This window comes from Ylistrum balloti, unplaced genomic scaffold, assembly GCF_031769215.1.
Source record: "Ylistrum balloti isolate Yb309-2 unplaced genomic scaffold, AGI_CSIRO_Ybal_v1 Utg370742, whole genome shotgun sequence".
In the NCBI taxonomy this organism is placed as follows: Eukaryota; Metazoa; Mollusca; class Bivalvia; order Pectinida; family Pectinidae; genus Ylistrum; species Ylistrum balloti.
Genome location: NW_026782437.1, coordinates 374205 through 446293, shown reverse-complemented (window position 1 = coordinate 446293; position 72089 = coordinate 374205). Strand labels below are relative to the sequence as shown.

General features: G+C 35.9%; 2 protein-coding genes across 2 annotated transcripts; one reads left to right on the top strand and one right to left on the bottom strand.

The window, feature by feature from the left end:
• Nucleotides 1-14576: 14576 nt before the first annotated feature.
• Nucleotides 14577-17527, top strand: LOC132557986 (protein FAM72A-like). Its single transcript, XM_060222517.1, has 4 exons — nt 14577-14832; nt 15045-15122; nt 16917-17041; nt 17435-17527. The coding sequence occupies exons 1-4, from the start codon at nt 14660-14662 to the stop codon at nt 17518-17520; spliced, it is 462 nt and encodes a 153-aa protein (XP_060078500.1). The 5' UTR covers nt 14577-14659; the 3' UTR covers nt 17521-17527.
• A 2948-nt stretch (nt 17528-20475) lies between these two features.
• On the bottom strand, nt 20476-70442 carry LOC132557939 (cilia- and flagella-associated protein 54-like). Its single transcript, XM_060222467.1, is given in 61 exon segments — nt 20476-20843; nt 21424-21594; nt 24088-24241; nt 27020-27680; nt 27977-28102; nt 28507-28786; nt 30971-31127; nt 31705-31813; nt 32308-32432; nt 32566-32744; nt 32881-33060; nt 33869-34047; nt 34187-34389; nt 37025-37045; nt 38259-38439; nt 39222-39389; nt 39663-39789; nt 42708-42863; nt 43353-43616; nt 44183-44383; nt 44574-44640; nt 44880-45053; nt 45214-45301; nt 45420-45605; nt 45857-46009; nt 46171-46421; nt 46796-47025; nt 47289-47525; nt 47899-48080; nt 48219-48445; nt 48561-48658; nt 48778-48882; nt 49214-49279; nt 49947-50175; nt 50362-50488; nt 50683-51097; nt 51405-51527; nt 52085-52240; nt 52400-52547; nt 52817-52959; nt 53050-53325; nt 53795-53977; nt 54663-54824; nt 54989-55297; nt 56748-56834; nt 57211-57432; nt 61366-61515; nt 62081-62218; nt 62368-62453; nt 62874-63054; nt 63772-63884; nt 64239-64346; nt 64578-64779; nt 64903-65004; nt 65567-65680; nt 67009-67152; nt 67915-67973; nt 68271-68442; nt 68597-68740; nt 69414-69519; nt 70252-70442. Coding segments are annotated over 61 exon segments (10419 nt in total). The 3' UTR covers nt 20476-20720.
• Between the last annotated feature and the right edge of the window lie 1647 nt (nt 70443-72089).

Below are 72089 nucleotides of genomic sequence, written 5' to 3'. Positions count from 1 at the left end.
CCAAAAAGGACAGATAGACAGGGCAGTGAAAAGTTGAAGGTACTGGAAAGTTCTGGCACATTTGATAGATCACCTCATTGATACTATCTCTGTACATGTATTGTACCTTACATTGATAGTGCTCCAGAAATACTGTTACCCAGAGTAGTAGTTCTGACACAAAATCAATCATATAGACCTCGAAAGTAGTGTTCTGGGAGTCAAAGATCGACTTTTCCCCTATCTTTTTACATAGAACATTCACAAGGGCATACACTTCCCTCTAAATTCAATCTTCTGGAGTCCCACACACCTGCCAGACTAACACAACATCCATATACACATTATATATATATATATATACTATATAAAATGACATGAACCATTGCAAAATTTTGGTGAATTTTTTCTCAACTGTTAATACCAATGACTTTAATGCCTACATCAGTAAAAAACAAGGAAGTTAAACATCTAAATTCTTAGTCATAGACTTAATATGTCTCTTTGATTATAGGTTTGAATCATAGCAAACAGACAAAACCTATTTATAGTCCAGTCTTCAATACCTGGTCACATGATCAAAGCAATTTCAAATCCTCAATAACAAAGGTTTCAAATAAGCTTTCTCCATTGAATGTCCTTTGATTAAAACATTGATCTGTCATGTTCACTTTCAATAACCATATTGATAACAGACAAATCAATAGTCATATATGTATTTATGGAGTGCAAAGAGACAAATCCCTCTTAAGAAGTCTCTATCATATGTTTACCCAGAATGTCGATTGAATGTTGCCTATCGTGGGTAACTTAAAACTTCTGGGTTCAATGTTAAAGGTCATTCTGGTAAAACAATGGCTGCACTAAGATATCTAGTTCTGCTTCAATTTTTTTTTTTTTTTTAAATTTTTTTTAGTTGTTATTCAATAATGAAGACTTGAATATTTCCTACCAGTGATGATGATTACAGTATATTGTAATTATATTTTAAGGTTACTTACAAAATGAACATCTGTAACCAAGTGTACAGGGCCCAACCATAAATCATACCTACTATTCCTTCTCTAGTAATAAACTGAATCAATTTTATACCAGATAGATATACATTTGAAACTGCCAGAGCTAACCCTTGAGATTAATCAGAGTTTATTCTTCACATACATCTGGATGAACAGATGACTGGTGACAAAAGAGAAATGTTGATAACATCTTTTAAATGCCTAATAGAAATACATGTACTTGAAAAGTTTAAATGAGAAATTGATAGGGTTTATAGAAATTTTGCAGGACCTCATAACACGTCACTTAGAAGACATGTCTTATTCAAATAAGAAAACATTTAACCAGTCGTACATATGAGATTTTATCACCTGTAAACATTCTCAAAGGTACTGAAGCTTATTCAGTTCAACTCATTTAATACTGAGTTTCAATAAGTCTATGTTTACAGATTCCTACTGATTAATCTCCTGTGGAAACCTCCAGATCACCTTTACCTCCAAATCAACTCTCAGGATCTCGATTACATATAATCAGGGGGTTATACTACCAACTCAAATCATAGGTGCTGATCACCTTCACCTGATTGTGAGTAGATAACAGATCACCTTCACTATCTGATCTTCTTCATCCCCTGATCACCTCTAGATCATCTTTATCTCTATAGTTCCTTCCCCTGCAGATCACCTTGCCTTTTAGATTCCTCTCCATCCAGGTCACCTTTCTCACTAGCTCACCTTCACTTCTGGATTACTTTCACGTCGAGATCACCGTCCCCTCTGGATTACCTTTTCCTCCACATAACTGTCCCCTCTGGATTACCTTCTCCACCACATAACCTTCCCCTCTGGGTTACACTCTCCTCCACATAACCTTCCCCTCTGGGTTACACTCTCCTCCACATAACCTTCCCCTCTGGGTTACACTCTCCTACACATAACCTTCCCCTCTGGGTTACACTCTCCTCCACATAACCTTCCCCTCTGGGTTACACTCTCCTCCACATAACCTTCCCCTCTGGGTTACACTCTCCTCCACATAACCTTCCCCTCTGGATTACCTTCTCCTCCACATAACCTTCCCCTCTGGGTTACACTCTCCTCCACATAACCTTCCCCTCTGGGTTACACTCTCCTCCACATAACCTTCCCCTCTGGATTACCTTCTCCTCCACATAACCTTCCCCTCTGGATTACCTTCTCCTCCACATAACCTTCCCCTCTGGATTACCTTCTCCTCCACATAACCTTCCCCTCTGGATTACCTTCTCCTCCACATAACCTTCCCCTCTGGATTACCTTCTCCTCCACATAGCCTTCCCCTCTGGATTACCTTCCCCTCCACATAACCTTCCCCTCTGGATTACCTTCCCCTCCACATGACATTCCCCTTTGGGTTACATTCTCCTCCACATAACCTTCCCCTCTGGATTACCTTCCCCTTCACATAACCTTCCCCTCTGGGTTACATTCTCCTCCACATAACCTTCCCCTCTGGGTTACATTCTCCCCCACATAACCTTCCCCATTGGATTACTTCCCTTCTAAATTATCTTTCCCTCCAATCCAGATAACCTTTCTCAATTGATCATCATCTTTATATTTCATTACCTTTGAATTGATTTTTTTAATGTACTACATACAATAAAGTATCACTTTTTCTCTACTAGTGAATAACCTCTGTGAGGTCAGGTTGTCCCAGGTTTATGACACATATGTTAAATTACATAACTCTATCACCTCTGCCTGTGTGAGTACTTGACATTCACCCTTGTCAGTGTGATTCCTCCATTCATCAGTGTTCTAAATATATATGAACTGGACCCCGTGACCCTGCCAGTGTGACACAGGTTCAAGGGGCACATGAAATATCTATTGGTCCATGTTTTATGCCTGTAAAACTTTCCTGACCCCTGATCATGACATGGAGGTTTTGGTACAGACAGGAGGTAATATGATACCCTGAAGTGGAGAGTTTATCTACCAATCTGTTGTCTTTATCTGTAAGTGAAGAGAACTATTTATTGGACCTACATGTCTGGTGATTATTATCCTCATCAGCCCCCAGAATCAAGCTACACAACTTTACCACACATCAACATGTGTTGATGCTCATTGTTTGTGTACATAAACACAACTTCAATTTGTCCCCATTCTCCATTATTAATCTTAAATGTACAACAGCTGGTGCCTGAATAAATTCTGAAAAGGTAATGCTTTCTTTTTGTTTGGAAAATGATATTTGATATGTAATGTAAACAACACATTTTTGGTTGTGAATTTGAATAAGAATATCCAAATCATAAACAAGAAATTTGAACAGAGCATGTATGTTCACTTTATGACATCATAAGACAATTGAATTTTTTCTTGTTCATGACTGAAATGAAATTAGTAATACTGATTTGATACTTTTGGATATCAGCTTCCCTTAGACATACAAATGATGGAATGCTATTCCCAACTGAACTTGTACCAGATATTTTACAAATAGTGTGATGTAAACCAGAGATTTTAACTACATTGTACCCTCTCCTGTGATCTGGACACCTTTGATTCTGTCCTTTATCATTTTCTATGATATACACCAGACTGTCTTACAGCCACGAACATTAGGTTATCTCCCATCATTAATGCATTTTTAACATTAATCTTTCAGTACTTCCTTTACTGTATCAAGTGTTATCTCACTTTTATTAATTGCTGACTCTTTTAGAGTTATCCAACATGTAACAGTTTCCATCTTTACCAAGAGCCTCTGCAATTATCTGCTGAATTTTAAATAACACAAAAAACATCTGGACTAATGCATTTTTTGTGAAACCATCACCTAGCAACTCTGCTTTAAATGAGAACCATGCCTGATCATCAGGATGCTCTACATACTGATGTTAAACAAGGGAATTAACCAAAACCAATTAAAGAAACGTGTGTCAACTCTAATATCAATATTTGCTATTCATGGATACTAGATCACAGAACAATAGCCACGCTACTTCTACACAATGATACTAGATCACAGAACAATAGCCAGGCTACCGCTACACAATGAGTCTAGATCACACAACAATAGCCAGGCTACCGCTACACAATGATTCTAGATCACAGGACAATAGCCAGGCTACTGCTACAAAATGATTCTAGATCACACAACAATAGCCAGGCTACTGTTACACAATGTTTCTAGATCACACAACAATAGCCAGGATACTGCTACACAATGATTCTAGATCACAGGAAAATAGCCAGGCTACTTCTACACAATGACTCTAGATCACAGGACAATAGCCAGGCTACTTCTACACAATGATTCTAGATCACAGAACAATAGCCAGGCTACCGCTACACAATGATTCTAGATCACAGGACAATAGCCAGGCTACTTCTACACAATGATTCTAGATCACAGAACAATAGCCAGGCTACCGCTACACAATGATTCTAGATCACACAACAATAGCCAGGCTACCGCTACACAATGAGTCTAGATCACAGGACAATAGCCAGGCTACTTCTACACAATGATTCTAGATCACAGAACGATAGTCAGGCTACCGCTACACAATGAGTCTAGATCACACAACAATAGCCAGGCTACCGCTACACAATGAGTCTAGATCACAGGACAATAGCCAGGCTACTGCTACACAATGCTTCTAGATCACACAACAATAGCCAGGCTACTGTTACACAATGTTTCTAGATCACACAACAATAGCCAGGCTACTTCTACACAATGAGTCTAGATCACACAACAATAGCCAGGCTACCGCTACACAATGATTCTAGATCACACAACAATAGCCAGGCCACTTCTACACAATAAGTCTAGATCACAGAACAATAGCCAGGCTACCGCTACACAATGATTCTAGATCACACAACAATAGCCAGGCTACTGCTACACAATGATTCTAGATCACAGAACAATAGCCAGGCTACTGCTACACAATGATTCTAGATCACACAACAATAGCCAGGCCACTTCTACACAATGATTCTAGATCACACAACAATAGCCAGGCTACTGCTACACAATGCTTCTAGATCACACAACAATAGCCAGGCTACTGTTACACAATGTTTCTAGATCACACAACAATAGCCAGGATACTGCTACACAATGATTCTAGATCACAGGACAATAGCCAGGCTACTTCTACACAATGACTCTAGATCACAGGACAATAGCCAGGCTACTTCTACACAATGATTCTAGATCACACAACAATAGCCAGGCTACCGCTACACAATGATTCTAGATCACACAACAATAGCCAGGCTACTTCTATACAAAGATTCTAGATCACACAACAATAGCCAGGCTACCGCTACACAATGATTCTAGATCACACAACAATAGCCAGGCTACCGCTACACAATGATTCTAGATCACAGGAAAATAACCAGGCTACTTCTACACAATGACTCTAGATCACAGGACAATAGCCAATCTACTGCTACACAATGATTCTAGATCACAGAACAATAGCCAGGCTACCGCTACACAATGATTCTAGATCACACAACAATAGCCAGGCTACCGCTACACAATGAGTCTAGATCACAGGACAATAGCCAGGCTACCGCTACACAATGAGTCTAGATCACACAACAATAGCCAGGCTACCGCTACACAATGAGTCTAGATCACACAACAATAGCCAGGCTACTTCTACACAATGAGTCTAGATCACACAACAATAGCCAGGCTACCGCTACACAATGATTCTAGATCACACAACAATAGCCAGGCTACTTCCACACAATGAGTCTAGATCACACAACAGTAGCCAGGCTACCACTACACAATGATTCTAGATCACACAACAATAGCCAGGCCACTTCTACACAATAAGTCTAGATCACAGAACAATAGCCAGGCTACCGCTACACAATGATTCTAGATCACACAACAATAGCCAGGCTACCGCTACACAATGATTCTAGATCACACAACAATAGCCAGGCTACCGCTACACAATGATTCTAGATCACACAACAATAGCCAGGCTACTTCTATACAATGATTCTAGATCACAGAACAATAGCCAGGCTACCGCTACACAATATGTCTAGATCACACAACAATAGCCAGGCTACCGCTACACAATGATTCTAGATCACAGGAAAATAACCAGGCTACTTCTACACAATGACTCTAGATCACACAACAATAGCCAGGCTACTGCTACACAATGACTCTAGATCACAGGACAATAGCCAATCTACTGCTACACAATGATTCTAGATCACACAACAATAGCCAGGCCACTTCTACACAATGATTCTAGATCACACAACAATAGCCAGGCTACTGCTACACAATGCTTCTAGATCACACAACAATAGCCAGGCTACTGTTACACAATGTTTCTAGATCACACAACAATAGCCAGGATACTGCTACACAATGATTCTAGATCACAGTACAATAGCCAATCTACTTCTACACAATGATTCTAGATCACACAACAGCTAAGATACTACAATGATTGTAGATTAAACCTGTGCCAACACTGACACCAGCAAAATGATACTTCAGGGCTATCTATGTTACAGCATCAATTGGTCTAATCTGTTGCACCAATATAGCTCAGGATATGTTCTAAATACAATTGAGCTCCATACACAAATGTAGTAACTGGAAGATGCCAAGGGACAACCATCACAATGTCATCAATGAACAACAAATTCTAACGACATTTAAACTGAATTGTCACCCGAGTTAGTCAGTGTTACAAGCTTTAAATGTCACAGCCTTAACAGATGCAATCACTTCCACAATGCAGTCTCTTTATCTTCACACCTATGTGGATCTCATTAGTGTAGGCCTCAGTATTCAGTATCCTCACACCTGTAACACTGTTAATCAATGATCACTCATCATTACATCACTGACCAGTGAGCTTTGTCCTATTATCACCTGTCATTGTCACTCACAAATATGAAACCTGCAGTTCTCATTACACTATATAGATTGTGCTTTAGTGATAAGCCGGGGACGGGTAATAGCACCTTTCCAATATTGCAATACTGTAGTGGTTATGAGAAGATCAAAATTAATCAAGATATAGTGTATTCAACTACCAAGTACCATATTTATCCTGCAATTATGGAATGGGAGAGGGGGCGGGGCACATACACAAATTCTCTCTAAAGTAGGAATTAGGAAGGTTGGTGTATAAAGGACCATGTAATAAATCATATGTTATCCTTATTTATACAATATCTGCAATAGATGAGAGCACTAACTACATAATATTCATGAATTTGATGTCATTTCTACCCAATCTGTAATAGTCGCTGCCACGCTGAGGTTATTGCTAGTAGTTCCAAACAGATTAACAGATTACCTAATTGTCTTGAATTATACATGATTCCATTTTAAGGAACACAAAGCGTCCATTTAAAACTACTTCATTTGCAGCATTTGTACATAGAGGGACATTTTCCAGTCTGAAACCATTTTGAAAGGATTGCATACATTGAAAATTTCGAAAAATACAAAAATTGCAAATTATTGTCTACATCAATAATTTAATATAAAAATATGCAAGCAATATTTGAAATATTTGCAAACAAGAGAATGATTTATGCAAATGTAATATTAAATAATATGCATACTTATTATGTCTACTTTATAACACCCATGGAGAAGATTTACTTAGTCTGTTATATCATCCACATGTATATTTTATACAACGAAATTTGTTGAAATGAAATTTAATATTGATTATAAAAGACTTATTTCCATGCAGTATTCATCCCAGAGCAAGCTTCCCAGAAGACCTGCATTATTTCTCAATAAAAGTCAGGCTGACTCAGGTTTATTTATTTATTACACAACTATGAAAGTGAATTAAGTATTATTTTAGTGAAGAACAATATATCATGGGTGGGTGTATTACAAAACATGGGCAAAATGACATACGTGTATACCAATATGTTAAGTGCAATCACAAGGCCAAAACAGTATCTTTAGCTACTACTGACATTATGAAAAGTGTTTTTAACAAAGTAAAGTGGTATGATCCTGCAGTTTGATGCAGAGAGCTTCATTTGGAAGTGTATCAAGAGTAATTCTGGAGATAAGCATGAATACATTGTACTCTTAAGATTAATTGGTAAAGAACAATGAAATTCTGTGGACAGATAACATAGTAATTCTGGAGATCATAATAATTTGAAAGCATACTTTCGAAATTATCATAGTTAAACAGCTGGCAACTGTGGAGACTGGTTGGTTCCAATGTTACTGTTAAAAGATTGTAAAAAGTACAGATACATGTATCTGCTATCAATACCATTAACTTTTACACAGTGCTGAAGCAGCCATTTACTTACATAGCATGACTACACCAACAAAACAAGGCAAGCAAGGAAATATCACTGCCATTATTGAATTTAGTTCATGGTTACAACAGTTTTTCATCTGTGCTGGGAAATAATCAATATCCTTCTCTTTCCCCAGACTCTCACATCTCAACTGATGTAGCCACTTTTAACTACCTCACTCTGTATCCTTCTCTTTCCCCAGACTCTCACATCTCAGCTGATGTAGCTACTTTTAACTACCTCACTCTGTATCCTTCTCTTTACCCAGACTCTCACATCTCAGCTGATGTAGCTACTTTTAACTACCTCACTCTGTATCCTTCTCTTTACCCAGACTCTCACATCTCAGCTGATGTAGCTACTTTTAACTACCTCACTCTGTATCTTCTTTACCCAGACTCTCACATCTCAGCTGATGTAGCTACTTTTAACTACCTCACTCTGTATTCTTCTCTTTACCCACACTCCCACATCTCAGCTGTAGATATTTTTAACTACCTCACCCTGTAACCGTCTTTTTCCCCAGTTCTCTAAGTTCTGTTGGCTAACAAAAATAATTTGGTTCCTTGCTAAACGAGCAGGCTCCATATCATTCATGCATTTGTGAATGAAAAAAATCTGGGAAACAATTTATCAAACTGCAATCAGAGTTTCAACAATGAGTTCATGGGAAAACAAAATCAAATCAAATTCAAAACACAACTTTTTATTCAACTTGTACAATGTTGGGACAATGTACCAATTACAAAAGGATATAAATTTCATGTTTTCCAGCCTGAAATGTAGTTTCATTACCTTAACATTAAAATTCTGGAAAGTTTAAGATTAAAATGTAAAGAAATTGAAATGTCAAATAAGAATCCACTTTGACTGCTCCAGGTACCAACACTTTATAATAACAGTTCATGCAGATTAGCATTTCAATATTACCAAATTTTTAATCATAAATTATGATTAATCAATGATCATGTAACAGAAAATGCAATCTAGATGATCAGAATTCAGATAATGATTCTTTACAGATACAACTACAAAGTAGTGAAGTTGAAGGTGTATTTAGAAAGTTTTTAAAAAGTATCATACTTTGTTATATACCTGTATTAACATTGTTTTCCATATTTTGCATCTCTTGTGATAGAAAACACAGTTATTTTGCTGACTATGTTCAAATGTTGCAAGAAGACTAATAAATTATCAACTTCCAGGCTAGATAAAAAAAACACACAGATTTTATCCTACAGTAGAGTGTTTAGATGCCCCGCTTTCAAAAATCAATAGACAAATGTCACATTTAAGGTTTCATGTGACATTTGGGGATACAAAGTTATCAGAAGAGAAATTGATGAAAATTACAGACAATGATAGCACTGCAGACCAATCACACCACAGAAAATGATGGTATGACAGCCAATCAGATAGTTAGGAAGGAGATAAGTATGACCTATACATGTGACCTTCAGAAAATAAGGACAATCCCAGTCAGCCCAGTGCTTCATAAACTTTATAAAAATGTAGACATGAGTGATACATGCCCCTACAGCTCTGTAACTGCCTTTGGAAATACCATCATATCCCATAATGCATAATAGTCTAACAACTAGCAAACAAAACAAGTTGAACACATCCCCACCCTTCTCCATGAAAACACATTGTTATAGTCACTGTGTACCATCCCGGGGAACAGCTGCCAATTCCTATCAGAGGGTACTAGGGGGCACATGGCCCTACTGACTCCCTTATCTAAAAGTCAGCTGTACTAAGCAGGAAGTTCACCACATTTTATTTATACAAATTATTAGGAAAACTTAAAGACAATACATCTATAATGTAAGTGCACCTGTCCTTTATTTTTTTCTCTTCTTATTGTGACCTCATCATTTATTAAAACAGGGGACTTTGTCAGAAAACAAGATGTAGTTGTGTCTGTAGGTAAAATACAGTACATATATTACATGCTTGTATATACAAATTTTCTTCAAACTCTTTAGAAAATCAAACTGATGATTCCCTAATAAATTAACTCAAATCTTTTTTTTCAGATCATACATTTTATAACTTCTGGATTTATTTCAGACACTCCTCAATAAAAAAGACAGAGGTATTGTTTTAACACAGTACCCTGGTCTTAAACAGCAGGACAAATAAGGCACTGAGTCATTATCTTGTGCTTTAATATGTTTTGACTATTTTTGATTTCTCACATGATAACAAACAAATGTTAGTGTCAATACATAAAACTCTGCATTAAAAGGTTATAAATAAATATGTATTTAAATTGGGATACTATAAATGTACTTAATTTGGCCAAATCAAATTTTAGTGCACTATTATCTTTTTTGGTAAAGTACAACAATAACTTTGTGCATCCACACTAGTTACTAAATAATCAGCATAAAGACTAGACTGTAATTTTCACAATCATATTTTAGTGCAATACTTTCAGCGTGATAAAGTTAAAATGAGATTACCACTGAAGTATGTACATATACAGTATATTATTAAACCTGTAAATATTTGGTGCTGGTAGATTAAATTGCTATGGTGATGACTATGTTCTGTACCTCAGGGATCAAAAGAGCAGCAGCAGGAGGCTAATGACAAAGGTTACAGTAGAGTGGACATGTGGAGGGGTAGGATAGTTCAAGGTCAAGATATGGTTAAGTGCACAACCATCATTTATGTCCGGGTTGACTGTTGGAGGCAAAATAAAGGATATGTGATGATGAATATACAAGTCTGGGTACACAAGTATCACATGGTTGATTATGAATATCCCTAAAATTGACCTGTAATTGTAGTCTGTGGCATCAGGTGATCTATCTGATGGAGGACACTGATAATTGTACACAACATCCCAGTTGGTTCGACCTTGACTTGTCTAGACAATTTTTTCACACAAAGAATTTGTTAATCAGACAGACACCTATGTTTACTTATAACAAATTCAACTGATCAGCATGATTTTTTTTCCACAGCCAAGGCAAATATAAAATCAGGGAAAAACAATCAAAAACCAAACATCAGTAATAGCTTGCCTTTTTTCAAAATCTTTACCAAAAGAAGTTGATATGTTTGTGGAAACCAAACAATCAGCTGGAATATCATATACAATGTATTTGAAAACTCCATAGCCTGTGACTTTTATGATATCAGGGTTATCTGGTATTGAGATATGTTTTTGCTGCACCTAAAGTTATTGTTTTTTTTAATGGTATTAAAAATGAATTTATTTCCATGCATTTTAATTATAAGCCTGTACCTGACTCTGAGTCACAGGTTTCTTTGGTTAACTTCTACATTACGTAAATGACAACTATGAATATGGCGTCAGAATACGGTATTCTATTCCAATATTATCAAAGGGAATACAAATGTGCTGCTGATCCTTCCAAAGATCAGTACATTCAATAACCTGAGGGAGAAGGGTCACCCTGCGCTGTTTTCCAGTGGGACATGGCCTCCTGATTTGGTCTGTGTTTAACACATTCAAATGCATTGTAGATGTAGATAAATGCTGCCTGTATGTATCAGCCGAATGTCTCTCATTCTGCTTTTATTGTGTTATCTGGAAACATGTCTGCTATCTGTACATGAAGATTAGCCTACATTCACTTGTCAATAGAGTACAAAACATACATTTATTTCCTTCTCACAGCTAGTACAAATTACCTAGCACATGCCTGTCTTTACAGAAATAGTTGACATTGTTTTCTCAGGTATAAGGCCCATTACACGGTACCATCAGCATGATCCCAGTATGTACAGTATTATCTACATGACATTCATGGACAATCTTCTATGAAAATGATACCATGTAACTTTTATAAGTTATGGAAGGATCATCAAAAACTATCTATTTTCATTTAAAACCAAGGCTTATCAACTTAATTCAATGTTGAAAAAGATTATTTCATAAGGGAGGAAATTAAACACTGAGATAATTTAAGTACACTTACTTCAGATAGAAATATATACAGTTGTACTTGTGTATAAATAAACCATAAGGTAAAAAAGACATCTCAACGTTTAATACTTATTTTGTTAATTATAAGCACAAGTTCAAAGGTCATAAGGAACTTGTCACTCTCTGTCAGGTATAGATCAGGTGAGTTGTAGATGTAATGGGCCTATTGTTATACACCACATGCAATACACCCAAATTCTGTACTCATGAAATGTGTTTGGCATGTATTTTCAATTTCCCTTCATAAAATTGTTATTTTTGTGGATTGTAATTGTGGAAAGTAATTGTGAACATGTACATTTTCATGAAATCATCTGTTATAATTAGCCAAACATTGCAGACTACCTAAAAGAGCAATGTAATTTTAAACTGTTACTCATCATGGTAACAAAGTTTCCAATTCACCTACATAAGAAAATTACAAGGAAATGATATGATGAGTTTTAAAGTCCAGGCTGTTTGTCAATGAAGTCAAATTCGTGATATCATAAGTATGTGTACATACATCATTTGTTAAGTTTTATTTCAAACATATCTGTTTCACATTTCTATAAATATTTCTTCCCAGTATAAAGCATCAGGAAGTTTTCACAGGGACTGCTTAAGGATTAATGGGGGCACTGGTCACGCTTCAAAGGATACATTTAAAATTCATACTACAATCTCAGTAATGTGTAGAACTTTTCTTCCATCAGAACAGACATTTAAAACCAAATTTGGAGACAGCTAATTACTTTACACTTATAACTTTTTCTTCATTTGGATATGAGCACCTCATCCATTATGTTTCTGTTCTGTCTTTCCATTTGCTTTAAAATGAAAAGATCTACGAATGATCAGCAAGTGCCGAAGAAAGTTTAATGAGACAACTCTGTCCCTCCTCTACCTCTCACTCCTCCTAAACAGGAACAATCCCCCTATGCAGGAACATATACTATTTAGGTTTTAAGGGCCTTTACCCTGCCAATACATCACATTTGAAGCGGGGAATAACTAGGAATTGAACTTCCTTTATTAGTGTGTTCATATGGCTATGGTCACTGTCACATATTATTTGGTCTTGAATTTTCTTGATAGATTACCTGGGGATTTGATAGTCAACAAAACAAATCTGATTTGACTACCACTGAAACATCATTCTTACACAATTTGTAGTTGGAAACTTTGAATATAAGCAGTAGACATGTACCTGGTTCAAGCAAATTATATATAAAGCAATAAATGGCTGGTACCTGCCTCGTCTGTCAATACAGAGTAATTTCTGTATCTTTTGTTACTAGATTTTGAACTGATTAGTCACTAACCCAAGATTTGCCAAAGTATCAATTTGGAGAGGACAAAAAATAGTATAGAAATATGTCAACTACTGCAAAGCAATGTGCTTTATGTAGAAATAAAAATATATCTGCTTATCAATAGACAATCAATGACGTCCTAGATCTAGAGTGACTCAGATTTATTTACTGCCAACGGGTGACTTTCTGCGAAACTATCTCTCTCTCTGGTAACAACACAAGAATGTGTATCGACCATTGTCCTATTGCGACAGTGTGTGTTCTGCTAATCACTTAATAGCAGACGAATTAAAAGCACGAGTGGACACCTTGGGGTCACGCGGGGTCATATATAACAATTATGTCAATAAAGTCGCGGTTCACTGAACAAAAACGGAAGCAATGGCTAGTGATTTGTAACCGGTGTTGACAAAGTGTTCCATATCCCTTTCCGCAACGGAACTAACCTAAACAGCCGACGAGTAAAATTCAGGGGCCACCGAAAAAGGAAAGTGACGTGAGTACTGTCTCGTGCCACCGAATACAAATGACATAACTATCGCATGTGTATCATAGACATCAGACGATGCTTATGGATTACATTCTATTGTTTTACTTACCTCTCGAATGATTATCGAATTCCAACGCCAGTTCTTTCTCCTTTTTGGCTTTCCTTTCGGTTGCCATATCTATATTCGGGTAGATCCGTAGCTGTCAGTTATGCACATAAAACATATCCTCACCGATCATCACTTGTCGAGCTACCCGAAAAAGGTCAAGTGCAGCATTGTGGGTAACCTGGAAATCTCGTGATGCAATCCGGGATAACACGAGAGCGCACTTGCTTAGAAACAACATTTGCTATTAACCAATAAAAATCTAGCTAACAAATTTGACAGTAGTCGCAAAGCCAATGAGAACCCAGTTTTCATATGTAAACATCCGCCACATGTCGTGTTGAGACGCCGGTAAGACGTAGCAGCTATCACAAAAGACGCCGTGGTTTACAAGAAAAAGGAGGTGAACTAAAGAACAAGTTACCATAATACATTAGAAAGAAATTTGTTTAGGAAAGAGAAACTTAATACAGGCCAAACGATAACATTATGAGTAGCAACGCACAGAAAGTTGACAATGTTGCCCCATCTTTCAGGCGTAAACAAGTTTTCATTCTTGATTGTGCGTACTGTGATTCTACTGTTTGTAGACGAGCGATGAAAGCAGTGCTTTTGGCAGATTCTCAGACTGAACTTTTTTCAACTGATATTCAAGAAGAAGGGTAAGTAACAACCGCATATTATCAGCAGACATAATTGGTAACACTCGCAAGCACTGCTTTATGATTCTTAATGCGATGTATAGGCTACTAACCGAGCAGACGACCTTGGTAAACTTACCAAACGTGTCATATATAAGGACTACAGGGATTTATCGAAATTGGTTTGATAAAAATTATGTTGTACAATGTTGCCTAATGGTATTTTGTTTCAGGGCCGTGGAGTTGACAGATGAGAAGTTCTACACCGACAACTGTGACTGTCTGATAGAACATATGGCCTGCACCGTATGGTATGTAGAATTGTACTTTACTTTTCCAGTTAAGGACCTACAATACTTTTTTCTACATATATTATGCCTGAATCGGAAATTCTAAAAATACATCACAGTCCATATTTTGGAAATCTAATATAGGCCTATTGATATAATAAGTTAAATTACAGGATTTCAGGTTTTTACCCTTTTTTCTAGCTCTCATTCACTTCTACAGCTGCACATAATCATTCCTTGTAAAGTACGTTGACAATGCAAACAACATCCATATTCATAGAGAAAAATGCATCATATATATATTTAGAACAATTGTCAAGAGCTAACCTATCTATATCGAGCGACCATATATGGATCAATAAGCAGGACCTGACAATTGCATTTCTGTGTATTGTTGACACATGCCTGCACCCACACAGCTGACATAGAGTTAGTAGCATAATGGGTCAAGAACAATCAATTTGTTCAAGTGAATAGCCTTGACTGAATTTCATGGCACCCAGTTGTCAAAAATCATCGAGGCATCAAGTTTTGTGTTTAGCCTGGAAAGTATACATATTCTGACATGAAAATGTACCTGCAGAATTTTGAGTAAAGTCATTTAGTTTGACATTGACACAGTTCAATATCACAGGAACGTACTGAAATCTCTAAATCACTTTCAGAACATGATTTTTTTTGCCAGTAGATAGCTTGGATGAAGCAAGTGCTATCAAGTTTAAGCTCAAATGTCAGAAGTATAAAAATCTTCAATCAACTGCTTCAGAATAACCAAGAGACACTAGGTCAATAGTTGGGCAGTTATAAATAAACCATAGGTATTGGATATTGATTTGTATTATAGGTGAACAGACAAGTATCAAACTCCCTGTATGGTCAGAGATGAAATTTTTATCTCGGCTGATATTTCCAAAACTGCAGGGTTTTCCATAATTTTGTTAGTAGTAGGCTGTGTAGTGAAAGTAGGAGGCTGGCCTGCCGTGTACGTGTAGTCGTGTACGGAACTTTATTATGGAACTGGATTGGTGTAGGCAGCCAAAATGATAAAAAAAAAAGCCGGTCAAATTGGCCGGCGACCGGCTCTTATGGAAAACCCTGAAAACAGCTTCTGATTCAACATACCATACAGATTCAACAATTAAATTGCCAATAATATCTCTCGATATATGATATTATTTCATCATCTGTTTAATTCCTTTCACTTCCTATGTATTTTTTCACTAGTGTGTCGGGTCCCAATACATGAATAATGTTGATCCATTTACAAAGTAACTGGTCACAGATGTCGGTAGTTTTTAAATCTTCAAAACACTTTTGATTTTAATACCAAAAGGCCCAAGGTCATGTTTGATAATTGATCAGTTACATGGTGGAAAGAAATGAACTACAATGACCTTTATTGAAGAGTATACTGGTACAGGTCGAGCAAGGTTTAGTTGTGATGTCTTGCTGTTGGTATACTGGAAAGAAAAGATAATAAATTTGGTTGCATCAAGTTTTTTCAACAAATTAGATAAAAATGATAAAACCCATCAGGATACATTGAAAAAACAACGTATTAACAAGCATTTACATATAAACTTTTATTCTTATCGACACAGGGGTAAAAGTTATCATTATCTGTAATTTGTGAGATTCACTTTTTAGTTGTTAGAATAATGAAAATACTAAGGTTTTTGTCATTATGGTAGTTATGACACATCATTCCAATACTATTGTTTTGTCTTGAGTGAAACCAATGTTGTATACTTATGCTTTTCCCCCTCAATCAAGCAGTTCAATATCAAATACATGTACCATGTTTGTCTGATTCAGCGGTAATGTGGTTGGGTACCATGTTCGAATGCCCTGTATCAAGTGTATCAAGTCCTGCAACAATGGCCATATGTGGATGTTCTATAGACAGGCTATCCTACCAATGGATAGACTTAACCCACAAGGTCTGTATCTGCAAACAAATCTCATTCTTTGTTGTAACTAATTACATTTGCCCATGAATATTCCCTATATTAATGCATACAACATTATAATAGATGTATGTTTATGATAAAACATATAGTATAATGATAAGCATAACTGAAATAATATTTCATAGACTACTTAAATATGGACACGTGTACAGTGTATGTTTTTCTTGTCATAAAATGCTTTTCTCACGATCCACACTAAAATTACACATAAAATACTGGTATATGTGTGCATTACGGGAATAACATACAAAAGATGAGAATGCTCAAAATGCTATGTGTTTTGAACACCAGATCTTTTAAACCTTCAAATTTAAAGATTTAATCACTGTTGTTTGAACTGTAAGTTTTGTTTTACTTATACAGGGGAGAAGGTGATGCTTTGGGGGGACATTCCAGCTGATCGCCATGACCATGCCGCTGGCATGTTGGAGGACGAGTGTTGTCGCTAGAGAAGTCCTGGACAAATCTTTTCAGCGACAGCATATAGGATGAGAGCTGTCACTAAGTAAACTCAGGACAAGTATCATCACTTCATCACTTGAATTGATAACCAAAGCATCATCACATGGTAACAAAAGTGCAATTGCTTTCCCTAGAGATCCTCACAGTGAGTTGTCAATAAGGGACCTAAGATCACAGTTGTCGCAGAAGCAATACTGCAAGCCAGGTGATGAGTTTCAGTCTGGAGATTGGTTCTCCGTTACAGCTGGAACAGCATGAGGACAAAACCCAGTTCTACAGACAGCAATTTGTCTCGGTTTCTTTCTTGCAGAAGCAGGGACGCTGGTACCAGTTTCAAACTGGAACAAAAGTGCTATGCACAATAAGATTTGTTTTCTTTGGTCTTTGACTCTGTACTTCTACCAAGATAAAAACTTTGTTAGAAAGTAACATTGTTTTTTAAGGACGAAAACAAAACCTAGATATCTATGATTATTACTCCCAACTTGGGAGCTGGACAAATGGCATTTGTTTTTCATGTGTTAGTTTTGCAATTTACAATGTTATTTGTCCTATTTATTATAACGAAGGTATTTCTGACTGCATAAACATTTGAAAATTCTGGGTCAAGACTTTTCAAGCTAACATTTATATTCTAGTAATCCTCTTCATGAGGACCAGATAATTTTGTCCAGTTTTAGGCATTACACATAAATGTAAAGCCAATGAAAGAACTGTTGCTTACAGGAACCCTCATTATCCTGTAGATATTGACATTTTAAAGTTTTGAAGATTATCCTGGACCCATTCCATGCAATAGCTTGTGGTCAGTGTAGAGAAACAATACATTTTATACTGCTGTGTTACACTTATGTGTAGTATATAAATCATTTATTGGGTAAAGTATGATTTATTCAACTCAATGTGAACTGTGTTTACAATATCTACATTTCTAGTATAAATGTAATATGTGTTATACAAAGTGTGCGCATTGTATATTAAACCTTTTTATCTAGGATTTAAAGGGAGATTTTCTTTGCAAAAACATGCTATTAATTTAATGAGACACTAAAAATGTGGAAATAGTTCCTTGTGCCTCAAACAAATCTTTTTTTATGTCAAATCATCAGGAGTTATACATGTATTATAAGTAAAAAAAAATATAGGAACTTTGATAGAACCATCAATGTTACCAATTTACCTTAATAATCATTTGTCTATATTATATCAAAGTTATGTCAGTATGTTATATTGTTAGTCTTCATTATAACACCACCATGAATGTTATAATACTGGTGTGCAAAAATCACTACATAGGTGTGTAAGTACAAGCATACTATGCAGGCATATCTTCCCTATCCTTGTTTGTAGTCCTGAAATTTCTACTAATATCTTGTATATTTCATATTGAGTGTGTTTATCACATTTTATTAGGAATTGTAGTCCCTATCCGTTGTCAGTTTTGTAGTATAGGCAGAATTTTGTCATGTCCACCGACATTTTGTTTTGTGATATGTTTGTTGCTATAACAATTTTTAGTCTGTTTTGTATCCCTGTAAACAGAGAGCTTATGCTGTGATTACTGTATAACATTATTGTACTAATGTTTGTTTACAAACACAACCAAGAGTTGATGTAAAGGTTATGGAACTAGTTCCAATATATTGTTTATTGAAAATAAATTATTGATACATAAAAATGTGTTTTCTTTTCTGTTCAATGTTAAATATCTAGATAATACAAGCAGTGGTTCACCAATTGAATATTATATTCATAAGTCACGAGTCTATAGGCAGATAAATATATCACACTGGCATGTGTTGATTTTCCAAAACTTTCTGATGCTTCAACCAAGATATCTCTCCAATCAATAACTATACAATAAAACACTATAGTTCAAAGAACAGCATGTCCTTTGTTACATTAGATAATAATGCAAACATTTACAACAACCTTGTAAAAGAAAGGAATGCATTGTACAGTAGATGTCAATGTACAAAATACACTACAGCTAGAATGTCATTGTACAGTAGTTGTCAATGGTTGCAAACACTGTGCAATAGTTGTCAATACATGGAACACATTGCTCAGTGGTTATTGTACAGAATATATTGTTCAGTACGTAGTTGTCAATGTACAAAATACACTATAGTAGTTGTCAATGGATGCAATACATTGTAATCAATTACCAATGATGGAATACATTGTAATAAGTTGTCACTGGTTGGAATACATCGTAATCAGTTGTCAATGGACGGAATATATTGTAATCAGTTGTCAATGGACGGAATATATTGTAATCAGTTGTCAATGGACTGAATACATCGTAATCAGTTGTCAATGGACTGAATACATCGTAATCAGTTGTCAATGGACGGAATATATTGTAATCAGCTGTCAATGGACGGAATATATTGTAATCAGTTGTCAATGGACGGAATATATTGTAATCAGTTGTCAATGGACTGAATACATCGTAATCAGTTGTCAATGGACGGAATATATTGTAATCAGCTGTCAATGGACGGAAAACATTGTAATCAGCTGTCAATGGACGGAAAACATTGTAATCAGCTGTCAATGGACGGAAAACATTGTAATCAGTTGTCAATGGACGGAAAACATTGTAATCAGCTGTCAATGGACGGAAAACATTGTAATCAGCTGTCAATGGACCGAATATATTGTAATCAGCTGTCAATGGAATATATTGTAATCTGTCGTCAATGGATAGATTGTAATCAGCTGTCAATGGATGGAATACATTGAAGTACATTGAATAATTAATGAATGTCTTCATTCAACTATGTGTTACGATTTTAAGAAATAAAAGAAAACTTCCATAGTAGATAGCTGGAAAGATAGTTTTATGTGAAAATTAATAAAAATCAGAAGAAAACCTCCTACAAGTGCTGTAATAACATTCTTATATAAATACTAATTAATCTAAGTTTTTACACACAGAAACATATAACACACATAGCAAAATATAAGATCAGTAGTAGAATAGTGTTCAGATACAAAGATGTCAAATATTCTCTTTATACATTAATATTTTTCTATCACAGATATCAATAAAGTTAATCACATAACAAGTCCATACTTTAAACATTTTTCTATCACAGTTTTGTTTTTAGCATTCACAAGTCAGTCCTGCAAGCTTGATGACCCTGAGCAAGCATCAGTCAGTCATCATCAGGTCACTCAATTAGGATTTGATGACCTTGAGAAGCCATTGGACAATATCAGTGCCCTGGGCTGTGTAGCCAAAGCTGGGGTCAAAAAGACTCTCTAATGCAGCAATGTTCTTCTTTGTCACCTCAAATGGCAGCTGAAGATAAAATACATCATTACAGTGACTAGAGTTGGTACCCAATCAGGCTTCAATTCTAACTTATTGCTAATTGTATTCCATCAATATTGTATAATTTTCAAAAAGAGGATTTTGTATGACAGTACAATTGCAGAGAATATTTTTTCATATAACTGCATCACAATTTCTGCATCCAAAAGCAGACTAAGTTTCAGGCTAAATTGTACAAAAGTAACAAAATGGCTGTAGTAATTGAAGAGAAGTCAAAATTTAGTTTGTATTTGGTGTCTTGTATAAACCGAGGTAAGAATAAAGACGCTGATATACTGAAATAACAACACATTTTGTAAAATGAAAATGAAATCAAATAAACCTCCAATAAAGCTGAAATGCATTTATATTTGCAAGCATAAATCTGAATTGTAAATATGAATCATGTCTTTAAAATCACAGATGGATACAATACTTCATAGTTAAACTCTAGGATGCATTGCTTTGCATTGTGGGATATGTTTGAATGACACTGTGTAGTACAACATCATAAGTGTTTATAAAGGTGCATTTCAAGTCTCCAACAATAACACCTGATTACACCTACCTCTGTGGCAACAATGGATCCAGTCTCTGATTTCTCCACTTTCTCTGCTTTCTCTTTCTCTGCTTTTTCTGATTTCTCCTTCTCTGCCTTCTCTGACAACTCTCCTGTGGAGTTAGCGTGTGGCAAACCTAGCAGAGTCTTCACATCATCCACACACTGCTTCAGCAGGTTCTGACAACACAAACAAGTTCACTATATTGTCAGTACAAATATTGTCAACACAAAAACCCAGGTTTAGCCCATACCATAGTAAACACTAAAGGCATTCAAGGTATTGTTGAAAGCCTGTTTAACATTAACTGGGAACTCGTCTAGGATATAACTACTGTAAATCACTTCCACAAATAATTTATTTCATGAACTTATCTCTTCAGACATATTTGCAAATACATGATTTCACAATCAGTGACCTAGAAATGACTTTAAATTCACGAATGATGGGCTATTAGATAAATGGACTCTGATATTGATAACCAATCAGCATGGATGTCATCAAGAATTATTTTTGTACAAATAATCACGAAGGATTTGAATTTGGGATTGGTTCTTGTAGCTTATTGATGTGAAAATAACTTCCACACGAAATATAAGTCATTTACAGTACCTTAGAATATTCTTAACCCAACAAATGAGACAGAATGTGATCAAAGGACAATTTGAAATGAAAAAAAAATCTTTATATTAGTCGAACAATCATGAACTTTGCATGATCTGTGTTGTACTAGCAATAATCATTATGATGATGTAATGATCAAGTCAATATCTGGAATTGAAAAATCGATTTTAGTACCCAATATATACACTCTGTTCCCATACTCCAGTAGTACAAGTAAGTCCTTTAAACAAAACATTAAAAAGATACAAAATTATCATCTCTTTCTCCTGCATTAGAGACATCAACGATCAACAAAAAATTAGAAAACAATGATACAGCATTACATAATTGATATAAACATTTAAACAGTATGGTACATTACATCCATCTAGCCTTCTATCATTCTGTGTCACCCAGCTTTGTATTAACTTCCATCATCCACCACCAAATTACATCTTAACAAACAGTTACACATCGTTTATCGAACTTTGTACCAGCATTTCCACAGCCCATGTATGACACACACTGCCTGTTTGGCCCAACACCACCAAACTTACCTCGTTGTCAAGGAGTTCCTCGGGATCTATGAAATCCTTAGAGAACAAAAACCTATTGTATAACTATCTGATGTCTCCATATTAATGTCTTACAAACACATAAACCCATACTAAATTTTGATATATTCTTATTTTCCCCAAAACAGAAGAAACACACATTACCCTCAGTATATATCAAACACCCATCTGACTTAAATTACTCCCATATAGAAGCACCTGTATCAGTGAGCCTATAGGACTTGTTACACTTACATTATGTTACACTTTGTTACATTATGTTACACTTTGTTACATTATGTTACACTTTGTTACATCTATGATTAAATGAAGTTCAACTCAACAAACCTCAAGAAGATGCCCTGTAAAGTGATTTTTTGTGTTCAGATTTTTTCCTTTTTATCACTTTGAAAACATCATCAATCATATCATTCTCTTTTGCAAACAAATAGTGAAGTGTTGATAAAAAGATGAAGTATCTACATCTGATGTGACATGCTGTACACAGAGGCTGCCCAAGAAATGTATGTGTAGATTTTTTATAATAAAAGGCCTGCACAGGGATTTGTAACAAATTAACATGTATTTCGTTACCTGAGATCAGGGTAGGGAAGGAAACTTATCCAAAAAGAGTGAGAGAAGAAATGAACAGGATGGAGGAAGTAGCAACCTTACATTGACACAAAATACAACAAGCTGACCACATCTAACGGAAGACACTACAAAACTATCACAGCTACAACAAATGGATCTCAGAAATGTTTTGTCACAGGACGCATACCCTTGCTTTGTCTCCAACAAATTAAAATACCAGCCCCAGAAGCCAAATAGTGAAAGCACTACTAATTGTGACTTGCCCAAACGACTACTCTTACCTCGATGGGAGGGAAATCCTTTGAAAAAAATCAGCATGCAGTGTTACAAATTTTGAAATAAGGCAAACAAAATGATGTAAAATTAAATGTGCATTAAATGAAGGTTAAAATTTGTACATTTACTAAAAATTCTATGATTCCTACTCTAATCTACCACTACACAGAGATCTAAGGAGGACAGCAAAATCTGAAGCAATGTGTCCAGGGAAATCAAACACTGGAATCTCTAAAGCTATTCTGTAGACACTGAGCTGATCATATACATCTAAACAGGTCACTGAAACTATTATAGTCAATAGGATAATGGAATGTAAATTATCTTTTTCTTTAACAGCATGGTTTTGATGATCTTGCTTCGAAAGAACCACAATGCTTTCGGTGATCTTGCCTTGAGAGAACTATAGATTACTATATCTATCAAGTAATAAGCCCATGTCTGGTAATAAGCCCACCCACATCAATAGAGGATCACTACCAACCATTTGCCCTGAATTTTATGAGAGATAATGTATCGGCCCCTTGGCTTATTGCAGGATACATGCAGTAAATCAATAATATCTCTTTGTTGTTTTCACTGACAAAGACCCAGGAATAAGAGAATGCTACATAGAGCTGGTTCACATGTTCTGTGTGTGCCTACCTCCAGTCGCTCATCCCGTTCAACCTTTGGTGAAAGGGCCTTGATCCTCTGACCTTTCTTGGGTTTAGAAGTGGGAGTCGGGGAGGGGGCTACTGGGTCTTTCTTCTTCTTCTCTACCAGGGATATCTCTGCCCTCTGTGCCAGTACAGCCAATCTGAAGGGGAATAACAGAAGTACAGCTTTGTTGTGAAAATTATTGGGTTGCGATAGATTTATGTGTTGTGAAGTTGTTGAGTTGTGAAAGTTGTTGAGTTGTGATAGATTTATGTGTTGTGAAGTAGTTGAGTTGTGAAGGTTGTTGAGTTGTGATAGATTTACTTGTTGTGAAGGTTGTTGTGTTGTGTTAGATTTATGTGTTGTGAAGGTTGTTGAGTTGTGATAGATTTATGTGCTGTGAAGTTGTTGAGTTGTGAAGGTTGTTGAGTTGTGATAGATTTACTTGTTGTGAAGTTGTTGTGTTGTGATAGATTTATGTGTTGTGATAGATATATGTGTTGTGAAGTTATTGTGTTGTGATAGATTTGTGTGTTGTGAAGTTGTTGAGTTGTGAAGGTTGTTGAGTTGTGATAGATTTACTTGTTGTGAAGTTGTTGTGTTGTGATAGATTTATGTGTTGTGATAGATATATGTGTTGTGAAGTTATTGTGTTGTGATAGATTTGTGTGTTGTGAAGTTGTTGAGTTATGAAGGTTGTTGAGTTGTGATAGATTTACTTGTTGTGAAGGTTGTTGTGTTGTGTTAGATATGTGTTGTGAAGGTTGTTGTGTTGTGTTAGATTTATGTGTTGTGAAGGTTGTTGAGTTGTGATAGATTTGTGTGTTGTGAAGGTCGTTGAGTTGTGATAGATTTATGTGTTGTGAAGGTTGTTGAGTTGTGATAGATTTGTGTGTTGTGAAGTTGTTGAGTTGTGATAGATTTATGTGTTGTGAAGGTTGTTGAGTTGTGATAGATTTATGTGTTGTAAATGTTGTTGACAGTTGTGATAGATTTACTTGTTGTGATAGATTTATGTGTTGTGAAGGTCGTTGAGTTGTGATAGATTAGTGTGTTGTGAAGGTTGTTGTGTTGTGATAGATTTATGTGTTGTGAAGGTTGTTGAGTTGTGATAGATTTGTGTGTTGTGAAGGTTGTTGAGTTGTGATAGATTTATGTGTTGCGAAGGTTGTTGAGTTGTGACAGATTTATGTGTTGTGATAGACTTATGTGTTGTGAAGGTTGTTGAGTTGTGATAGATTTATGTGTTGTGATAGATTTATGTGTTGTGAAGGTTGTTGAGTTGTGATAGATTTATGTGTTGTGAAGGTTGTTGAGTTGTGATAGATTTACTTGTTGTGAAGGTTGTTGAGTTGTGATAGATTTATGTGTTGTGAAGGTTGTTGAGTTGTGATAGATTTATGTGTTGTGATAGATTTATGTGTTGTGAAGTTGTTGAGTTGTGATAGATTTATGTGTTGTGATAGATTTATGTGTTGTGATAGATTTATGTGTTGTGAAGGTTGTTGAGTTGTGATAGATTTACTTGTTGTGAAGGTTGTTGAGTTGTGATAGATTTATGTGTTGTGAAGTTGTTGAGTTGTGATAGATTTATGTGTTGTGAAGGTTGTTGAGTTGTGATTGATTTATGTGTTGTGAAGGTTGTTGAGTTGTGATTGATTTGTGTGTTGTGAAGGTTGTTGAGTTGTGATTGATTTATGTGTTGTGAAGTTGTTGTGTTGTGATAGATTTATGTGTTGTGAAGGTTGTTGTGTTGTGATAGATTTATGTGTTGTGAAGTTGTTGAGTTGTGATAGATTGACTTGTTGTGAAAGTTGTTGAGTTGTGATAGATTTATGTGTTGTATGTGTTGTGAAGTTGTTGAGTTGTGATAGATTTGTGTGTTGTGAAGTTGTTGAGTTATGATTTATGTGTTGTTGAGTTGTGATTGATTTATGTGTTGTGAAGTTGTTGTGTTGTGATAGATTTATGTGTTGTGAAGGTTGTTGTGTTGTGATAGATTTATGTGTTGTGAAGTTGTTGAGTTGTGATAGATTTATGTATTGTGAAAGTTGTTAAGTTGTGATAGATTTATGTGTTGTGAAGGTTGTTGAGTTGTGATAGATTTGTGTGTTGTGAAGTTGTTGAGTTGCGATAGATTTATGTGTTGTGGAGGTTGTTAAGTTGTGATAGATTTATGTGTTGTGAAAGTTGAGTTGTGACAGATTTATGTGTTGTGAGGTTGTTGAGTTGTGATAGATTTACTTGTTGTGAAGGTTGTTGAGTTGTGATAGATTTGTGTGTTGTGAAGGTTGTTGAGTTGTGATAGATTTATGTGTTGTGAAGGTTGTTGAGTTGTGACAGATTTATGTGTTGTGATAGATTTATGTGTTGTGAAGTTGTTAAGTTGTGATAGATTTATGTGTTGTGAAGGTTGTTGAGTTGTGATAGATTTGTATTGTGAAGGTCGTTGAGTTGTGACAGATTTATGTGTTGTGAAGTTGTTAAGTTGTGATAGATTTATGTGTTGTGAAGGTTGCTGAGTTGTGACAGATTTATGTGTTGTGAAGTTGTTAAGTTGTGATAGATTTATGTGTTGTGAAGGTTGTTGAGTTGTGATAGATTTGTATTGTGAAGGTCGTTGAGTTGTGACAGATTTATGTGTTGTGAAGGTTGTTGAGTTGTGATAGATTTATGTGTTGTAAATGTTGTTGTGTTGTGATAGATTTATGTGTTGTGAAGGTTGTTGTGTTGTGTTAGATATATGTGTTGTGAAAATGTGTTGTGAAGGTTGTTGTGTTGTGTTAGATATATGTGTTGTGAAGGTTGTTGTGTTGTGAAGGTTGTTGTGTTGTGTTAGATATATGTGTTGTGAAGGTTGTTGTGTTGTGATAGATTTATTTATGTGAAGGTTGTTGTGTTGTGATATCAACAAAATTGATGATCTACGGGTATTTACCTGTCATGAAGATCGTTAAGCTGTGAAAGAGACACCCACTGAACACCTGGCTGACAAACAGAGCCCAATTTCTTATAGATGGCATGCATAAGAAGTATGCGAGATTCAGCCCCTGTTGCTTCTGGTCTCTGAGGGTCATTCTCCTCCAGGGATGGCTGGTAGAACTGCAGTGCAACCTCCATGTCTACAGGGGAGGTAACTGGCTTTTCTGATGGCATGTAAGGGTTCACCACAGTCCCAGGAGGTAATGGTGCCTTTCCAGGCTCTGCCACAATGGCCATAACAATAGAATCATCTGATTCAACAGTGAGATTGGAAGTGTATGACATGGAGGTCACGTTGAGGCCGTAATCTGTGTCAGTAGGGGGCAGCACTAGTTGTGCAGGGGGATAGATACCACAACATTCCGAACTGTATACCCTGAGGTTGTTTGCTAGGTACACATGGATTTTAGTGAGTCGACGTGACCACATTCCTGAGAACAACATCGACCGGATCATGTCATGGTTGACTGTTGTGTCTGAGTGGGCATGACTGATGAACCCAAGGTCAAACTCAGGAAGCTCCTCCTCATCTGGATCTTTGTCCTCATGGGTAGATTTGCGACTTGAAGCAGAAATTGTGGATGTGTTGCACAGTCTCTGAAGGATACTCTGGTAACCTGTAAATCAGAAAATGTTGTGTCAGACTTAATACACAATCTAGGAAACTGTAAATCTTAAGATGTCAGCTATAAGCCTGGCCAAATCAAATTTGGATCTGACAGTCTGATATATCTAGATTAAATCTGGACAAAAGTCATAAACTTCAATCCTTTTTATCAATCCTACATTCAGTGCATATCAGATGAGTAGATAAAAATAATTTCACAAAAAAATATAAAGGTTACAAAATTCTCAACAGGTGATGTGATATAGGGAAAATTCTTCTAGCTGTGAGTACACCTTTAGTGCTTACCTAGGAAATGTATCCAGCTGAGGTCTTTAGCTCCCTCTCGTGCCTTTGCCACTTGCTCGTCATATGTGTCCACATGCTTTACTTCATTAGCCTCCAACAAGGGAGCTAACTCTTCTTCAATTTGGTCTAAAAGTCCATTAAAATAATTTAGGAAATGGAAACAAGACTTAAACAAAGACAATATCATAGAATACAAACACTGATGAATCTTCACTGTCAGCTGATAGGCTGTTAGATATACTGTAGTTACAGCATCAGATCTCATCTCAGCAGATTAATTATTCTTCAAATTTTCTTTTTACTGCTATCGTTTCTATTAAATATTTTTACTTCCTTACTTTAGTTTCTGTCAAATTACCAAATAAGCCAATTTCCTAATTCTGTTGTTTATATCGAAAATATTTTTGTTATATCATACAAGGGTAAATATCATAAAGTACTTAAGTAAAATAGTAATATTATGAGAAGAAGAAAGGGATTCTGTGTTATGTTTGCCTTGTCTGTTGTGAAGATTCAACACCATCACTTACTTTTATACACCTTCTTCCTTTCACCGAGGACATAGTCACTAACAAGGTCCAGTGCTATGAATTCTGGGACCTCAGTCACAGCACTGCTAGAGAGAGGCTGGGATGTGACTGAGTTGTCCCCAATGAGGAGGATGCGAGCGCGTTGGGCTTGACCTAGAGCTGCTGCACACCTAATAGCCGTCCAGGCGGCTAGTCTTTCCCTGTCCACATCTGCCATTTCGTCAGACTTACTGCCTTGAGATTTGAGTGAGCTCTGGGTACCTGACCGCTCTTTCTTAGACTGCAAAATCAAAAAGTCAGTGAGAAAGTGTTATCAATTTTACAGGTACTCAAACCTCTTAATTCAAAGCTGGATCTAGGACCTTTAAATATACAAGGAAAAATTTAAATGTGATGAACATGTATGAATCTTACTTACAGCAAAACTTTCAAATATGAAATAGACTCAGCTTGAAATTTCAATTTCTGTAACAGTTTAAACTGCCTTCAATTTAGAATAAATAACTAAATTCTAAAACACAAGATCAACACATTTTTTGTTATCCCTTGATAGTCAAATACTGACAGATTGCATGCCACACTATACCGTGATAAAAGCATTAAAGCATACAATAATTAGATTATACAATTGATAGTAACACACAGTGAAACAGTGAATTAATTACTCCATAGTAACACACAAAAAAATCAGGTCATTCAACCGTAACACACTGTACATCAAACATATTGTTCAGGTACATAGCCACAATACCATGAATAGCATATAAACAATGATGATTTGTTTGAACAACATTGAAAAATCATGTTATGAAGATATAACAGAGGACATTCCCTGGAGTATTGAATATACATATACAATTTGTTTGCTGGCCAAATATCATCAGATGTCAGTTACAAATGAAAGTAATTAAAAACTCTTTGAAAAACAGATTTATACAGATAAAGAAAATGATATATTGTATATGAAAAAAGCTTCAGGAAAAAGGTCAATTGATAATAACATATACATGGTGGTGTTTATTTTAACTAACCAGGGAACGTCCTATAAACATGGATATACTTTGAGATGGACAGTGAAATAATAAGACATAAACCATAAACTAAGCAAATATGTACGGAATTGCTCACCGCTGAATTTTCTCGTTTTCCTGATGACTGTAAAGGATATATACAGACTTGTGCAATAATAATAAGATTTATTCTATGTTAGATTGGGATATGCGTGTGAAGCTATAGTAACCTTAACTGTGTCATGAAATAACATCAATACCATTCAAGTGGTCAATCGTCAAGGACATTTAAAACTCATGATGGTCAATTAAATATACCTATGTGTATTACACTAGTAAGAAAGTTTGTTTTATGAATATAAGATCATCATGGATTTTACAGTTTACAGACATAATATTACCATTGATTATGATACAGATGTAATACAATTTTTGAATGGATATCTTACAGATGTATCACTATCACTGATTGGATTGCTTACAAATGTAACACCATCATCAATTGGGTATCTTACAGGTGTAACACAATCCATGATTGGATATCTTACAGATGTAACATTTTCAAAGATAAGACGGTAAACATAACACCATCACTGATTGGACAAATCTACAGGTATTAAAGACTCGGTGAAAATTTCACACAAAACAAGTGTTGTAACGATTCCTTAATGCTGGACATTTTAAACATAAAGGGAATTCACCGACTGTTACTCACCATCCACCTGAGTACCGATTTCTATCACAGACAATGAGTGGACCATTAATGATTGTTCTAACCATGCAATGTTACACACAACAGATGATAGTATTGTCAAGTTGAATCAAAATAAAATCACCAAAAAATCTGCTAAAAGGTCACATTTCCATACTGTTGGTTATAAATAAATTAATAAAAATCTACAACCAAAGGCCAATACTAATTCTGATTGTAATTGTGTCATAAAAATGGAGTGCAGAATTACTTGTACAGCGAGTGCATGGTCAATAAATAAATTCTTTGTGAAAGAAAAAATTACAATATTTAAATAATGGAAGCATGGGTATGACAAAAGGTAGCCCAAATACCGTAGTGATATATTTCTTTTTGCCAGGGAATCTAGAAAAGGTTGTTTGGGAGGGCTATCTATTGGTGTACATAGTAATAACTATGTGTTAGTATTACTAGCCTACACAAAGCTAGCCTCACCTGCTGTTTGCCTTTAGTTTTAGTCTGACACAAAATATATAATATAAATCATTTCATTTCATACAAAATTGATGACATTTTCCTAAAACATGGTTATTCATTTCATCACCTGTTACTAATTTTTTCCCTTCTTGCTACATGTTTAAAAAATCTAAAATATCAAAAACATATCATTCCAATTGACTGATTGTAACCAGAGATAAATTATCAAGGAACTATTTATAAAATCACATTCCCTAAGTTTCCCCCATCTGTTTGAATTATCTACCTTTGTTCGGAGTTTCCTCTTTGCAGCAGCCTGTTTGGCGGCAGCATCTTCCCCTGGGTCTACCACAAACTCCAGTGTACTGTTTTCCTTGATGAGGACCAACCCGACACTGTGAAGGTAGACCTGGGCAAGTTCTAGGTAGCCTTGTCTCATCAGTCTGGAAACAATGGTTGTTAAAATCTAAAATCAGATATACCCTAAAGTCCTGAAAATAAGTCAGGGCTTATATTTTTTATATTATAGCTTATTCTTGAGATCTGCTTATTTTTATAACTGTATCGCTTTCAAGGTATTTTTAGCTACAGTTTGAATAAGGCATGTTTGAGGAATTATTAACGTAAGTCAAAACATGCTTTCTACAAACTGGTGAGAAAAATTAAGAAGAACTGAATATTTTCAATATACCCTGCAGACATTTATAATCAATGTATGAGAAAAAGAGATACACAATAAAAAAAGGGTCGCAACTCTGTAAATATCAAAGTATCGGTATAAAGCCTATATTTTGCAACAGAACAATTCACCATCTTCAGATCTGGTAGCAGTAGATAAAATTTTAAGAGATATGCTCCGGACAAGCCAACAGACAGAATGACCAACAGACAGAATCAGAATGATTGAGGGCAGGAGAGATCGATGGACAGACTGATAAACTAAGTGCAAATCTTCAGTCCTTTCTAATTAAATGATATGTTGTTTGACCTAAATAAATTCTACCAGTTGGTAACACCTACCCTAGATCATGGTCAGTGGAGAAGCTGATTTTAATGGAGTCAATCAACGTCTCAGCTGCTTTCCTGTGGTTGAACTTGCCCATGTATACCAGCATCCTCTGGACTTTACCTACAAGGAAGAAAACCAGGAGAGGTTGAAACCTTATCCCCATGATATGCATGAGCAATGCTTTCAGCAATTCCGAAAGGCATCAATATTTGCTTGATCACAGTGACCTATTTAAAGCATGCAGCTAATAACAATGTGACACACTGCAAAAACATAGTGACACCCCAATAACTAAAACAGTATCATTACTTGAGTATTACCAACTTACACTGTGTCAGGTAATTTTAATATAATAACTGTATGTTGTGAGTGACACCTGCATCTAACTGAAACAATAGTCTCAATGACCTACTTTCAAAATTATGGAAGACACATCCAAAGGATTACTAGCCTGTGTTAAGGTACTTTAAGTGTAGTAAGTAATCAGTTAGAGCATGATCACAGTGCCCTTCTTAAGTCTTTCTTATCAAACATGACCTACTTTAAGATAGCACCTTCTAGGTGGAATCGGTATCAATGTGACCTACTTTAAGCAAGTCTAAGACAACACCTACCCAGCTGGAGCAAGATCTCAGCTTCTAGATTGGCTTCCCTCATCACTGCTACCTGGGACAGCTCACGAGCAGTGGTCAGTACTCCAAGGGCATGAGTCCAGGTGACCACAGGGTCATTGTCAGTCCTGTTAAAAAGCACCACTTCTGTTAAAAATGTTTAAAGTATACTACAAGTTCTATATGACAAATAAGCTTAAACATATAGTAAATTACCAAGTTTGTGAACAGTTTAATTTCGTTTTTAAAATGGCTACCTACCCTCCACGGATATACTTGGCAGCATTTCGTGCCATTGCATGACCCACTCTCAGTTTGATTTGGGCTAGACGCAGCACATGGGGTAGGTAGATGTTTCTCATGGGACTGATCGGAGCTGAGAAATGGGATTTTTCTCCTTTAGGGTAGTAGTGCTCTATCTTCTCACCGAGGTCCTCCATCTGTAACAAAGATCAATCACTGTGCATTGTCTGGACTCGCATGACGACAATGATATTCTGACAGTTTTCAAACTTATCCTAAATAACAAAGAGTGTATCAAGTAGAGACATATCATTTAGTAATAAAGCCTCCTACCTGTTGTAGTATAATGTTCTGAGCAATTAGGTATTGTTCCAATGTCTTTTCTGTAAACACTGCACTCTCGTCCTCTCTCTCTACAGCATCAATATCTGTCTTCAGGACAATAGCCATGGCATACAGCTGTTCTGATGGAACTGACCGCTTCGGAATTTTCTGGAGTAGGTCAATCACATCCTGTAAAAGAAATTAACACATTCATTGAAACAAAGTTCAATCATAAATATGTAACAAAGGACATGTCTGCATGAGGGATTAAACAAAAGACCTCAATTACTAATCTTTTAAGTTCTACAGAATAATTACAGCTGCAGATGATTTTATCTAGCCCTAGCATTAGGTACCTTAAAGTCCAGGGATACAGACATTAACCAAAGAGGCAGGGAGACCAATACCCTGTAGACACCTTCCTTGACCAGAGAAGCAGTATGCCCCAGACATTGTAGACACCTCACTTGACCAGGGAAAACCACTTGCTCCAAACCCTGTAAACATCTTTCCTGACCAGGAAGGCATTGTGCTTCAGGAAATGTAGTCATATACAGACACCTACCTTGATTACGAAGACAGTGTGTTCCACACATTATAGACACCTAACTTTATAAAGATGCAGTGTACTCCAGACCCTTTAGACATATGTCCAGGGAGGCAGTGTGCTACAAACACTGTAGACACCTACCTTGACCAGAAAGGCAGTGTGCCCAGATCCTGCAGACACCTACCTTGACCAGGGAGACAGTGTGCCCAAATCCTGTAGACACCTACCTTGATCAGGGAGGCAGTGTGACCCAGATCCTGTAGACACCTACCTTGACCAGGGAGGCAGTGTGACCCAGATCCTTTAGACACCTACCTTGATCAGGGAGACAGTGTGACTCAGATCCTGTAGACACCTACCTTGACCAGGGAGGCAGTGTGACCCAGATCCTGTAGACACCTACCTTGATCAGGGAGACAGTGTGCTCCTGATTACACAGATACCTACCTTGACCAGGGAGGCAGTATGTTCCAGACTCTTGCCCTCTATGATGTTCAGGAAGGCTCCTGACATCAAGAAATCTGCCTGAGTCTCAGCATCCCCACAAGCCTCTGCCTCACTCAGACCCTCAGCACAGTACTGACGACAATCAGCAAGCTCCTGCAGCACTTTGATATCTGGATCGACTGTTGGATTAAAGATAAAGATGTGTTGATCCCTGACATTAGAACAACAGAAGTTCTGGCATCATCATTATACCTAAATATCAGGTTTCATCATCAGTCCTATTAAAGAAATAATGGAAGAAATCTACTATGTTATTACCTTTCATTTGTCCAAGGCCGCCCACCTGCATCATCAGACATTTGACGAGCGCCTGGCGACAGTCAAGCCAAAGACGTGCATCCAGGCGTGACCGACTCTGAAAGTTTTGGAACTGGAACTGATTTGTTTCCGGAGACACAATCTTGACGTCCTCGGCATAGTGGATCCTACGGGAACTGTTCTGACCCTTCAGGGACGAGGGCCTAGCAACAAACAAACCACAGTGACACAGGGAACACACAACTCAATTAATCTACCATTAGCCAGGGCCATCTACAAACTAGTCACTGTTATAGGTAGGATATGAAAACAGAGGCAGAAGATAATTTGAAATTATCAACTACTAAAAATTGTTTTAGAAAGAAAATTTGTGTGTCTGGAAAGTCTGATCAGTGACTGCTTCAATCATGTTACAGCATCTTAATTATCATGAGTTAGTGGTTCATACAATATGTATACAATTCCATTATTTAAACAAAATCAAGAATGGAATACATAGCCTCGTGTATGTACAATTGTAACAGGTAGGTACAGATGTACCAGTATTGTCAAAATACTCTGTCTATCCTCTATTGAATCTTTTAATCAAATTATCATAATACAAGTACACCATTGAATTTAAACCTCAGCTATTTGATTTTTCTTTTTTTTTCAAACAAAAGGCCATCTCTATAAGTTATTCATCCCATACTGCTGTTTTCGTTGAATTGTAAATCAATGTCCTATATTTTGCTTTCCTGTTATAGGCCCATTCCCTGACTTTGTGTCAAAAGTATTTTATTGTCAGTCTTTGTTTTTTGTAGGAAAATTAAAGATATGCTTGATAATGATAATGAAAAAAAAAGAAACTTTTATAATAGCAAATAAAATCACTATATACATACATAGACAGATGGACTTATAGACAGATAAAACAGACATGTACATACAGGTATAGCTTAGACACAAGGATAATGATATCTACAGAGAAACACAAGTACATCAACATAAAAAAAACTGTGACATATAGGAAGTTAAGCCGTAGAGACAGAAACAGACACCTGACAAGACATGTAAACACCTGAACAGACAGAAAAAGACATATAGACACCAGGAAATACAGGAAAAAGACATACAGACACAAGGACCGAAAAGAAAACAAACAGACACTAGGAATGACAAGAAAAGATGTATATAGACACCTGGACAGAAAGGACAAGACTTACAGATACCTGGACAGACAGGAACAGACATACAGACACCTGGACTGACAGATCAGAAATACGTAAACAAGGAGGCAAACAATATTCAATGAAAAGTATTATAAAAATGTGTGCAAGTTGGAAGTGATTAAAGTACCCAGACATCCATCAATGCAGGCCAAGAAAATGTTACTTAGAGAACCACGGACACTGGTCATATATTAGTCCTCGTACCTGTATCTACTATAGACATTTATTCAAAAACATTCAGCATTTCCCAGAGCCCCAAGTCTACCATCACCATAGTCATCATCACTAAAACACAACAGTCTGCCTTCACAAACACTTTCACCAATAAACACTGTACTATAATATGTTCTATAGCATCAGCACTTCCCTAATACCATTTAAATAGCAGAATTAAATATTGATCTGAATTTTCAATAAAAGGTTAAAGTGAATAAAAAAAAGGCATGTTTAAAAAACATAATTAAATCATGGGATTAAGTAGTAAACACAGGGAGCTGGAGGAAAAAATAATAAATATATTTATCATATGACTGTCATTTTTTCTACAAGATGATTGGTCTAAACACCTCTCATTGGTCTACATCTATTGCAAGGTTACAACAAAACAAGCAGAATCTGTGCTCATGCAGTGAATACATCAATCAAATTCCCCCTCAGGTGTTTCACAGGTGAATATGACAATCTAAGCAGCCTGTGCTGCAATGTTTTACCAATCAGTCTGACGTCATATAATAAAACAATTATTGACCTGTTTTTAGGTGAATATAAGGAATTATCAACCTGAGCAGGTGATATTTCCTGCAGATTTTGCCTCCAGTCTTGGGAAATATAAATTTCCCAGATCATAAAATCCTTGTATTCACCTGAAAACAAGTGCATGTATTTGTAAAATGTTATAACCTGAGGTAATTAAGGAGCAGAATTATCTGTAAAACATTCCACAGTATTTAAGGAGTAGAGGCAAAATTTCATAAATTATGTTATACACAGAGGTAGGATAGGAATTAGAATTACCTGTAAAAATGTAATACAATGAAGGTGTAATATGATACACCAAACTTGTATCTATCATATATTACAGGTGATTAAGGAGTAAAGGTACAATATTTATATATAATATCCTGGAGGTATTAGTTATGTATTACAGGAATGAAGGAAAAATTAACAATGTAGAAATGATTTAATACAATACACTGGGGAGGGATAAGGTATAGCAACACTAAATATAAACAGGAACACCTTTACATGTCAAACTCACAAAATGTGAATATAACTTTGAATAATACCAACAGGTAAATTCTTTATTCTTGAATTTTTGTCTCTCATTTTTTAATATTTTAAATAACTAAACAATGATCACCAGAAAATTGGAAAACAATAAATTATTTTGGTACCATACTTATACAAAAATTTAATCATTGATTTTATCTTATTTAAGACAAAAACTGAAGTTTCTGAAGGAAATTATGAAAATTGTTCCTTTCACAGCTGACATGTACGTTGTAACAGTTAATCCCAAACCATGGAGACAACATGCAGGTATGTAATTTCAATGATAACAAAATATAAAGTTCACACAGGAACAAACTCGGTAGGGAGTCCACAACCTCAGGACAACTCCACTTACTTTCGACGATCTCGTGTTGGACTAAAATATGGAAGGTGAGACAATGAAACACAGAAGAAATGATGAACAAAGTAGAAAGAACGGTGATTATGCCAGTAAGAAACTATGATTCATCTCAAGTAACATAAAATACATCATAGTTATAAAACCTTGAAAAAATACATTAAAAAACCATTTGTTTGTTTGCTTGATTTATCATCACATGAACAGTCAGGCTCATTTTGAGATGGGGCCTCTTTGCAGAAGCTGGTGGATACTTCATTGAATAACACACTGGAGGCCCATTGCATATTATTCAGAGCAATGGGGTTAAAGCATCTTCCACAAGGACACAATCATGACAGCACTGACCACTACATTTCTCAGCTTCCCAAGAAACACAAACTACCACATGAAGCCTTGAACTAAACACCTTGAATCTCACCTGCGGTTATGTAGACCAATGATCTACCGAATATCAAGTTATCGTAGCCCCTATAAGGGACACATGCAGTCAATGCTTTGATCTACTTAAAACTTCTATTGTAATAAATATCAGTAACTTACACTGAACTTTATCTGCTTTTTACTTACTACTGAGAAATATACTGATTCAAAATGATGTAAATACTACAAAAATTAAAATAAGCTGTGATATGGATGTATTGTAAATGTGAGCTGTGACAACTCAAAGGCAAAAAAATGTGATTCTGTGTCTCATTGTTAAGACAAATGATCAGTGTCTCTCTGTAAAACATACAAAGAAAAGTTAGCTGAGATACACTGAATATTTCTCATTGGCATTCTCCAACAATGATTTTATATTGTTAAAACCTTAACATACGTCTGGTACTAGGTCGTGAGTGGAAGTATTATCGACCTAATTATGTCTTCCTGACAAAGCAAACAATAGAATAAGCTTCATTGAGTGACCTCTTGTATGCAAAAGTCCAACTAAAAAAAGAAAGATTAAAAGAAAAAGTAAAACAGAATGTGTGCTACTCTATATACAGTGAAGGTAAGGGGGATAACTCTAGTTACCTGTCTTGAGTTGTGTTTTCTCTGTAATAGTAATATTATACATTTAACTAAAACAACTATAATACTGCTTATACAGGAGTCAAATAGATATAATAGTAATTAATTGGTTTAAAGTATAAAAATACAACTCCTATTAGGATTTTTTTAGCATGTTTTTCTAGCACTACAACAAGATATTGGCTTACTTTAGATATACAGTGATGTAAAGACCTACCTCGGTGGTGGGGGAACCTCCTTCTTAGGTTTAAACAGGTCAGATGACTTGAGAAGTTTGATCGCAGAAAGAACAATGCGAGCAGCCAATGGAGCATGCTGTTTCTGCCGTGCAATATTAGCCTGTTGTAATTTACACAGTACAACCAGCTCTAACTCTGCAGCAGGCAAGCACTCCAGTCCTGAAAAGCAGACACACAAAAACATTATAAACTGTTGACAATACTGATAAACAAGGAATATGATTGGTTAACAAACATGGAGTTGAAAACAAACAAAGAATATGATTGGTTTACAAACAATGGAGCTGAAAACAAACAAGGAATATGATTGGTTTACAAACATGGAGCGGAAAACAAACAAGGAATATGATTGGTTTACAAACATGGAGCGGGAAAACAAACAAGGAATATAATTGGTTTACAAACATGAAACCAACATGATTTACAATTCAATAACAGATATGGTTTAAAATACAACTGATCTACAGATATACAAACATTTATGTAATTAGATCTGTTTAGAGTGACAAGAATGGCCCAACCAGCAACCAGAAAAGTTAAATAGCCAAAGCTATGGGAAAAATTTCATTGAGCATAATCAAATCAGAACTTGACCAGCATATTATTATATAACCACATACCAAAGTATGTCACTGTATCCATTAAAAAGCAAATGAGCGAGAAAGAAATTATGATGGAATGATGTACAAGGGTAACACAATAAGTATACTCTGACCCAAGCATAAAAATTACCTTTACATACATAAGTAATATCATCTAGTTACTGTGGAATCTGCTTAACAATACCAATGACCTAATTGGTTTAAAATATAGTTCATTTAATTATTTTACAATACAAATAAGCAGATTTGTCCTGAAAATGAAATAAATTAGATACGGTAACCACATATTTTTTTTCTAAAATTCACAATATCGCTTTAAAATAAGGATTAGTTGTATACCATTGTCAGCATGTTCAGCATTTTCTTGGATGACTTCTGCTATAGTGGATACCATTTGGTCAGCAACAGCCAGTAATGTGCCCTTGATGAGTTCTAATGTCAATGGCTTCTTACTGCTGGTGAAACGGCGTTGGATGTTGGCACTCTCCACACTCTCAAGGTCATCATCTGCACAGTACATAACAGAATTTTAAATTCTCCCACATTCTCAAGGTCATATCTGTGACAATACAATTACCCTGGTAAACCTTCCTCTACGCTCTCAAGATCATTGTATGTACAGTAGATGACAGAATTTAACCTTCCTCCACATTTTCAAGGTCATCATCTGTGGTGACACCACTTAACTAATTTAAGACTGAGGAGCTAGGGTTCCACTGTATTCAGTCTAAATAGGTCTCCTGAATAATTTTGTAGTTGTCAGTGTAAATCTTAACTTACCAGCATCTCTACGGCTGTCGGAGGCAGATTTAGCTTTATGTGGTTTGGATGTCATACTGTTAGTCCCTCTAAGGTTCTTACTCTTTGCCATTGTACTCATTGTGTAAGGTTTGAGTGAGCCCTGCCCCTCAGGTACCCTGCAAACCATATCACACCACTAAATACACCGCCAGTAAGGGTCAAATGATAAAAACACAATGATGAAATAGGTACATGAAATAAAGATCTGTTTGAAAAGGAAAAAAAAATTTGAATTGTCATGCCTTGCTATAATTTTAATATTTCACTATCATGCTACTTACCTGTCCATGAATGAATTTGTACAGCATTTACTTCCAAATATTATGTACAAGATAAACATAAGGAAAAACAACAACAATCAAGCTCCTAATATCATTACAAAGAGACACTTGGAGAGTTGATCATGATCAGTTTTAGTTCTGACATTGATACAATATCACAGTGTTGACCCCAATAGAGAATTTTAGCCCCTGATGCTGGTATCTGGAGAATATATCACAAATTCTGGCTTGGCTTTTGTGAGGGATAAAACTTAAGAGCAGATGAGTACATGCTTCAATTATTATTTATTTTTCAGCTTTAATAACAAACAAAATGTAGGACAAGCAAGTATATCTTCGAAAATTGGGATACAACAACATCAGCACTGGGGTTACTTCCCCTTACATCTCACCAGTTAAATTTTGTCATCGCGATAGTTCACCTCAAATGTACTATAAACATACAGGTATATAATTTCAGTAAACATGTACAGATCAGTAAATGAGAGAAGGGAATTAAAAATTACATTACGACTATCTCAACATGGAGAACACATGTATTACTGGGAATATTGACCAGTGGATTGTGAGAAAATAACATTCATGTTATTATGAGGACATGTCCAGCTTAAAACATCCTAAGATAGGAGGGCAGTTCACATGGGGGTACATATAACCAAATAAATATATCCCTCATACTATGATGTGGTAAGAAGCATATACATAAGTACAGAAATATTTCATGTATATATAGGTATAAACGTATTTCTGTCTGTACAGAACCACAACCTGATTCCAAACACGGGTGAACATGCTCTCATTATGTACTACAAGGAAATACAAAGCTTTACTGACCAGTGTATTAATTAGTCTCTATACTAGCATGCAAGACTCTTATATTGTCTGTGTTGCATAAAACTTGACCAACTTTCTTAGTTTGGAAGACATCCTGATGATTTATGTATAGCATGTGAATCTAACTCACATACATTGTAGGTATAAATGGTGTTAATCTCTGGAATGGTAGTATAACTAATATGCTGTTTACCAATAAGCCTATTAATTAAGACAGTGAAAACAAATCAATCAGTCACTATGATATTTTAATGGAGTTTTTGATTGATATATGTATTATTGCTGATTGTTTTACTTTCTCTTGATAAAAGGTTCTCTGTTCACATGAACTAACTGGCCACTGTTTAGAATATATTTTAATGGAGTTTTAATCAAGTATATTTGTTAATTGTTTCACATTCTCTTGATAAAGGTATCAATAATTATGAATTAACTGGTCATTAATTAGAAGAGATTTTAATGGAGTTTTTATTGATTACGTTTGTTATTGTTGATTACTTCATCGTCTCTTGATAAGGTTCTCAGTTAACATGAATTAGCTGGTCACTGTTAAGAAGAATTTTTAATGGAGTTACCTTCTCTTGATGTACCTCTTTATACGTCTCTGTCTATTTAAGCGTTTGCGTTTACTAACAAGGAAAAGCAGACAATCACCATTACAGGTATTTTCAGATTTCGATTTATCAAATCAAGAAAAAAAGAAAGAAATCTGTGTTTGCCAAAACACCTTATAATAAATAGATCCACACACACAACACCATAAGCCAATCCTTGCGAAATGCTTCAATGATGTGGAGTCAATATTTCTTTAATAAGCATATTATTATTGAGCTAATCTGACTATACACAAGATGCAGGTCTACCTGTGAATATCCAATACTTTTATCAATATATCTTTATTTGTGAGACTGATTTTGCAAAGACAACAATTTTTTAAAAACATTTTTGAAAATTTCACCACATTAAATGAAGCTTTCCGAAGTTGTGATTTGGCTGAAACTCTCGACTGATGCATGCTTACAATACTACAGATAAGAGGGAAAGGAAATGGGTCATGCATGACTGATCCGGTTATATATATGGGTAAGCCATGCATGCTTCAAATACCTCATCTGTCTCACGTAGCGAGACACAAGTTTGCGCATATGGATGGAAACATGGCCGCTGATAAATGTTAAAAAGAGACAACAATATGATATACTACTTACACTCTAGAGCATACATGTCATGTGATACAATATAATCTACTGAATATTACAGTATTACATATATACAAATACAACAAACATGTGATACAATAGGTTAAATACCAGGTCACACAATAGCTATCATGTGATAACACACAAAACATTATAGATAAGATATCACAACATTTTTACTGTTTTAATTGATCTTTTATCAAAGTTACTAAAATTCTAGCAGACAATACCCAAAATAAATACATGTTATTCGATTTCACATCTACACATCTTGTTGACTATTTTATTTCTATATATGACAACACTTCTTGCAACAACTACTTATATCTGCCACATTCTAACACACAATCTACATTCATCACACAATCAGACATTCTACATAATGACAGCATACATTATCTCCCCTTTGTGCCTGAGAAGTAATGATGCTAATTAAACAAACAAACATTGAAAAAATAAAAACAAAAAACAGCAAACAAAAACAAAATCAAAAACAATTAAGGACCAAACTTGTTTGATGTATGAATGATATTACAGACATTACTAGTCCTAAAGAAAGGATTTTTTTTGACGAAAATTTTCAAAAGAGTTTCCTAGAAAGAGTTAAAATGAATGAAATACAGCTGGAATTAAGAAATAAAAAAGAAATTTTATATTCACAATGTTAGCACTAAGATATAAGATGTGATGGTGTTACATTGACAGTATACTTACAACACATCCTCTATGACAGGGATAACAGGAATACTCTCCCCTAGGGACACGAAGAAATGGGCCTGAACCAGCGCTAGGTGACAGGTCATGTGGGGGCCATACAGTGTGGCCAAACTGGAGGGCAATCGTTTGTCCAGGAGGTTTTCCAGCAGCTGTGGGAAATGTACAGGAGTTATCTCACAATGGCGATGTATAACATCACAAATATCTCACTAGTAACAGTGTTATTATCATCACATAATGAAGTGCAGTTCTACAGAAATGTACAAAGTGAAGTAAATATATCACAAGAAGCACCACAGATACAAAACATGTCCAAATTATTATATAAACCTATTGCCTTTTTAAACTGGTGTATAATAATTAAGTTTCCTTGGAGGAGGTAGGGGAGGTGAATATTTTCGTTGAATTTTAGATAACCCTTAATTGCAAATTTATATGGCCATGAAATGATTAATTTAAGGTGAATTTATTGGAGTATAGTAGGGAATTTCCTAAGCAAGATTTCTCCACAAAATCAAGTACCATAACCATAAAAATTGGAGCATGACAAAAAATAAATTACATCACAGACCGATTAATCAAATATCATAAACTGAAAAGCAGTATCCTAATCTCTTTATTGTTGGACCATAGCTTACCTTCATGTTGACTGGGTCTGTGATTGGCTTGGCTGTGTTAAACATAGCAGATTTCATCTTGGACTCGACCTGACGGAAGTTGCTATCCCCCGTATGTGGGAGTCGCTCTCCATGTAGGAGTCGCTGAAGGGTGATCATCGCCTCAGTGAAGAGTGACATGTCTGTTAGGATCCGTACCTTCAAGATACGGCCATCCACACAACGTTGGAGGTCGCGGCAGACAAAGGTGGTGAAGTGGAGGTATAGGGTCAGCAGAGGCAGCACCTGTAAGACAAAGGTACCAGAAGAGAGATTAAGAGACTGATAATATTAAAGACTGGCCATAGATCACAACTGAGAGACAACAAGAACATCAGATGTTGGTGGCATTATATGTAATCTCTCCCACAGTGCATTGCAATACCTCTGTAAACCGCTCACACTATTTCAAGATTTTTGAAAAAGTCTTTGTGTTTAATGGGGGTAGTTCATCCTGTATCTGTTTTGTTATTTGTATTATCATTTTGCAAACAGATCTCAAAATCCCAAATCTAACAGTCTACAGCTGTGTCCTTTCGTTGGTGTTGTCAGGGATGCTGCCATAGTTTTGCATTACGTCAAACTTTGATCTTGACTTTAAAGTCAATTATCGGTAGTCCGTTAGCTGTTTACAGAGGTGTATTGTGACAGTTAAGAAAGGACAACTCTGGTAGAGACTGATCATGTACCATCAAAATTTGTTAAAAGAGTATCAATATATATCAAAAATATAAGAAAAGAGAAGTCATAAAAGTTCTTAGAATAGTTCGTAATTTTCATTTTGCAGAATAATGATTAAAAATGAGTCTTACAAAAAGATTGTGTCTGCCTCTTGCTAGTTCCTCGGATGTCCAGCGAAGCGAAGAAACCAAGGTACGTCCATCCATGCGGAACTTGTCTGACAGGAGATCAATGCCTGGAACAAGGTTTGTGACCTCACAACCCTCTCCAACCTCGTACATGGCATAGTCACGATCAGCAGTGGGATGGGGTAGAGATGATCGGAACAGAGCCTGAGGGAAAATGATAGGTCAATGTCTCTTACAATGTTAACAGTTTTTATTGTCTAGGAAGTTTTCATTTACATAAATCTATGTGACCTCAAAAATCTTTGTTGTAATTGAATCTTTACAAGTTACAAAACGTTTGAGTTGTATGAATATAAAAGATGTCCCCAATATTTAAGACAAACTGTAGTGATACCTTGAAGAAGTACCCAGACAGGAAGCAGCACTCCATACGTAGACCTAGGTCCTGTGTCAGGATATATCTGTAGAGATGTAAGACAGTAACTATCACACATATATTACAGCAATACACACAGACCAATTAGGTCCTGTGTCTGTACACCTGTACACAGGCAAACCATTAATTATCAAACCCGTATTCTGATTAGGTTTGTCTGTGTTAGCATGTATTAAAAGAATTTCAACTGAAAAAATAGACAGTACAAACTCATCACTTTGTTTTAACTAATGTTTTGTGTATTCATGATGAGGTTGTACTTACTGAGCAATCTTTGAGGCAAGGACTCCTCCAAGAACACAGCCCCACAATCCACAGTGCTGCAGCATATCTGAACTGATATCAGTGCTCTTATCAAAGAGCTTACGCCAGGTGTGTAAAGCGTCTGATGTGTTGAGGGTGTAGTCAAGAGACTCGGCCCACCACTGGTATGCCATCCTGTAAAAAAAATCACCAATACATAGTAAGGACTGTAATCAGAGGGGATATGTGGGCTAAACAAACCTATATGTATCACCAACTACACAGAAACACAGACTTACAGACAGAATCACTGTCAAACATAAGTCAGTGATAGTCAACAGCTTACTGAACATACCTGATGTTGGAGGAGTGGTACTGCAGATTACCCAGCTCATGCATTGCCTGAGCTGCTAGTCCACGCTGGTTCTTGGCTATCAACATTTCTGGAAAAAAATATATATAACTGTGGTATCAAAACTAGAACAATGAAAAATGGCACAAAATAGTGGTATATACTTAGGTACATCTTTCCATATAGTTCTAATGGAGATCAAACCTTACCTATGGTCTTTTCGTATGAGGAGATGACAGTACCCAGCTGTGAGCGAGGCATGCATGATGTCTGGACATCATCAATATGTAGGTACTCCTCGCGACTGATGTCCAGGGGCATGGTTGGTTGTGGGCGCGCGGTGTTGGGGGTAAACTCCACCTTGGACACTTGGCGACTCAATGGTAAGTCGCTTGCTGTTAAGGAATATACAGGTGTGTAAGTGTATGGAGTCGACAGGTAGAGATGAAGTATTAAACTGTACCATGGATGTATTATAATTGTCATCACATTGATTGACAAGGACTTAAAAAGTTGATGAATATCACAATAATTCAGTGTTATGAACCATTGACGTTGTAAGGTATTAGGAGAAGACATGTACGAAGATAAGATGACATACACCTCACCTATAAAAGGTAGGACATTTAATAGACGTAATACTCACAGTTCTGTTGACCAGCCAGATAGAGAACTAGGAGGCGTCGGCTGTGTTGCAGTGCGTGACAGGTGTACTGAGACTTATCAAAAACAGTTCTCAGCACAGACAGACTGTGGGGGACATCCAGTGGTACAGATACATTTCTCTTAGCATCCTCACCTGTAACATCATACAGACACACTATAAAATTTTCTGCAAACTAACACTAGTTAGTGGATGGTTTTAACAGACCCATGCAAGGCTATTCAGATTAATAGAAGGAAAAAATATTGATACGTTAACATATTCTAAACAGTCATGATTTAAATTTAGAGTATTACTTGTGTAGGCGCCGTGGCCAAGGGGGTCGATCTGTGCTCCAGGCTGTATGTTGGAAGACTGAAGCTTGTCACTGCTGATCACCAACTGACTATGGAGGTACTTCTTGGCTGTGATAACACCATTTACTCTCTGCATGAGAAGTTTGATATGTGACTGAGGAGGTACCTCTCCACCCAGCTCATATATCTGATCCTCCAGTTGTCTCTGAGCCTGAACCAGTAGTGGTACGATCTGCTCTGCATATCGGTCACTGTCAAATCACACATTGTATTTATTTTAATTTCAAACTTCCCAATCTTCTGATCTGCTATATGTCAAAAACTTACAAATTGTAGAAATTTTGTTTTCCTACCAAATAGGTCAATATCTGTATAAAATTGCACGATGCTTGAACTGATAATATGAAAATTTAGACCTTACTAAAAACCAATACCATATCAATATGATGGTACATATGATAACCATAGGGTTTAATATTCCAAAGTTAAAAATTCATATTTCTCCATATTTTGGCTTTCATTAAAGTATACTTTATCAATTTGTTTTCATAAAAAATTTATCATGAACAAAAACGATTAGAAACAGAAAATTGATTATGCAACATCAAACGGAGGCAATACTAACTTTGACAGAGCACTGAATCGCAGAGCTATGTCCACCAGCTTTTCCCATTTCTGTTCGTAGTACAACAGCTCCATGACCCTCATCACTAGCCGACGCACCCAGCGTATATCACTGATACTCAAGTTGTCAAGAGGATTTTCAAACTTTAAGTTGGCTCCTCCCTTCTCGTCCTTCGCCTCTCCTGTCCAGGACTCAAACAACTCTCCAAGTTTACGGTTTTTCTTTCTCTCCTATTACACACAGTAACAATCATGAGATAACTCTTTATACAGAGGACGTATCTTCATCCTATAATACCTTAACTTACCATTGAAACAAACATGGAAAATGTCCTATCTGTAACTAGATGTAAAAGTCTTTCTTGGAGACAGTTAAAAAAAACAACCCATTACAAATGTCTGCTACCTTGGATTTCCAGAATTTAGCGATAATTTAGCTTCTAAAAACAGAGTGCTCAACATAACATAACATAACAGCATAAGTTTTTATATACCTTATTAGCATGGGCCTCAAGATCCAGCTGGAACTGAGCAAGCATGTCAAGGACACAGTCTGCTGCCATGTAAAATGGCCTCCATACCAGACCCCGCAGCTGGTCGATGGACAGTAAACCATCATCGACATTGGCATTAGGTGAGAAAGCTCTCAAGAGGGCGGTATGGGCACAATTCCATAGTGACCGACAGGCATTCTGTAACAATGTCCAGTGCTGTCCCCTATGGGCCAAATTCTGAAAAATAAAAATTAACTCGTCAGTCTGTGTCAGCATTTAATGAAATTTTCTTTTAGTTGTTCATGGACAAGTGCTTTCATGGAGGAAAACAGTAGCGCATGGCCCTCCTTAAGTAAGTGAAGGTCAGTATGAGGGCTCTCACTTTACAACCTCTGTACTTATTATTATGAGGGCCTCAACACAAAGTCTACACTTTCTATGGCAAAAGTCAGAGTCAGGTCCTATTCTTTACAAAGTCTGTACTTATTATGGCTACCTGAAGTAAGTATAAAGGTCATAGTGAAGGCCTCATCTTACTGTACTTTTAAGGCCCTACTGAAGTAGGCAAAGGCCCTATTGTGGGCCTAAACTTTACATGTCATGTACTTACTATGGCCCTCCTGAAGTAGGTGAAGGTCCTATTAAGGGCCTCCTCTGTATCCTTGGATGACAACATAATATTTTCCATAGGTTTAGGTGGAGCCTTGGGCATGTTGCTGACATCAGATCGGTATGTACGGGGTGTGTCCTCTGGCTCTGGGGGCACAAAGTACAGTGGGGGAGGGGCACTGCCTGCAACAGTCCAAAGTTAAAGCAATGTAATTATGTATAGTCACCAAAACTTCCTGCAAAACAATAATAAACCCTAATTACTTAAGACAGATCATAGAGTCTTTTCAGAATCATTCCTACATATAACCAGACAATTACCTGTTGCCATTGCTGCAGCGATCTCTATGCCAGTAGCTGTAGTTCTCGGACGTGTCTCCTGCTCATAACCAGCTTCCATATTGTCCATGTCCATCTCATCTGATCCCTGGCCATTGTACCGCTGGCGTTTACCGTCTCCATTCTTCCTGGAAGGTCCTCCCTCCCAGCCAACAACCAGGGTCCCTGCAGTTTCATATGTAAACCACTCCTGGTCGAGGAAATTCGTCCTGTAATGGTACATGGTGTTAATGGTGAGTGGTATATTCATAGGACAAATTTATTCCATCAAGTTATCAAAATTCATAACAAAACTAATGATTGATTGACAGTTGGTCAACGTACTTGTACATGGTACTGCTAGAGGTGCCCAGAACCTTGTCTCGAGTCTCTAACTTCTGTAGGAATGAGGAAAAATGACTCAATCCCTGGATCAGGGTCAGCTGTAAAAAACAACAGACAATTACATATCATGCTTTCTTTAAAGCTATACAACTTAGTAATTTGAAACTTGTAGTTTTTTAACATTCTTAATTAATTTTCTATCCTTTATTTTATTTACCTGACATCTCCATGGCAACTCATCTATGCAGAGTTTGCGAAGACGACGACGTCTCAACCACTGTCTGAACATGTCAGGAAGGTGAGCAGTGAACTTCTCTATTGCCTACAAAACATGGCACTAACAAATTATTACATGATAAAAATTCCCAAAACTCATAAAAAATTCCAAGAGAGTCTGACAGATTGCATCAAAAATATATCTTAACAATGAAAAGTTACCAAAGGTGAAGACAAAGTTTTAAATCATTGTGAACATTTTACATATTAAATTTCCATATCTTTCATACAAAAGTTGAACTGAATCATCCTTCATCCATTTTGTCATTGCTTGAGTTGTACAACATACTATCTAAAATATTTGGTTGCTAAGAATCATTTTCAAAAACATCTAAATGTTTATTTCGATGTCAGAACAAAAGATAACAACTACATACCCTGAGTTCTGCTTCTTCTTGGGCTTGTCTCGCACTTTCAGACATGTTGGCATTAACAAGAAGAGGCTGAAAGTAAAATCTGACAAAGTTAAAAGGACAAAGAAGATGACATCTTTACACCTTTCCCAGTATCACCACTCCTTCATAAACCTTCCACTTTTGCTGACCCAAATATGAACCCTTTAACCTTACATCCTGTCTCAGATGCCTTAATCTGTATTAATCTTATCTCACTTCTATTGTTCATAATCTTTTCTCCCTATCATTACCACATCTAGTTGACTTTTGACCTTCTCCAATTGCAAATGGTACATTTTTGTATATGCCTTCTGTCATTGACCTTTTTCTTAATTTTTTATAACCTACACACAATGTTTCGCAACGTTAATGTATATCCTGGATTTTTCCCTGTTTTACCCCATTGTACTGAACTTTTCCCCAGTTTTACTGTTATCACCTTTTTGTAACCTTTGCTTAATAACATTTTCGATGTTGTAGGAGGTATTTTCCCTTTTCCTAAGATTTGCACCATGACTTTTTCCCCTAATGTTGTATCTAACAGGTTTTTGCCTTGTGACCTTTTTTCCATTAAATTTGTCTGTTCCTGACCTTTGCCCTATGACTTCCCCTCTATTGTTAATGTTTCTGCTTATTCTAGACCTTTGCTCTATATAGTTGACACACATTTCCTTTCACTGATCTATCGTAAACTATGCATGTTTATGATAATGACCTTGTACTGGCGCCGACGTTTGGGTCGAGGAGTGGCCTTCGAGGGCGACTTGCTTGGCGTTGCCTTGGACATCTGTCCCGGAATCTTAGGTACAGTCATATCTTTCTCCTTGTTGTACTCAACTACAGCTGCGTGGAAGCGCTTTGGATCATCTCCTGTCACCGTGACAACTCCTGCCCCAGGTTGTTTACCCAGGAATGGCTTCATACCAATGATCTGCTCATTACGTCTGTCAAAATAAACATCAAGACATCAAATTGGATATCCAAACTGTTGTTGGATACCTTGGCCATTTGAATTAATGTCCCAAACTTTCCTTTATTTTTCTTCTTTTGATTTACTTGACAAGTAGTTCTGACTACAAGAATCACTATGTATTATCACAGTAACTTATTACATATTACATAATAAGTACCTGGTAAGCCAATTAGCTGTCTCATCACACCAGTCTGCGGCCTGCTGGGACATTCCCTCAGCAAGGGCTTTCTGAGCTACCTGGACAAAGAACTCCAGGTAACGATGACGTCGTTTGAACTTGGCCACTACAAACACAACATGTTGAAAAGTTAAACACTACCACCAAAAAATCAAACCGCAAGTACAGTGCAGATGTTACTCGTAAAATATTAATGAAACACATTTTAAAACAGATACCTTAATGAGAGTTCAAACACTTTAAACTACAAATCATTGTGATTTCAAAGAAACAGAAAACTGCAATTGAATATGTATGTACCTTCGCGATAAGCCAGTTTACTTGGCAGATAAGCAATGTAAGCATGGAGGATGCTTGGGTCCTCATAGCCTGTCAACTCATGATCATATTGTGCCTGTTTAGACAGACTCAGCATGTGAGCCTCCAGGGCCTTCAGCTCCTCATTGATGGGTCCGTCCCCATCCTCCTTTGTCCCCTGACCTCCAGGTCCCAATTTCTTGGCACGCCGTTTCTTCAGCATTTGTAGTGGCGCTGAGTCCGAGTCAGTCACATCAATGGAAGTGTCAACACGTTCACTTGCTGCGGTTGTTGTCCCATCACCATGGGATTTTCCATCTTTCTTAGGGGGCTCCTCAAATGTCTCCAAGGCCAGAAGCTTACGACCAGACTCGTTCAAAGAGTTTGCTAGCTGTTTCTGTCCCCAAGACCTCAGAACCTAAAATAATTACACAATATTACAGACAGGGTGTTTAATTACAGCATTATCTCAGAACCTGCACATAATTCATCATTTTATTTCAGAACACAGAGGTAGTGAATACTTTTTTATGAATCCAAGAGATTTGTGACTTTTTATTTTTGAGAACCTATAAGTATTGAAAGTTTTCATTGAATAAAGAGCTTAGAGTTATGAAGCTTTTTCATAAAGCATATATACAGTTATTTAGAGAGTCCTAAACATCTATCACCAAATTTGACTGCATGAATTTGACAAAATACAGGGATTGTGTGTTGCTGTGTACCTTGGCCATGTGATATGTAATACAAGCAGTCATGTGGTGCAGACTGTCAGCGATGCTCTGCTGACGTTTCTGTCTCAGACCAGAGGGAATCTCCTGAAGCACGACATGGCAACGCTGAAGAACCTGCAGGTGTAGGTGTACATAAATTACAAATCCAAAATGTAAATGTGTTGTACATAAGTTACAAATCTAAAATGTAGATATGGTATTTTGTTATCAATAGCAAAATACTTAGGTGTGTTGGTATTTCTACACAAAATTATCATGCTGTATCCAAATATAAAATATAACAAAAGAGAACAAAGTTGAGATTTCCATGCCTAGCATATATCTACATTGTAAACAGATCACCATAACTATTTTTAAGGTATGTCTGGACCATTGTTATTTAAAATGTTTGTACAAATGAAATGAGTTTTTAACCAATAAGAAGTGTCAAAAATAGGACCATGATATTTAATTTCATGTGTTACAAACACACTCATTTTGCCAAAATATGCAAGAACATTGACTGTTTTTTGAGAGGGTTGTTAACACTGAAAAGAAAACTCTGATTCTACTTTTCATTTCTAGGGTATTAATGACAAGAAAAAATAAAGATATAAAACTGTATGTTAAGCTGTTTAAACTAGTTTCCTTTGTCTCTCTAATTTTCATAGAAAAGATGATGATGTTTATACCTGTATAACAGCAGTGGAAGGTATCTTGTAAAAGATAAGTGGAGCCAGAAGGCCATACACTTGAACCACAGCTTGGAGAGCCAGGTTAGCTTCATTCAGCCAGCCTGCTAGTTCTATAGCTACTAACATCCTCTCACACTCCGCGAGACGCTTCATCTATAGTAACAGAGAGGCAGACAGTAAGAAACGATTGTGGAAAGGTTTATTTTGCATCAAATAATTTATGTGTTTATCATAATTTTAACATTTCAAGTTGATTAACTTTGATTGATCTTTGATTAACTTTGTAAAATGCTGTTGGGAGATTATACATACCTGTCCCTTGAAAAGCGGTCCCTTGTCACAGAGGACGTCACAGAAAAGTTTACCATCTCTGACACTCATATCAACGCCAATAAATATACTAGTGAGGAACTGGCGCAGTAATACCGGGGATGACAGGGAGACCACCTTCTGGTTCAACCTACAGACAAAATAAACAGTGAGTTATATCTCAACGTACAATACAGAAGCTTAAAGTAAAGAGAGAGATGACTTTCTGGTTCAGCCTGGAGACAAAATAAAAGGGAAAATATCACATCATATGATACAATCATTTACCGTACAGAGACAGACAACCTGTTAGACAAAATAAATCGGGATATATTTCCGTTTTACAATAGGACACACATACAGTGCAGAAAGACAGAGAGCAAAAATTTAACAGAATTTGCATGGTAGAAAACTACTTACTTCATCAAGGTCAATCGGAAATCCTGTTCTGACTGTGTCATGTAGGTGACACTCTGAGGGGCAGGAGGTTCTGCTATAAAGTGTTTCCATAGGACATCACAGGCTTGTCTGGCAATGTCATAACATCCAACCTGGTATGCTATCTGTAACAGTATCAGGTGTCATATATAGTACAGAAAAATAAGGATAATTCTCAAAAATACAAGCATATCAATGATATTCTGGTAATTTACCTGGCTGAGGAAGCCCCAGGTCATTAGCACAGGAAGTGGATGAGAGGCCAGGATAGGCTTTGTACTCTGTCCAATGGATTCACCAATCAGTTTTCCCTCTCTATTGTAAGCAGCCACAGCAAATAGGTAGCGACAATTGGGAATGAGTCCTGAAACTCTCAGCTCACTACGATCACCAGGCACCTGTTCTCCAGTGCCAGGTAGGAAGTAATCATTAAGCCTTACTCTCACGTTACTTCCTTCTGCTGATCTCGCAAATATCCTGTACCATGAAATCTGTCAAGAAAATGTAAAATTTGTGAAAGATGTTGATGATGTCACCTTGTCAAAACATACATAGAAAAAAATAATGCAGGTCCTTGTGTTGAGTTGGGAACTATAGAAATGAAAAAAATGGAAGAACCAAATGAAAAGTGCTGTCTTTAGCATTCAAAGGTTAATCTATTTCAAAAATGTAATTTGATGATGCCAAAATTGAAGAGATACGACATGTAATGCAAGTGGACAAAATGACACATTTCGACTGTACAGCCTGTGGAACTTGGTTTGTTGGTTGTTAGGTACATATATTTGTGCCTATCTATAGTTGTGTTGAAAGTTGATTGTTAGCTATTCCATGTAATCCATAATATTTACCGAAAGGTCCATTTAATATCTACCTTATGGGCTTCTGTTGAGATATGGGTAACAACGTATGACTTTGGAATGTTGTAAAAGTACTGAACACATTTGATATAACACTGACCTTTTGTCCATCTGCTGGTACAAACGGGGCAGGCTTGAAGACCATCATGGTATCTGTGCGACACAGGAGGATGGGTGGAGCTGGGATCTTAGTGGGCACCACATCCTCCTCATACATTTGTGTGTTTTCTGTGAAGATACGCCTCTCCTCTGTCTGGGCTTTCTGTATAGCCTTCAATGCATCCTAGAACAAATGGACAGATACTTTGATCTCAAATAGGATACTGTATGTGTATTTAAATCAACACAATCTTATTTCAAAGCACAAGGAGGGTTAGACTTATTAATGCTGTCTTAAATTTGTGAAAGAACAGTGAGAATAAATTTCAAATAAGTGGTAATATGTTTTTCTGATAAACCTTATAGTTTTCAGGTGTCGTTTCACAGTGATGGTCATATTATCACGGCGCCATGTTTATTATGAAACATGCTATACCGTACAGGTGGCCATTCTAACTGACCAATAGTGTACTGTATGCATTAAACATTGAATTCTTGTATGTGTTGTATCTTTATGCCAAATGACAAGACAGAGAAATTTTAGTATTGTACTTGTTTAAGCGAAATGACTTAATCATGAAGGCTGAAAAATAACTACACATACAGTAGTAGATATACCACACTTATACCACACAGGCAAACACAGGTTGCCAGTTTAAACCCTAATTTTTCATTCTAAGCTTTCAGTTAATAAAAAAAACCTCCTTTGCCAATTTAGAAGTTTATAAAAAGAAAATAATTTTGATGTCTGAAACACCTCCTTAGCTTGTGGTAAAACTACAACCCATGTTTGGTTTAGGAGTAAGACTTTTGACAAGAAGAACATCATTTAATATAAAGGCCTTGCTAAATAAACATATATGTGTTACCTCCATAAGTGATTTCTGTGTGTTTGTAGTAACATTGTCCCCACTCAACAGTAGTGCCCTCTGCATGAAGAGCAGTGCCTTAGATAGCTGGTTTTTGTTACAGTGGCTCAACAGCTCTTTGTATCCATCAACGTCCAACAGACCCATGTTCGGCTCACTCACCTACAAAACAGCAAAATCATATAAAGTCCAGCTCACTCATCTACAAAACTATAGTAATCATAAATTACAGCATTTGTGTAACTACAGAGCTTTCTAACACAATCAGCATACTTTCAATGTCTTTTTCAGATATATTGTATGAAGTTTGTGGATTCATGCTTTACTAGTACACTCACCAGTTTGGGATCAGCCTTGCGCTTGAAAGGACGCTGTATGCTGGTAGCAGGGTCTGGCCCCATGGCGGCCAGTTTAAGACAGACCCTGTGGTACATGAGGATCAGTTCCAAGTGAAGGTCCTTTATGGTGTTCCACACAGCTGTGGAGGAACCTTTAACACTCTCCGGGGGTGGGACCTTGTTAGGGCGGTCCTCTGTTACATTAGTATCTAATGTTGCCCTAGTTGTTTCCCTTTCTGTTATCTTCGTTGTTTCTTTTTCCGAATCAGCTGGGACAAATACTTCATCATTCAGGTCCTAAAACAATCACACATTCTACATTGAAGGTGGAATGGACACAAAGCAGCAGTGCTGTGGTCTACTAAGTATATAATACTCATGTTCATGAATATTATTTGAATTTCAACCTTAACAAAAATTAGCAATATGATTGTCTACACAAAAAGAATAGAAATAGTTTCTCATTGTTAATCCTACTACCTTCAGTTCAAAGCTAAATATTTGAAGAGTGAAACCTCTTCAGTACATCAGTTGAAAAGATGGGCTCAGGTAAAACATAGTCAAATCTAATCTTCTTAGAAATATCTATATATGTACTATTTGAACATATATTATCAAAACTCAACACATTCTTTTAAAAGGAACACAATTTTTGTGAAGTTTAAAAGCACAAGCTGGACTGTTGTCTGTGTGCAGCACTTCAGTACACTATAATCTTTCATGCTTTATTTCAAATTGTAACAAAGTTACGTCACATTGATTTTCTGTGTGTATATATTGTTGTCATAAAACAATTAACACAAACTGCCTGTACATTTAGAAATTAACTCTTTGTTTTGTAGGCTACATTACACAGAAACAAGATATTATTATCATTGATATAATATTTACCAATAAAAATGTTTACTCTTTTATGCAGAAACCCTATTTCCCACATAATTTTGTAGATAAATCAAAACAATACCTAGTTAAATCCTAAATTTGACCTTGGTATATATTTGATCTGACTATTTTCTATAGTATAGGATACGTACACCTAACACCATTGTTGTTAGTTTGTGATACAATATTGTTCAGTTATATTTAACAGAAAAAATTCTCCCTATTTTGAAAAACCGTCACTTTTCTATTGATTTAAAAACCTCACATTCTGACCCAGGTGATGATAAAGTTAGTGACACACTCTAGCCGTTGAGGAAAACAATAACAAAATTCATTATATGTAACACTCTTTGTGACACTACCTTGGTGACAAAAAACAATTCACCAGTGTTAAAGTGACAAACTGGGACAAAACACAAAGTACTAATTGTTATCATGACACACTGGGAATAAGTCACAATGTATTGATATCTATCGTGACAAAGTGGGGACAAAACTTGATGTACCTGTAATGCAGTAACAAACCAGGGACCAAATTAAACATTGCATCTTTGTTATTATGACAAATGGGTGACAAAAACCAGTGTAACAATGTTATTATGACAAAATGAGGACAAAAACCAGTGTACAAATGTTATTGTGACAAATTGGGAACAAAACTTGACCTAACTATATTAAAATAATAAACCAAGGACCAAATTTAATATTGCATCATCATTACTGTAACACATAGAGGACGATGTACTACTGTCACCAAAACAACTTCCTAAGGATAAGTCACATACATTATACCATCGTTACTGTGACAAACAGGGAGAAAACCAGGGACAAACCAGGACACAGTGTGACAAGGCCAGTCACTCACCAGACTACTGCTGTGTAGGTCACTATAGCTCTGATGGACCTCCGACTCCTCTCCCTCCTGGGGAGAGGGTTGGAACTCTTCATCTAGCTGTTACAACACAAAAAACATTGTTCGGGGGCTTAACACTCACCTTCTCAGGCTACATGTGTAACACCATATACATGATGAAACCAGGGGAAATTGGTCTGATTTCCATATACAGTAGTCACCACAAAAAAATGTGACTAGGCAAGGTTAGGAAACACAGAAAAAACAATTTTATCATGAAACAAAAGGTTTTCATGACATTATCACTCTCAAAAAAGCAAACCAAAAGAAAACCTTTTACATATTAAAACAAAAATATTCTTATTTAGATTTCAAACGAAATAAAATGAATATATCTTATTTTCCTTTAATCCAGTGAAAGTTTTCAAGAACACAAAAAAAAAGCATGATGACAGTCCAAGATTCAATGCCATACCTTGGCCCAGCTGACATCAGCAATAGACTTCCCATCATTCAGTGCAACAGCCTGTCTGGCATAAGACACATTCTCCAGGCCCATTTCTAAGATCTCACGAGCCTGCATCAGCTGCATACGGGGATTGATATTCAGCATTGATGACGACAGCATGGAAGTGCGACTAACAAACTGCTGGCTACCATCTCCTAGATTACCAAAGTCAGATAGGGATGTCTTTGACTCCTTCAAGGTGGAAATGATGTCTGTAAATAGGTCAGACAATATCAAAATCAGTACACACTTACAGTGTCATGTGACCTATCAGTAACATGGGTATAAATGTTGGATATCAAAATCATTACAAACTTGTAGTGTCATGTTACCTATCAGTAACATGGATATAAAAGTTGGATATCAAGATATGTACAAACTTGTAGTGTCATGTGACCTATCAGTAACATGGATATAAAAGTTGGATATCAAGATATGTACAAACTTGTAGTGTCATGTGACCTATCAGTAACATGGGTATAAATGTTAGACATCAAGATATGTACAAACTTGTAGTGTCATGTGACCTATCAGTAACAGACACAATTGGGACACATAGTAATATTTTTCAGTCAGTAATAAATTAAGCATGTAATCAATAACTATATTAATTGAATTATCACTAATGCATTTCCAGATTATAAACACCAACTTCTAAATGTATACATATTGACAGAACATAGTTAAACAATTAACAGTGTTAAGTTTAACATCTTAAACCAGGTAAACAAACACCTAGAACATGGTCTTCTTACACAATGTATTGATAACATTCAATATCACCTTTTAAAATAGATTTGTGTTTTGTAAATGTATTAAGTTGTTATAATTAAGGGTTTGATATTAAGAACTGATTATACGAAGAACTGTGATTGTTATTTGTATAAAAAAAATTAGGGACAAAATATTAAGTAACTGTTAATTTGTTATTTTAATAATTGTGTTAAAAATACCCAAGATAATTAGTCTTGAATCCCAAATGAAAAATGTATAAATTCACACTGCTAACCTGTCAGAAATGTAAAATAGGGATTAACACTGCTAACCCCTCAACAATATACAGAAGTTAGTACTGCTAACCTCTTATCAATGTACAGTAAAGGTTAACACAGCTAACCTCTTAACAATATACAGAAATTAGTTCTGCTAACCTCTTATCAATATACAGTAAAGGTTAACACTGCTAACCTCTCAACAATATACAGAAGTTAGTACTGCTAACCTCTTATCAATGTACAGTAAAGGTTAACACTGCTAACCTCTCAACAATATACAGAAGTTAGTACTGCTAACCTCTTATCAATGTACAGTAAAGGTTAACACTGCTAACCTCTCAACAATATACAGAAGTTAGTTCTGCTAACCTCTTATCAATGAACAGTAAAAGTTAACAATAGTAAAGGTTAACACTGCTAACCTCTCAACAATATACAGAAGTTAGTACTGCTAACCTCTTATCAATGTACAGTAAAGGTTAACACTGTTAACCTCTCACCAATTTAGTTTAGGTATGTCTGACTGTTAACCTCACAAATCAGACCAGAAGTTTTTTCCCCAACTATGTGAACAGAAGCACAAATTGTAATCTTTTCTCTTTAGAAATAACTTTCAAATTTTGTTTTATCATGAACAGCTCATGATATTGAATACAGGAAACAAATATTAACAAATATTAGAGCCCTGTTTACTTGATCAACTATATCTTTTTCCATAATATTTCAGTTTTCTCTTTTCCCTTCACAAGTACATGTATCATGCAAAATTCCTAGAAAACATCATGCACAGCTTTATGTTGTAAGTGATCCATTTTTTGTCCATGCTAAGCAAAATGGATTGTGTAATAATCAGTAGCACCAGCAGAAAGTAGCTCCAGCCATTACAGGTATTAGTAGGACTTTCAGCAGTAGAGGGTATACATACATGTACATGGATACACATCACAACAAATGGTAACCAATATTCCATACAAAGAGTAACAAATTAAATCTAATAACATTCGAGTGAAATTTCTGTGAAGAAAGAAGGAAGCATGCCAGAAAACGAGCAGTAAAAACATCAGTCAAAACAAGCCAGGGCCCCACACACAGATATTTCAGCTCCTAAGTACATGAACCACCAAGGGGTGGGGGTGGGGGGAGGGGGTAGGTGTAAGGGGTAAAGGGGTGGGAAAGTGGGGTACAAGCGTTCATGTAACCCTTCTTCAGCATTCTGAAAATGGTCTACTAACAAACTGTTTTATTTTTTTTATTATATGATTAAATGATCAAATGTTGTTTTAAATGTTGTTTTACACTTTTGATATCAATGGATTGAAAAGTACCAGGTAATTCAGATACAAGTTCCATAATCCATTAATACAATGATATCCTCTTTTATTTAAAATTATTTTCCTAAGTTTTCATTCCATTTATCACAGAGTCAATTGAAACACAATAAGATATTGATAGAGTATATGTTACTATTGGAGTAAATGACTACCTATTAATGGAAACTCAACAGTGAGCAAAGTTTTACAAGGAAATGGTCAATTACTGACCAGTTTGTTAAAGGATAGCTGATGGGTCAGTGTGTGAGGCATGACTGTGAAACTGTGTGAAGTGACAACCAAACACCATGTCTGTTGCATGTCAACATTTGCTGCATATGCATCACCTACCCTTCATCGGCAGAGAGATTTTCACCCCTCCTGCCTTTGCCTCCTCCATTACCTTCACAACCTTTGACCTTATGGCTTCCTCTTTACCTTTTTATTGAGAATTAAAATCAAAACATGAAGTGCTTGATGAAAATCTTACCCTGTTCCATCACGGAATATATCAGTACTCTGTCTACTGATGTTAAACAGGACATATTATGATAGTTAACAAACAAACAGCCTGGTATTATTGTAAAATTAAAGTTAAAAGCCAATTAAGTATTTAAGATAAGCACATGAAAACTCATTAAAACATAACAAAAAAGCAGCAAACTTGAATCAGTGAAAACATTTAAAACTGAAGTTAAGTGATTGGACTGTCTGTATATCTACAATATTTAACTATGAGTTTAAAAAATAGGAAATCAAAGTTGAAACAATATATTCCTAATATTGAATAATGAAATCTGACTAGAAATATGACAACACTAATACTGATTTATGAAATCTGACCAGAAATATAATAACCCTAATACTGAATTATGTAATCTGATTAGAATATGACAACCCTATTACTGAATTATGAAATCTGACTAGAGATATGACAACCCTAATACTGAATTATGAAATCAGACTAGAAATATGACAACCCTTATACTGAATTATAAAATCTAACTAGAAATATGACACCAGAAACTGGATATTAAAATCCGACTAAAACTATGACACCACTACGACAGGCTAAAGAAATTAATTAAAATTGTGACAACCCTAATATAGTCAAATGAAATTTGACTAAAAGTGTTTTTCCCCTGTCTGAAGACTGAAGAAATATGACTAAAACGTGACATCTCTAATACAAACAAATAAAATTTGACTAGAAATTTGAGGCTTTTTCAAGAGATACTAAGGAAATTTTACTTAAAATGTAACACCACTAATACAGACTAAAGAAATTTGACTTAAAATGTGATGCCTCTTCAAAGAATACCGATGAAATGACTTGAAATGTAATATCTAATGCTACTCACACCATATTAAACTAGAAGTGAGACATACCAGATACATGTAACATAATCATGATATCTAACTGAAATCTGACGTCTGTTGACCAGACTAATGATATCCAGCTAAAATGGGATATTCCTTATATAGGCCTTACACATTCCAATATGTTTATACACTAGTAAGGTGACACCTATGCTACATAATAACAACAGTTAACTATAAATGGAATACCAATGTATTGATATTAATTCATATTAAATACTTGAACACACATTTAACAGAACTCTTCGAACAAAAAAAATTAAAACTTTTCACTTCACAACAACGTAATAATACTAGTAATTACACAACAAATTAAGACCACACACAGCAAATCATATAAAAACAAAGGCTAAACATACATACTCTTTTTACATATTGCTCACAGCACTGTAACACTATCAATCTATATCAATACAGCTTGTCATCACTGAACCTACAGTCCCACAGGACTTACCATCATCCATGTTGGCACTGCTCTCCAGGACGAGGGCCAGACGCAACACCACTTCAGCTGTGAGGGCTGGGTCGACACTGCTGAGTCCACACCAGCCTAACACTTGGTGTACCACATCGAGAATGTAAACCCACTACAATATATACCACACTTTATGCTTGGATCAATTCTTTTTCATTTGTTTTTCCTTTAAAAATTAAATAAAAAGATAATTTAATAGCTTCCTGTTAAGTATCGTTAATGTTTCACTGATCTACAAGGGTTTTTTTTTTTTGCATGTGTTTCAAACTCATGAAATATTAAAAACTTTTCATACTAGTTAAATACATATGATATCAAATGGGAAATCATTAAATATCCTCTTTAAATCTGTCAAAAACTTTTCAGGGTAAACATTACATGTTATTATACCCAAAGACTTTAAATAAAATTCATCTATCTTAAGTATCCAGCCTAATTCATGCTCTTGGATAAATGTCTAGATATGTATGTAAACTGATAGAAGATACAAATGAACATCTGAATAAGCTACAGCTATAAATAACATTTGACCTTGCCAAGACTATGAATAACCTCTGACCTAGCTAGTGCAACATGTTTAAACAACCTGTGACCTTGCTAGGGCTATAAATAACCTCTGACCTAGCTAGGGCTATAAATAACCTCTGACCTAGCTAGGGCTATAAATAACCTCTGACCTTGCTAGGGCTATCCATTCTCTGCAGATACTTGGGGTTGTCCAGTGATCCAGTTTGATGTTTTTGAAAAACAGCCTTCGTTTTGTTCCATAAGAATAGGGCTGTGTCCACAATCATGTCCACTTCGATGTCTTTGGGCTGTAACACAAAATAATCAGTATCTAAATTCAACCAGAAAACAACTTTTTTAACTTTTGAAAAATAATCAATAAGAAATTAAAAGTGAAGTGAGGACATAGTCATCAATATCCCCGGCGAACAGAGAATAAATATTGAAAACCCCTTACCTTGAATGGGCCAGTAACAATACTCATAAGTACTTCAGCAACGTGGATGAGTTCATCTCCCAGGTTTAGGGACCTCACTGATGTGGCTACAAGAGAGAAATATGACATTGTTGGTCAAGACTCATCCAATTCATTTCCTATTTTGATCAAATGCTTGCTATGGCACCCACATATTTTGCAAGTCCTTTGGACACATTGAAGGTGCCTACATTACTTAATGTAATTAATAAATGAATACTTCAAATATCGCAATACAACACACCCCTCTGACAACCATACCCCTACCTTAATACATGTTTTACTAATGATATATTGAATCTCTATTACGATTATTCAAGCTGTATCCTGACCAGTGAGGTTGCCTCTCAAATCTGTCTAGTAGTCCTCAACATCAGATTTCCTCCTGGTCTTTGAGGCTGTTCCCTATCCCATCCTAAAATCTCCAGCCTATCAAATGCCATAAGTACCTATGCCCTCTGGTCATTGTAGTCCCAAGAATTACTTACGCCCTCCAGCCTGTGATGTTCCTCCTATATCCTGGTTGATGCTATCCTTTTCCTTATCCTCCTCACCAATGGAGGTCATAGTCCTTTTGTGACGGCGGTTTGGGTTCACTTTCTCCATGGCTAAAAGTAATTCTAGGGCCTTTTCATCCCATGCATATTCACTTGTGTGATTTTTGATGATCTATGTAAAAAAATTTACAATATGATTGATAATTGTTGTGTTTTGCTGCCCCTCCTATCATTGATAATTGTTTTGTTTTGCTGCCCCTCCTATCACTGATAACTGTTTTGTTTTGCTGCCCCTCCTATCATTGATAATTGTTGTGTTTTGCTGCCCCTCCTATCATTGATAATTGTTTTGTTCTGCTGCCCCTCCTATCATTGATAATTGTTTTGTTCTGCTGCCCCTCCTATCATTGATAACTTTTTTGTTTTGCTGCCCCTCCTATCATTGATAACTGTTGTGTTTTCCTGCCCCTCCTATCATTGATAATTGTTTGTTTTCCTGCCCCTCCTATCATTGATAATTGGTTCGTTTTGCAGCCCCTCCTTAATTATAATTGTTTTTCCATCTCTGCTATCAATGGTCATGTTTTGTAGCTCCTCGTATCATTGATAATTGCTTTATTAACCAAGATTTGCATAGTGGGTGCAGTCGAAGAAGCAGAAGACGCTTACTCTTCCAGAACACCTGGTCTTATTCTCTGTGCAAAACTTCCTTTCACTCATATTTTGCCCTAGTTTTATGGAATTTGAGTTTGAATTATGATTATGTTGCCATGTTGGTATTTTTTTTATATGTTTTGTTAAGATGTCCCTAATAGCTCTGATAATTACATTGTTGTAATGTTCCTCCTATTTCTGATATTTTGATGTTCTTCTTAACATTAATACTTACCCTGATGTACATGAGGACACCCTCTATCAACATATCAAACACCTCCCACTGTTCAAAGCAGTACGCCATCTTCACCAGCTTAATGGCACCTTCAAGAGTGGCTCCATCCTCACCTGAATACATAAATATTATCTTATTAATTACTCAGTAATTCCTGCCAAGTCAAAAGAGGGAAACACATAATATCCTTAAAAATCATATATCATACTTTAAACCACGAAAAAAAATTAAGTCCTTACATCATACCGTATACTAGGGAGATTCTGATCTCTGACAGGAAGACATGTATATCGAGGGAAATATCCTTGAGCACAAAATACATACCGCTATGTATATTTTTAATTTTATGAATTCTCATGATACTTTAGGGATTTTAATATAAGGTTTCCCCTTATAATTGTAATGGGAAATGTAAAGTTGTTATCTGTCAAAGACAATACAAGTAGAAATTCATCAGCAATGCTCACCATGGGTTGCCATTCCAAGCAGACTTTTGCCCCTAACAACCCCACTCAGGGCATTCACAGGAATGTTGCTAGTTGGTTTGACCCCCGATCCTCTCCGGCCACCTCCACCTGGTTGTAAAAATCAAAACTCAGAAAAAGATGTTCAGCATAACATCCAGTAAGAAGCAGAAATTCTAAATCCAAATAAATAATTTATAGAAAGTCTTTCATCTGGAATAGGCATATTAAATTTGGTTATGTATCTCATTCTATTTTTATTATCGTTACCAGTATTCTAACAACTTAATTAAAGACAACTGGACTAAATTCTGAATCAATTAAACTTGATAAAAGACATACCAGAAAGAATTTCCTGACCAGCGAGAAACAATTCAGCATACACATCCAGGATCTCTACTTCACTGTCTGCAGCTGGGGGTGATGTTAGGATAGTACGACGGTTTGTGTCATTTAAACTCTCTAGGATACATAAAAACTGGGCAGCACTTCCCTCAAACATGTCTGACAACAACTTTTCACTTGGGGTGCGTGGCCATGGTAACTGTAATCAGAGGAAAATAATTCATAGTATAGGAAACTAAATGTATGGGAGATAACTCTGATCAATTATACTTAATTAGCTCAGAGATTGAAATAAAACAGCCAAAATCCCTGTGTTTCTTACATTTTGAGCATCTTTGAGGTTGGCACGAGTCTTTGGACGAAGCAGACCTTTCGGTTTCCGCCTTGTCTCAAAAGCTGAGCGACGAAACACCATAACAGCCATCTGAAAAAATTATATATTTCAATTGTTTATTTTCCATTAATGATTAATTTTCACAGTTTCCTAAATCCCTATTGACTTTTGAACTGTCACAGGAGTTATTCAACCATGTTCATTCAATCATTAAAAAAGAAAAAAAAATAATCAACAACAATGTTCTATATTGGCTTTACAGAATAAACGAGGGAGTCACCATGTGCATGTGTGATTATTTCCTTCCTTATCTCCTGCCTCCATCTTATTTGAGTTAAACTAGTTCTCATCTTGTAGATTCTAACAGTACCAGTCTATGTTGTAAAGTATCTAAAGACAGGAAGTTACGTTAACATTTTAAACAAAACGCAAAAAAATAAATTCTTGAAAAAACATGCATTTTAGATGTTATATACCAAATCATCATATGTACAAAACTATTGTCACTTTTAACACAAATTCTGACACTATTTCATAGAGTTTTTAAGTTGATTATCAAATATTTTCATGCTTTTTATCAGATTGAAATTAACTTGCCCAACAAATTAAGACACAAAACGATATAAAACATTTTATCTGATATCGTACACACCTTCACTGTAGCCTGACGGAATGCCTCCTCTGACTCGTAAGTCTCCGTGGAACTACTTAGGCTCTCCAACCGACTCAATTCATTGATCTTGGCCAAGCCTCTTCTTGCAAATGCCTAAACAAAAGACCACACATATTGATACACGAAAGGCTTTTGTTCATTCCTTTGTATCAGTGCTCTCCATAGTATAAATGTCAATCAAAATTTCAACAAAATAAATTTCTGAACTCCTTCAAACTTTTGTAAGGACTAATAATATCAAACCAACAAGTTTTCTAATATATTCAACTTACTACAGACCTATAGCACAATACTTTTGCAGGACTTTCCTTTTTTAATTATGCTAACTTATAGACCATATACATTACAATTTTATCCTGGGCAATGATAATACACACTTAAATAGTATATCTACAATAAAAACTGTAATATAAGTTTTCACACTTATATCATCAACAGCATGTGTTTTGTATGTTATCATTATTATCTTGTCTTGTCTGGGAGTAAACATTCAGAGGCAATATCACAAAGTTTGACACTCTCAGATCTATTGGTTGCAAAGAATTATCATGTGTACATTTCTTCACTTTGAATGGAGACTGAATAAAACATATAAGCCTGCAAAAACTGACAACAAAAACAATGACACAACAAATATAACACTGAAAATATTAAACAGATAAGAAAAATTAACATACAACTGGTGAACAGTGGGTAAAATTTGTCAGTCATGAGTATGTATATACCACACAGAAATTTGACATGTGTAAAATCCTGTAAATATTTACAGTAAAAATAGTGAGGAATTCTCAGAACATACTCTTATCCTTAAAATAATCACAGGCTTTTGATAACAAATAAGATATATCTCCAAAGAAAAGCAATTTTTTATTGACAAGATTTTTTTTTCTTGTTAATTCATGATTTTACCCACTGAATAGAGCCAAATACACTCAACAGTATCTCACTTTAATATTAAACTTGGACTTCTGGAATAGATTAATGTTGGGTTAATTGTATTTTAACAAATACAACACTCATAGTAACAACTCCTTAAAAATTAAATTAAATTATATCCTAGTTAACACAAACTTTATTACAATAGTGTATTCAAATTATTGCTATTATTTTCACTTTTTTTTATTAGAAATAACTTTTACAATTGAATATTGCATGTTTTAGGATACAAAATCTTATCCACTGGCAAGAATTCAATTTTTACAATTCATATTTTTCTATGATTTGTCTTTTAGTAACCAATAACTTTCACAATCAAAGAGTTTGTGTTCTTTTAAGTACATACTTTGTATGGTTTTTGTCCTAATATTCTAAAAAAATTTAAACCATTGCTTCATACATATTACAGTGCACTGACGTTGCCATATCGTGTTTTTTGAAAATAACAAAGAAATATTAAGTAACAAAGGTGTAAATGTACTTACCTCAGCATGATGGGAGACTTTACAGTCAAAGTAACACTGACACACTGCTGTGTATAATGTTGCTCTCCATGGCAGATACTTCACAGCCAGGAGGGGCACTGATGTCTCCATACAGACACTTGCCCAGAGTAGATACTCTATCACCTACAACACAAATATATGCAGAATGTTTCCATACAATTTGATAGAAATGGTCCAATCAAAGTGGAGATGATTTAAAATCATCACAACATAATGTGATATTCAGACAACAGTACAAAGGAACAACATATGATGATTTTGTCAATAGGTATAACTTCAGTTTGATCACAATTTTTTAAAAGATCATACAGATATCAATCAGTTTGTCTACCAATCAAATCCCAGTATTTCATGCATTGTAAATAAATATGTGTAAATTCTGTTTAATATCATTTAATCTCCAAGTCTTCCTCATTCATAGATAGAGTATTAACAAATCTCCTATTGAAAAATATTATCATTTGAGGACCAACAAACAAGTTGAAATCGCTATAACAACAGAGTTTATATCATAACCAATCAGAATTTACCGTGCTTAAAACAGAGTTTATATCATAACCAATCAGAATTCACTGCATTAAATACAGAGTTCATATCATAACCAATCAGAATTCACTGTGCTTAATACAGAGTTTATATCATAACCAATCAGAATTCACTGTGCTTAATACAGAGTTTATATCATAACCAATCAGAATTTACCGTGCTTAATACAGAGTTTATATCATATCCAATCAGAATTCACTGTGCTTAATACAGCGTTTATATCATAACCAACCAGTTCAGTGTGCTAAATGCAAAGTTTATATCATAACAGTTTTACATTAATACTTCCTATTTCAACAGCAGTAACTATAGACCAAATTAAAGTATGATACAACTTACTCTAGCAGAGTTACCCAATGACATCAGGTGTCGTGAGATACTGTATATGTGTATTGTTCCTGAAACAAAAAATACTATATCTACACCTCAACATACAAATCTTTTATACAAAACTTCAAAAATAAAAAGTTTCCTAAAAATATACAAACATTCACTGAAATCAAAACTAAGGGCTTTTCTTGGAATTAAGTATGACTTATATGGTAAATCCACAGATAACACACAAACGACACTCAATCATATGTCAACTGTATTGAAAACAAATTCACTTTAATTGTGTCTCCTTGCCATTGATACCAGAAATGTCTATCTTAAGCTAGTAACTAGATTTTGTTTATGAGGTAACAACTACATACCATTATAGACTAGCCAGCAGAGTTTCTCCTGAGGTAGCACTACCTGCATGACAAGTCTGAGGAACGACAGGATCTGGACACACCTGTCCACTGACTGTTTGTTCTGTAGCTTTGGATCACCAACACGTACCACCTGGTACATACTGATGCTTTTCCCCATTAATGCCCGGAACTGAAAAAAAATTTCAATTATGAATATAATGTCTTTATTCCTATTTATCAGTTGATGATGCATGCTTCAAAGAATAATGCCAATCTATTTACAGTTGCCATGTGAATAATATGATATATTCATCCTCCAAATTTCTCAATTAATTTCAACTTACTGTTAGTCCTGCGTCTTCACTGTCAAATCCCTCTGGGAAAAATGTAGTCTTAAATGTGTCAACATCAGTAATCTCCCCTTCATCAACCTGACCAAAATGAAGTAGGTAGCGCTCATAGCATTGCCAAAGAGCTAGGCTGTACTCCTGCAATAGAAAGTGTTAAGGTTAGAAACAATGCAATACATAGGTTGTTCAGCTGCATTTACTTACAAGTAAATATGATAGAGGTAGTTGTCGTAAGATCAAATCTTTTGAAACCCATAGACATAAATGTTGTACAAAGTACATGTCTAAAATTCCAAAATATGGTTCTAAGTATCTAGCATATTGATATAGAAAAAAGTAGTATGCCCCTCTCAGGAATTGAACCTGCAACCCCTGGCTTAAGGGTCTGCTGCTCTGCTTATCGAGTTGAAAGTAAATTTCCTTTAGCATGAAGCTAGAGATGACCATATCTATATACATTGTACAATTAAAACCTGCAACACTTTTCCCTTTTTAATGTGTTTATTTCTGAACACTACATCTACCCAGCTGGGTTTTCTGGCTCCAACAAAGCAAGTCTCATTCTCATCTTAGTTTGGAGTGTATTTATAACCACCAAATATAACAGAAAATGTGCTTTCGCTGGTGATGCAACCTACAAATCCTGGCTTATGCGTCTACCACTCTACTGATCATGCTAAAGGAAATTCTCTCTAGGTTCAAGCTAGGCGACAGCATCTATTAACATTTGAAATCTATTACAAAGTTTTTTTAGACCTTTTTTTTTCTCTGTCTCTCTCTTTTTTTTTTTTTTTTTTTTTACATAGCATACCTGAACTGTCATTAAAAAATCACCCAGTTCTAAGAGTTTTTCTTGGTAGTACATCTTTGGCAGCTTTGGTTCATACTTATTCCAAAGGTCAAACAATGTGTCTGCACTGTAAGTACAATCAAATATGACATATAAGGAAAAAAATATCAACAATAATACAAAAATGTTCATCAACAATTGAAATCAATTTGAAAATATATCGTGAAACTTGAGATCATGGAATATTTCATAATTAACTCACAGGTATTGACTATTTAAGAATTAGGGTTCAGCAGCCAGTAAGCATAATTTTAGAGGCACCAAAGTGCCCTTGGACCCTAAAACTGCAACTGACATGTCCATTTCCTTTTAGTTTTAGATATGATTGCCCACCTGACAAAAATGGCTGAAAATGGTCCAATATTCTCGGAAGTGAACCAGCTCCAAATATTTCCCATGTTAAGTGTTAAGAAACTGAGCCGTAGAAGCATGCTTCCATCAGCATAGTGACAGATGCTGTATATAACACTATGAATTACCTTATGCCATACCAACTCGCTCCTTTTATACATATGATTACAAATGTATTAATCATAATTATAAAATAAAACGTACATCGTGAGGGAAAAAAATAACGTAATGTTCCACAATATGGCATGGTTGTTCAGATCAATCTATTTGACAAGTCATTTAGTACTTAACTTGACACAATTAGTACAACTGAACTGGTCACGAATTATCATAGTTTTGAAAGTGTATCTTATTTGGTTGTGAGGTACTTTCAAATTATTTTTTTAATACCCATTATGTGTGTACGCTCTGTACATGAGTGTATCTTTATCCACACAATATTGCTTACGGTCTAGAGCAAGGTTCATCGTCGGGTTTCTGGTAGCCGGGTACATTCCGTTTCTTCATGTAACCCATAAACTTTTTCGTCTCCTGCTCCAGCGACTGAAACACCGGATTCGTTTTATCTTTACTATAGAATGAGCTTGGTTGACCTCGATTTGCTGAGGCAACAGCGGCGCTTCTAAGAACCGCTGCCATCCTCAATCATTAAATATTACCAACACAAATTTAGAATTTTCTGTTATGAACAAAACAGGCTCGGTTTCACGGACGCCATATTGGACACCTTGCGTAGTCAGGGGTAACAAACCAGGAACAATAACTCTTGATTTAGGTCACACTATAGTAAAAATGACTATACAGGATTGTGAACTTGTCCGACTGATATCAACGATGGAAACAAATCAGCTTTAATATAAAAGATCTATACAACTTGAAAATCCTATCTTAATTGATATATTAATTCAGTTCAGTTTCAGTTTCATTGTTAAATTAAGACTGAGTGGAACTGATACATGTAACAACATATTTCGGTGTTTCAGCCTATATATATATATATCGGAGACATATATAACACGTCTCTGTATATATATATATATTTATCATGCAACTGGCGCTGCCGTTGTCAGAATACGCTTGGCACACATATTTTTGCTGTATTCTAGCACGTGTAAATTCGGCGGAATTAAGCTCTGAATTTACTTTAAATTAACGTTTAAAAATATAAAAAGCTGTCGAAATAAGCGATTTTATACGTTGTAATGAACAAGTTGATTTATGAATATTCATAAAATCGCTGTTGTATCCGAGGAAGTTTGGAACTATGTTTATTATTTTGGCCTACGACATCATGCAAAATTCAGCGTAACGTCAACGTCAGGTAAACAAAGGTTAAACAAAAAACTGATTAAGTTTTGATGGTCTGATTTGAAGTGATTGTTGCATGATAAATGGAATACATGGTCAGTGTCTTAAAATACATGCTGCATTTTGGCACAGGACAGAAAGACAAAAGAGGCAGGGCTCGCCACTTTATTTTTCACCCTCTCCAAATTACAGCTTATGTTTTAAGACACCGATCGTTTCATCTTTATTTATAATGCAACTGGTGCATCAATTGTCGAAATGCACTCGCCACATATATTTTTGCTGTATTCGGCAGTGACGGAGAACAGCTGTATATTAGCACGTGCGGTAATTCGACAGAATTACTCTTTGAATTTACTTAAATATTACGTATAGAAATATAATTTGTCATCAGGCAAAATTCAGCGTAAACGTCAACATCAAGTAATTCAAAATACACAGTGAAAAGCTCGAAGGTGCTGATTTTGATCATGCCATTTACGAAGAGAGAGAGATAGAGAGAGAGAGAGAGAGAGAGAGAGAGAGAGAGTAAAGTGGAACAGGAACGGGAAGGGGGTACGATTAGAATATCGTTTATTGAAAAACAGATACTCGATATCCAAACACGATCTATAAAGGACAACCTGTAAATTGGAGGAATCCCAGATGGTTACCGCGACGAAGATACCGGCAGAGGCCGTGGTCAAGGGATTCCTCAAGACGGAGCTCAGTATTGAAGATGACATTCAACTCCATGTTGTTCACAGGCTACGGAAGAGGACCAAGGTCCATAGTAGCAAAATTCTCTCGCGGGAAAGACAGAGAAAGAGTTTTGAAGGCTGCTCCCAAATTAGTGGGGGGGAAATTTCTGTATTGGAGCAATTCCAACGATTTGTTTAGAATTTCGGGTGAAAACATTATGGATGTAGCTGCATCAGATTACATATCAGATGGGTAGAAATTAGAGCGGTCCTGAGGTAGGATACTTAGCGGATCGGT

Bases quoted from the DNA above. Each gene is read 5' to 3' on its own strand.
- LOC132557986 (XM_060222517.1), top strand. From the start codon at position 14,660: ATGAGTAGCAACGCACAGAAAGTTGACAATGTTGCCCCATCTTTCAGG. The intron at 14,833-15,044 runs GTAAGTAACAAC...ATTTTGTTTCAG, and splicing joins ACTGATATTCAAGAAGAAGG to GGCCGTGGAGTTGACAGATG. The intron at 15,123-16,916 runs GTATGTAGAATT...TGTCTGATTCAG, and splicing joins CATATGGCCTGCACCGTATG to CGGTAATGTGGTTGGGTACC.